The sequence below is a fragment of the Chenopodium album genome, chromosome 5, assembly GCF_948465745.1.
Source record: "Chenopodium album chromosome 5, dcCheAlbu1.1, whole genome shotgun sequence".
NCBI lineage: Eukaryota > Viridiplantae > Streptophyta > Magnoliopsida > Caryophyllales > Amaranthaceae > Chenopodium > Chenopodium album.
The window spans coordinates 13,926,419-13,998,507 of record NC_137838.1 but is presented as its reverse complement, the minus strand read 5'-3'; the positions used below and the strand labels follow the sequence as shown (position 1 = coordinate 13,998,507).

Below are 72,089 nucleotides of genomic sequence, written 5' to 3'. Positions count from 1 at the left end.
GATGCCATTTGGACTTTGTAATGCACCTTCCACATTTCAAAGGTGTATGCTGTCTATTTTTTCCGACATGCTTAAATCATCAATTGAAGTATTTATGGATGACTTTACTATTTTTGGTTCATCTTTTGACATATGCCTTTCGAATTTGATTAAAGTGTTGAAAAGATGTCAAGAGGTGAACTTAATTTTGAATTGGGAGAAATGTCATTTCATGGTAGAGGAGGGCATTGTTCTTGGTCATGTGATTTCTAGTAGGGGCATTGAAATTGATCGTGCCAAAATTGAGGTCATTGAGCGCCTCTCAACCCCTACAAATGTGAAGGGGATAAGGAGCTTCCTTGGACACGCGGGTTTTTACCGCCGGTTCATAAAGGATTTTCAAAAATCGCAAAGCCGCTCACTCAATTGTTGGTAAAGGATGCCCTTTTTGTGTTTACTAATGATTGTTTGCTAGCATTTGATAGGTTGAAGGAGGCATTGATTTTGGCTCCTATCATTCAACCCCCTAATTGGGAGCTTCCTTTTGAGCTCATGTGTGACGCTTCGGATTTTGCCATTGGGTCCGTTCTTGGACAAAGGAAGCATAAGAAGCTCCATGCTATCTACTACACTAGCAAAACATTGGATGATGCACAAAGGAATTACACGACCACGGAAAGGAGTTTCTAGCCATTGTTCATGCAATTAAGAAGTTTAGGTCCTACTTGTTGGGGTCTAAAGTCATAGTCTTCACCGACCATTCGGCCTTGAAGTACCTCTTGCCAAAGAAAGAACCAAAGCCAAGGTTGATACGGTGGGTCTTGCTCTTACAAGACTATGATATTGAGATTAGAGACAAGAAGGGTGCCGAAAATGTTGTGGCTGATCATCTTTCACGGTTGCCTATCTTTGTAGGTGATCTTGATAACTTGCCAATCGACGATTCATTCCCGGATGATCAACTATTTGCTATTCTCCAAGCACCGGCACCATGGTTTGCAGACATTGCAAACTACTTGTCTTGCTCTATTCTTCCTCCCGACCTCTCCTATCAACAAAAAAGGAAGTTTCTTCATGATGTTCGCCAATACTTTTGGGACGACCCCTTGCTTTTCAAACAAGGCGTTGATGGCCTTTTTAGAAGGTGTGTCCCGAATAATGAAATTGAAGATGTTATCACAATATGTCACTCCTCACCTTGTGGAGGACATATGAGTGCAAACAAGACCTTGGCGAAAATATTGCAATGCGGTTTCTTTTGGCCAACAATGTTCAAAGATGTGTGGGGTGTGGTGAAAGCTTGTGACCGGTGTCAAAGAACCGGTAATATTTCAAAAAGAAATGAAATGCCTTTGAACAACATCCTTGAACTTGAAATTTTTAATGTATGGGGCATCGATTTCATGGGGCCTTTCCCGAGCTCTTTTGGGATCAAGTTCATTCTAGTGGCCGTCGATTACGTGTCAAGGTGGGTGGAAGCGGTTGCATCTCCTACTAATTATGCTAAGGTTGTGGTCAAGCTCTTCAAAAGAGTAATTTTCCCAAGGTTTGGAGTGCCCCGGGCTGTGATTAGTGATGGAAGTTCACACTTTGCAAAGCGATCCTTTCAAGCTCTCCTTGAGAAATATGGTGTGAGGCACAAGGTGTCATTAGCTTACCACCCACAAACAAGTGATCAAGCTAAAATTTCAAACCGGGAGGTAAAAATGATTCTTGAGAAAACGGTGGATAGGTCTAGAAAAGATTGGTCTACAAATCTTGATGATGCTTTATGGGCCTATCGCACCACGTTCAAAACTCCTATTGGCACTACACCATACAAGCTTGTTTATGGGAAATCACGTCATTTGCCGGTAGAACTTGAGCATCGTGCTCATTGGGCCATCAAAACATTGAATTTCGACCTTCAAAGTGCCGGTGAAAAGAGGTTGCTTGACCTCCATGCCTTGGAAGAATTAAGGTTGGATGCATATGAGAGTGCACGGATTTACAAGGAAAAGACCAAGGTTTGGCATGACAAGCATAAGCAAAAGGGAGTTCAAAGAAGGTGACAAGGTCCTACTATTTAATTCCCGGTTGAAGTTGTTTCCGGGTAAGCTCAAGTGAAGATGGAGTGGAACTTTTACCGTTAAGAAGGTGTTTTCATATGGTGCTATTGAAATCTCAAAAGACAATGGTGAACCGTTCAAAGTGAATGGCCAAAGGCTTAAGGCATACTTTTACGGTTTTGTGCATGAGGAAGCCAAGGTTGTTCACCTTGATGAGTTTGATGTTCCTTACTCTCATTGATCCCGCAATGTCGTCAAGCTAGTGACGTTAAAAGAGCGCTTCCAGGAGGCAACCCGAGTTTCTCAACTCTCTCTCTCTCTCTCTTAAAACACTATTATTGTATTTCCATCACTCTTACTATTACTAACTTTTCTCTTGATATATTTTGTAGGTATTAATGAAAAGAGTAGTAAGAAAAAAAATATTCATGCATGTGAAGTAGTAGGCTTAGTAATAATCATAATAATAATGGTGATAATAATAATAATTTTATTATTATTACTATGCCTTATTATTATTTTTTTCTCTAAAAAAAAAAGAGGGGGACGTGCAGCAACAGGTCTGCACGGACGTGAAGAGCATCGCACGTCCGTGCAGAGGCAGTCAGAAGCAATCAGGAAGTTTGAAGTAAATTTCTCCAGATTGGCACGGACGTGCCAAATTAAGCACATCCGTGCAAAGTGGCTCAGCACGTCCGTGCCAAATAAGTCAGTAAGCTATCTAAGTTTCTGTCTGAGGCTACACGTCCGTGCCACCCCAATTTCAGCAGTCAGCAGCACGGTTTTAACAAAAAAAAAAATCCTCACATTCACTCATTCCCCTCTCACGAAATTCCCTCTTTCTCTCTCTAAAACTTCTTTCCTCCTCCTCCATACCCATTCAAATCCCCTCAAACACCCAAATCCTTACCAAAATTCAAAAAACTTCTCTAAAGTCTTCACTCCTTTTCAACAAATTCACAAACTACTACTCCTTTTCTCACATTCAAACCCAAAAATCACCCAAAATACTCAAACCCTAACCTTGAAAAATCAATTTGGGGGTTTTCTTTGGGATTGAAATTTGAAGCAATTGGTTGAAGGATCAAGTTCAAGCAAGCAAAAGGAGGGTTAGAAAGGTTAATTTGCGGGTTTTACACCCACGATAAGGTCGGTATAATCGTTCCTCCCTTTCACTAATTTCATGCTTAAATCCTTGAATTTTTGCATGAAATTGCTTGAGAAAGTTTGTTTGAATTGGTTGTGAGTGATTGATAGTTGATAATTGTCAAGCATTATTGAGTTTGAATGGATTTTGGTGTGTTTTGATAATTGAAATTTTTGTAAGTATGGAATTAAGGAGTTGATTTTGGTAAAGGAAGAACATGCTTGTTTAGGTGAATTGTTGTGTTGGTTTGTTTGATAATAAGTGCATGAAATTGATGTAGAATTGTTGTGGATGCATTATTGAAGTGGCCTTTGTTGTTTAGTGATTTTCTTGTCTTGTTTTAGGTGGGAGACTTAGAACTTGACTTGATTGTGTTGTGTTTGTTGGCCTTGTTTGAGCTTTGGTTGGTCGACTTGTGGACTTAGTCTCTTTGTGTGTTTGCGAGGTGATTATTTTACCTTGGTTTGGTTGATTGCATTGCATTAAGACCGACCATGTCTAGAAGAAACCGACCTAGAAACACGGATGCTAGGTACCGGAACCCCTCTCCTTCTCCTCCTGTTGATCCACCACAAGTGGACACTATGGGAATCGTGTTCAATGACCCAACCTTTTTGAACAACTATATTAGAATAAGTAGGAGGAGAGTTCGATCTACCAAGTTCTATGACGAGAGTGTTGCCGAGGATTTAGGGGTAGGGGATAATGTTAGGATGCTTTTCGAGGGATGTGGCCTAGGAAATTGGCTAGACTTAAGCGTCCCGACCTACAAAAGGTTGACACTTGAATTCCTCTCCACCCTTCAAGTGCAACGAGACAGCAATAGATTCCCCCGCCGCCTTACCTTCCAACTCATGAACACCCAACACAACTTGAACATAAGGAAGGTGAATCAAGCTTTTGGGTGGCCAATTAACGGCACCATAGGACCAAAGGATAGGCCCCCCCGTAACTATTGTGCGGGTGAGTTTTGGAGGAAGATCACCGGCCTTTTCGCCTACAACCCTAGGACCGATAAAGCTACAGCCATAATCCTTCCCGCCTTTAGGATGTCACAGCGCACCATAGCAAACAAGACGTTCGCTAGAGGTGATAGTTCGGGTGTAGTGTCCACTAGGGAGCTTCACTTCCTATGGCACTTGAGCGAGGGTAGTACGGCCCTAAATGTAGGGGCCAGGTTAGTCGACCACCTAGAGGATGTTGCCACTGGGTCCGGTAACATCACCATAGGTGGCATGATCACTATTATTGCTTCTGCTCTTAACCTTGATTTTGCAGATGAGCAGGTTTACCTATGGCCGACGCAGCTAGACATGCAATCGCTTAGGACCATGAGTTGGGTTGCGGACGCGGAAGGGCCGCATCCTTACTTGTGGCACGTGAGTGGCCGCCCCTATGCCTACCTCCCTGATCCGGAGCGGACCTTCATCTACGACGAGAGCAACTGGGTCTTCGAGAGGGCCACCCTTGGATTCCCGGTGATGATGAAGAAGAGCATGAGCAAGAGCAAGAACAACCACAACAACAACAACCGCAACAACAACAATTCCAACAACAACAACAATATGAGCACCAACAAGGGTACCAAGAAGGGTACCAAGGTCAAGGCATGGATGAGGGCAACCCACTCCTTTCCTTCGAGCAACAAATGCAATTGATAAATGCCGGGTTCAACCGCATGTCCACCGAGTTTGAGACTATGAAAAAGTCTCACGAAGACATGAGATCCTCCTACGACAACATGAGGACAAGCTTCGAAGGTCTTCGGTCGGAATTGGGTGAATTTTGGAATGTCTACCGGCATTGGTACCCCTGGGGCTCAAGCTCCCAAGGAGGCCCGAGCCAATGAGTTAGTTCTTTTCCTCCACTTTCATGTGCTTTAATTGTTTTAACGTTGAGGACAATGTTTATGATATCTTGGGGGGAATCTTTCTCTTTGGTTCTTATGTTGGTTCTTGTATGTTCTTGTTTTGGTATCAACCTTGCATGTTGTTTGTTCCCTTCCCCTAACATCCAAACCCCTAAACATCCAAATTTGCTCCCTTTGAAATCCAACACTCTAAATCCAAATCTCTTAATTTGTGAATACTTCTCTTCTCTCTCTTTATTTGGATGTCTAGTCATGCTTAGCTTAGTCTAACTCAACTTTGTAATTATTCATTTTCTATTGCTTGTAAAAAAAAAAAAAAATAGCCCTTGGATGAGACTCAAATGACAATGCTTATATGATTTTCTTGCTCGACTCTTGAGTGATGAGTAAAAGTTCTTTTAGAAGGGTGTGTGCAAGAGTTGGGGTCATTTAGAGGCTTATTAATCTTGATTGCATTAGAGCATATGAAATGAAAACTGATGAATGCTCAATTGCACGTCTAGCATAGGATATTGTCAAATTTGCCCAAAGTAGGATATGTTTGAATCAAATTGCGGTCCCTTGTGCCCTTGATGTGTCTCCCCTCCTCCCCAAAATGAGACTCTACTAGGGAATTGGTTCTATGTGTATCTTGTGTAATAAGTGGCATAATAAGCCACATGTTTCGAATAAAAGAAAGAGTCGCTCACAGTTAAAAGAGGTGAGGGTAATGAATGTTAAAAAAAATAGAAAAGAAAAGAAAAAAAAATAGAAAGAGAAAAGGAGATCAAAAACTCCTCCAAATTTCTCAAAGTTCTCACTTTTTCTTTTCTAGAGGTCAATTTGTGGATGCCTCCCACGCACTATCTATTTTTATGTTTCTTGTGTAAATTCCCGAATTAGAGCATAGTTGAAAGGGCTTGGGAGTGCATTTTGGGAGTTGGACTTGCATTTTGAGATTTTATAACCGAAAGAGGGCTTTTTGCAACTTTGGAATATCTAGACGTGTTCTAATGAACTAGTAAAAGGTATAAGGAAGTATCCTAGTGCAACCATGCTTAATTTTCCTCTCTACCCCCAACTCATGTGCACATTTGTATGATCGGTAATTCTTGAAAGTTACTCACTTGTCTTGCTTGTGATTTATATCCCGATGAATTGACTTGGGCAATAAAAACATTTTTTTTGGTGTGTATTGATCACCATGATGATGATGATGTGTTATGACAATTTTGGCATGGTTTGTGTGAGTTGTGGGTTAAGCTCAAGGGAAAACCTCACGAGATAAAAACTCGTCCTCTTAGGCGACTTAGGGGTTTAAATTGCTTTTCACTTGTGCTAAAAGTGTTTATGGTTCTTGCCATGCGGATTTGTGTTTGTGTTTTCTCTTTGAGTATCTTTCCTTGGTTTGATCATTAGCTGTAGGCGTCGCTCGAAGTGCGCCTACGTTAAAAGCATGTTGTGAATATGCTTGGCACTCATAGGAAGTGGGAATTGACATATACGATTAGGGACAAGGAAAGTAGGGAGCCGCCAACAAGTTTTTAAGGAACTTGTAAACCGTTCACGGATCATAAAAGGCAACCACGATAAAGGGACAACGATTGACCCGTGAAGGTTACACCCCATTCATAATCCATGAGATTACTAATTCCATATGGTTCGGAACCACGAAAGGAGGATCGGGGATGATGGTACGAAGTGAGTCATGGAGTCACATTCGCCCGTATTGGCCTCTACTCGATTCTTATAGTGAAAAATGATTCCTGTGATCTCAAAGGCATACAAACAAAGATTCAATTTGCTCCAATCTATTAGTATGCTAAATTGGTTGAATATTAATGCAACACATAATTCTAAAATATTGTGATCACTTGAATTAAGCAACAAGATTAAAAGGAACCTAAACCGGTTTGTCCAAATTATCTTATTAGGCGTGATTTTCAATTACATATTCCCTTTAAACATGCAATATGGTGATCATAAAAATAATAGAATAAACATCAATATTGGAAGCAATTTAACCATAATATCGTTAGTCAAATTAAATATAAAATAACCTAATCATGATGCTAGCAATATTAAAATAAAATAAGAGTAATTAAATTAATTAATTACTCACATTCCGCGCGTTCCTTTAAATTGCTACATCATGAATAAAATGTTAGTAACTTCAATAAAAAAATATAAATTAAGTTAAAATTAAATTAATTAAATGTAGATTTAATTTGGTCCAAACCCTCAGTTAATTCTACCTATCACGCCTTGGTTAAATTATAGAACTTCAGGTATTGTATGGACTCCTTGGAGTGCTTAAAGGAAGAAATAGTGAAAGAATGGGGAGGCTAGTATTTAGGCTAAAGAAGGAGAGAATTATTTTATGATCAAGCTTGTTGATGTTTGGAAAAGGGGAGATATGACCTCTATTTATAGAGAAAAAAGAAGGGTCGAAGAAAACAAGATAAGATCCGAATTAAATCGGAATAATACTCGATAGACTGCAGTTTTTGCGGTTTTTGTTTTTATCATATCTTTTGATCCAGAAATCGTAATAAGATGAATAAGATATGGTTAGAAAGCTCTTGAAGTCTACTTTTTAACCCAATTATAATAAGCTTAAAATATTTTATAGAATAAAAGATATGGCCGAAATAGTGAGACGGTGTCAGTTTTAGATAGAGTTTGACATTTTATTCATATCTTTTCCGTTATAGCTCGGAATTGACATTATAATATATCATTGGAAAGATAATTTCAAGGGCTATCCAAAAATATAAAATTTGGATAAAAAATATGATGCACGAAAATAATATCTGTCTATCTTTGAACGTCTTTCAATTCGGATAGGATTTTCAAAAAAAGGAGTTTTATTCAATTTCAAACTATTTAATCTTATCTTTTCAAAAAGGATAATTAAGATCTTTTAGAAACTTATAGAAGCTTCCAATTAATCCTAATTGTTTTAGGAATGGGATTAAATAATTTGGACCCTCCACATGATCATTGGGTCGTAGGTAAGGTGGACTTAGGTTCGGTTTGGGCTCGGTTTAATATTTTGGCCATAACTTATTCGTTATAACTCGGATTTGGGATTATAATATATCGTTGGAAAGCTCTTTTCAATACCCATCCAACTATTCAATCATTGGACCCAGATTATGGACCAAAATAAATTGGATCAAACATTTTTATAAAAAGGACACGAAATGAATTATTTTGGGTTTAAAGGCACGAAAAGAGGAAAATAAGTTATGGTTTGGGGAAATGGGCTAGGAGTTGGGTTGTTTTATGAAATGGAAATATGGATTTAAGCACTCCAAGATTAAATACTCAACCCGACCAATAATGGCGGTGAAAGGTTGTTCATCATCGGGTTTGGTTTTGGGGAGACATTTTTAGGTGTCTACATTAGCAAGTAATCTTCCTTCTTGATTTGACATGTTTGTTTTGCTCGAGGACTAGCAAAATCTTAGCTTGGAGGGATTTGATAACTTGTTATTTGATACGATTTTAGAGTGATTTCGAACCTTGTTTACTTGGTTGGCATTTTGGTTCACTTTTACTCTATTTTTGTTCAACTTTTGTGTATCCCTTGCTTCACGGGTTGTTAGTGTTTTTGTTGAGCTTTTAGGTTCAAAGACGACCATTTGAGGCATTTGGATTATAAACCAAGGTTAGAAGCCAGCCGAAACAATGGAGCAAAACCGAAGAAAAGTGAAGATAAAGGCCTTAGAGAGTCTGCACGGACGTGCAAAGTATGGCACGTCCGTGCAGAAGTGTCCCAGCACGACCAGAAGCTACTGCCTACTGCTTTCAAGGCCTGCACGTCCGTGCAGAGTTCAACACGTCCGTGCAGGATAATCAGCACATCCGTGCCTGATCCTGCACGTCCGTGCAGTTTGCTCATCCCAAATCAGTTTCAAAACTGATTCTACTGAACAAGGCCTGCACGTCCGTGCCATATTTGACACGTTCGTGCAAGATGCCCTAGCCAAAATAGTACCTTCTGCCTCCCTGCTTTCAAAGGTGCACATCCGTGCCTACCTTGGCACGTCCGTGCAGGTATAGCTACACGTCTGTGCCAACCTCAGCACGTCCGTGCTGACCTGTAGCCGTGCCCGACTCTCGTTTTCTCCGTCCTTTTTATTTGGGGGTCTTTATAAATAACCCTTGAGCTCATTTGTACGGCATCCAAGTTTTTAGTGCTTCCTCTTAGTTTGCAATTGTAGAAACACAAACATTCTCAAATCATTAGTTAGATTATAATTATTAGCTTGGAAATTTCATTCTCAATCATTGTAGAAGACAAGTTCCACCATTGATTTTCAAGTTCAAGCTTCTAGTAATATTTTTTCTCACTCTTCTCTTCTATTTTAATTACTTTGATTGTTAATTTTCTTGCTTAATTCTTGTATGCTTAGATTGTTATTTAGCTTAATCTTTAGTTAATTCTTGTTCATGAGTTACTCGAAAGCCCTAATTGCTTTAATCTCCATGGATTGTGAGTAGTCTAATTTTCTAGGGTTTGGGTAAAACCCTCAATGTAGTCACTAATTACTTGTTGCATGTGTTAACTTGGTAATTGTTGGGTGTTAATTAGTTGAGCTTAAGTGGTTTAATTGCTTAGTTCTTGTATATGGCCATTGCTAGAACTATTATCTAAGCTTTCTCAACGAAGGATCGAGATATGAACTTAAGTTAGCTCCCTTATGCTTAATTGACTTGAAATGCCATGAGAATAGGAATTTCCAGTCAAGGGAATATTTTTGTCATTGTGATTATGCTTTAACACTTGTTTTATGCTTTGTAACCATGAGAGTAGGTTGTATTCATGATTCAAGTAATCCCTCTAGCTTGAGAGAGTAGTTGGGTGCTTTAGATGACTTCCCCTATATTATCCCCTTAATTTATCATTGTTTGCTACATGTCATTTGTGATTTGTGACAAAATTGAGTGGTATATCCCGAGCCCTAGAACTCTCTAATTATTTTTAATCATCCCTTAGTTTTAGTCGTTTTAAATTAGTACATGCTACATAAAACCAAACCAATTTCGACTTCATTTAGCTTGTTTAAACGGCAGTATCTCGGTGGTTTATTCAACGCCTCTCTTGGGTTCGACCCTTTCTTACCCTTGCTATTAGTTAGTGATACCAAGATAGGACTTTATCTTTGGTAGGCTCGACGACGGCCTATCACGTCCCTGGCTCCGGACTCTTGTTCAAGGGCCTGGCCCAGTTTTAACAGATCTTCAGCTTGCCGCGGTGCCTTGTCGGATAGCGCGTTGATCTGGGTCTCAAAGTGCCGACGTTGGACGACCGTTTCCCCAGTAATGGCATCCTAGGCCTTTTGAATCTTATCCCAGGCATGCTTCAGCTTCTCGTTTTCCTTATCTTTCCATTCAAGGAAGGCGGTCAGCCGCAAGAAGAGTTGCGTACAAGAGAAAACGAGTTAGCAAAATGAGAATGAAAAATTAACTAAGTGTGAAAGTTGAAAAAGCTACCTCAGCACTACAGTTAAGCATTGGGCCGAGGAAGCCCTCATGAATTCCCCGCAGCTTGTCTCACTGCTCAGTGGGGACGGCCCTGGCCATGGTTTCCCTCATGGCCTTCCTGTCCGCCCTAGTAAGAGACTGGCCGGGCAGCTTCATATTCAGCTCCTCCGTAATGTCTGCACACAGGCGCAAAGAGTTTAGTTTAAGTATGCACACTTAAAAAGAAAGAGTGCAAAGTTGTTTAAACTGACCGTCTGAGAAGCTCAGAGGAGAAGTAGGGTTGAGTGTGAATGGAGGAGGCGGCGCAGGCTCATCACTTTCCTCACCCGTGCGGCCAGGTTAGTCACCGGCCAACTAAGAGGCCTCAAGCCAATCATATTTTTGGACTCTTTGGATGAACGGAGTAACTTCGAGCCCGGTCGGATTTTCCAGGGTCGACTTACCCCTATCATCCGATTTTTCAGACTTATCATGGACCGGCGTGGCGGCCGGATCCACGGACTTGGAGACCCCGCTATCACCCAGCCGGGGTTGTTCTCCTTTGGACTGCTTAGAAGCAGTCTACGACGTAGTCTTTGCCGCGTTGGTGGAAGTGGTCTTATATGCAACCGTCTTCCTTTGCTTGGACGTCTTCCCGTCCTTGTCAGTTTTTTGCAGCCGAGGACGACTGCTTTTGTTTGGCCCTTAGGGTTGGAGTTGACAGCTGAAAAGAGCATGTAAAAGTTAGCAAAATATAAGTAGAGCAATGCATCAGTGTCCGTGTGGAGTTGGGAAGGAGGTCCCTTCCATCATGCTAACACGGACGCAAAATTACGTCCGTGAGAATTCAGAAAGGAGGGCTTTCTCAACATACCAACACGGACGAAAAGATACGTCCGCGTGATATTAGGAAGTATGTTCCTCCCAATACTCTAACACGGACGAAAAGGAGACATGAAGGAGGAAAGAGATGTTTTTTTACCTCCTTAGTTTGCTCATACAACTTTTGACAAGCTTTGTAGCGAGCCAAGTCGATATCCGACATGTTCACCTCCCCCTTTTGTTCTGGATCCAGCATCCTGAACGCCTCAGCTGTAAAAGAAAAAGAAGAGAAGAAGTGTTAGAAATTTTTCAACTGGAAAAACTATGTACGTACAAAAAATATATGTCCGAGAGTCCACCTTGGGGCAAGTTTTTGTACATACCGTAGGCCGGCATGAACGTAGGGTCCCGAAGCCAACTAGAAAGAGGGACCCAGTAACACGGAAAGCGCTCAGTTTTGCCGTCCTTCTTCACCTTTTTGACTTTAAAATAGTCAAGTTGATGCTCTTGGCTGGGGTGGATGGGTGGTTTATCAAGCTTGTGATCCTCGCGTCCAAGCTGAATCGGCTCGGCGTTAAACCGATTCATCCGCAAATTGAACTCGACGTCCTTACTTTTGATGCAGTAGAATCGGTGCTTCCAATCACGCCAATTGGAGACGCGGTCAACCACTACCATGTAGTCTCTATTGGAGTTCAGAATGAACCAAGCGTCCGTGTCTGCGTCCAGCTTAGTCATTGAGTGCATCTCATAGAAGACCACAAAGTCGGGCTTGAAGCCCTTGCAGATGCACGTCACCAAATACCCAAATACGTTCAACTAGGTGTTCGACATCAGCTGGAAGAGAACGATGTCATACTCATCCAAAATAGTACAGACGAAAGGGTGGAGAGGGAAGCGCAGTCCAACGTCCAAGGCTACCCTATAGACGCTGAAGGCCCTTTGGCGCGGCCTCTTAGCCTCCCAGGCAGCCATAGCCTGTGACTTCCTTGGAGGCTGAATCTTAAATCCCTCCCCAACGTGGAGGAATGCCTTGTATGTTTCAAACTTGTCGTTTAGGTAGCCCAAGGTCGTGCTACCCATCTTACAGGCGTATGGATCTTTGAAGTTATCAATGTTGGTGACGTTCTCCTCAGCCGCCGCCTCACCCTCGGCCACCTTCTCAACTTCTTCCTCTTCCTCTTGGTGAGGAGCGTTCCCAAACTCAGAGGACAGCACTCTATCCAGATTTGCTGCCTCGGCCGAGCTGCGACCCCTGGAGCTATGGACGCCTCTGGTAGAGGGAAAGTCTCCAGTAATTAACAGGCTTTTACCCTTGTCTTTGGCAGTGGCCGCCTGATTTCTTGTAGGAGGGGCACTACGAGGAGGCAGGTTGGACGGTTCATTAATCGAGATCCCCATCCTTGGTCTGTCTGACCTGCTATGTTGGAGATGGGGTTGAGAAAGAGATGGGACGGACGGACCAGCGTCCGCTTGAGAAGAGGTAGGAGGTGCTTCACGAGATAGCAACTCGGCCCCATCCATGACCGAGTTGCCATACTAGAGGAACCTTAGTTCCGGAGTTCGCCCATACGTTCCTTCCACAGAAAAACGCCTTGAGTTCTTTGGCGTTCCTCGAAAGAAGTAACCTCCACGGCCGAATGATGAGTGTCCGTGGAGGTGGTTGTCCGGGTAGTAGACCCGGTCTCAATGTCAGTGATATTTGGGTCATAAGGGACCCTAGGATTCACCAGACTACCGTCTGGATTTCTGGTCGCATGACGATCATGCGTCTGCATTGTTCTTGCCATGTTCGATTGTAGGGACAGGGAAGAATAGGTGGAGGTGAGTTGGTACGCACTAGAAATGGACCCACTCCATGAAGGAGACAACTCGTCTCCATCCACTCTAGACTCCTCAGTCCCAGGCAAACAGCCGGCCTCATGAGGAGAAATGGACGAAGCCGAGTGTAGAGCCAGATTTAAAAAAAAAATAAAAAAAAATAAAAAATACAAGTAAAGGAAAAGAAAGCAGGCAGCCTACCTCTGTATGTGTTGAAAGCTTGACAAGTTCTTGAAGGTCTTGAAGATTGACCGGAAAACCCAAAAAAATGTCCGGAAAACTCAAACTACGCGGCGAATCTCTTGAAGATTCAGGGGAAATCACTTTCTCTCTCTAAAAATGCTCTGACTTCCCTCTAGAATTCTCAAGATTGTAAAGTGCCAAAATGAAGTCAAACCCCTCATATTTATAGGCCAAATTTATGGGGGCTAAATGGTAAAACCATATTTCCCGCCCAAGAGTTTGAACGGATACTTTTTGAAAAAGTTAACCTAGAATTCAAAAAGTCGTTACGAGGGATCGGTCAATTTGGATGAAAAAAGAGACGGACGACTAACAGCGCGTCCAAATAGACGGCTGAGTTAACGGAATTAAAGTTTCTATCTCAAAATACCTAGCTTCAGCACCTTCTTCCAAAAGCCCAGGTGGCAAGATCCGGCCGCCTAACTTCCGGAATTTATCAGTCTGGGAAAAATTCCATGCGAACAAGACCCGACTTTTGGTCTAAAAAGTGTCCGCCCCTTCAATTGGCGGACATGATCTGTCCGCCCCTACATACAAGCTCAAATCTCTGCATACTCGGACGCATTAAGACGAGTAGAGGATCAAAGGAGACGGCTTGTAAGCGTACGAGCCACCCCCTCTGAGGGGAAAATGTTTAGGGTAAAAATAACACCAAAAACGTGGTCCAATCCCGTAGTGACACGTGGCCCAGTCAAAGGGCGACACGTGTCCCTATGGGAAGATGACGCGTGTTAGATGCCCTAAAGAGAACCTGAAATCAGCAAGAGAAAGGGTCTTTATTACATTAGGGCCCAAATCCCGAGTAAAGTCATTGAAAGCCGCAAAGCGGCGCCCCCATGCAACACGTGGCACTGATTACGCAGCCAATCTTGTCACAAAATTTTAGGGTACAAACCCTAAAGGGGCACACACTCCCACCCCTATAAATACCCCAATCATTTATGATGGGAGGGGTGGATAGTGACATAACCTAAAAAAGAGCATTAAGAGCTCCAACTTCTCTCTACTTTCTCTCTCTAAACTTTCCGTTTACCAATCTCTAACTTGATCGTCGGAGGCAAATATTCCGGTAAAGGAATATTCGTTCATTTTGCAGGTGTCCGTGTCTCATTGCCTGAAGAGCGCGACTAGTATCCGAGGAGATCACAAAAAACCCCGAAACATTAATGTTTGTTCAGATAAGGGTTTGTTCAACTCGCCTTATTTTCTCTTATTCGCCTTATTTTCTCTTATTACAAGACTATAAGTTCAGATAATATCATATATAAGTTTAAATAAGTTTTGATAAATTAAGATTAATTCAAATAATTAAATTCGGATTATTTCATATACATACATTCAGATTAATTTAGATATGTTAAAATAAATTCAGATAAGTTAAATTAAGTTGAAATAAATTCTGATAAATTCATATTCATCAAAATCGTGAATATAATACACCTAGTCACATTAATATAACATATATACATATTTAATGTCATAAATTGCAAATTTTATACATTATAGGAAGTATATTTCATGGTATAATGATAATATTGGATGGTTTGACTTTAGAGTACAAAATCATGGACTAATTGTCGTATATATCAATCAATGACCATTGTACCGTCCCTAATCCATGCACTAATATCAATCAATGACCATTGTACATTTGTATCGTCCATAATATGTTGACTCCATTCAACATTGTCATTTCTTTACGGCACCACTCTATATTTCTTTATTATCTATGTATTTCCTATAAATTGAAGTTTTCTTTATACCATTTTATTACCAATTTTCAGTCCCTTCTCTGCCTCCCTTCTTTGTTCATTGTTCTCACTATTAGTCACTATAATTCACAACTTGCAATCTATCGCTTAAGTCGAGTAAAAATGAATCATGAGTAGTTTTGGGTCGGGTAAATAGAGGTCGGGTAATAAATAAATTGGGTAAAAAGAGATATTTTTGGGGTTAAAATGGTTTCGGGTAGATTTTGTTTTGGATTAAATCGAATTCGGATCTTGAATTATCAGGTCTTATTGGTTTTGAATTAACTATGAGTCAATTTCAAGTTGGGCTTGTATCATATATTACCAGCTTACCATGAACTACTAGCAAACACTTAAAATCTAAGGGTCATTCTGTTTTGAATGCTATACAAAAACCAAATCATCACATTGTTATACTACTATTGTTATACCAAATAAGCATTATTACAGGAAAACATTTAAGGTACTCAGCTTGCTCATTAAACTTCTTCAAATCTTCAAAAACTGCGAAAAATTAGAGGTTAAATTCAAACAACTTAATTAAATCAGCGATTATAAAATTAAAATGAAAAAAACAGAGTGTTAGCTTTCCAAATTCATGCAACTAGAATTAAACACGCCAAATGCAAGTAAATTCTATAAAATTTAGAGATAGAATCATACGTTTCTCAATGTCAATGAAAAATTCTGAATCCACTTCAATTGCTTGTCTTTCAAACGGCAACAACTCCAGCTTCTGTTTTTCACTGCGAAATTAAAAAAAAAAAAAATCATCAGCAATTGTCAATTGAAACGTAATCAGATTATCAGCGAATTTTCAGTTGCAGGAGAGCTTACTTGAGCTCATACGCAATTTAAGCTAAGGGAGAAATAAAGAAAGAGAAATTAGGGATTTTAGTGAGAAATTGAGAGATTTTAAAGAGAGAAGTAATTTATAGAATATCACGCATTCAGGCGCGGAATGAAATGTCTCATCAGCATTTTTTTTTTTTTTTTGACAAAGAGTACTACATATGAAAAACATGACAAAGAGTACTAGTAGTTTTTGTAACTTTTTTTCATTTAACTACTAAAATTTTACATCACCACTTATACATATACAGTGGCGGATCCAGGATTTTCAAACTGCTGAGTCACCATCAATAATTGATCACTTGTTTCAATTATATAAAATATATTTCACCAAAATGATTTCAATCCAAAAATAGGACATAAAAATTCATATTACAATAGTACTTAAAAATTCAATCTTACAAGTCGAAAGTACGTACTCCAAATAAATAACATGTTACATACAATGGTACAATAAAATTATTACATTAAATTAACTTTATGATTTTTCACTTAATTGATAAGCTTTGTGAGAAAATATTAAAATTGGTTGCATGAATATAGCATAAATAGAAACAAGAATTATTAAAAAACTATACAAAGTACCAAAAAAAAAAAAATAGTGAATAACTTAAGAGACCTGTTATTTAACAGGTCTCTTTAATAAAAAAAAATAAAAAAAAATTAAAAAAAAAAGGCAACGCAACAAATATTCCAATGTCAGCAGAAAAGAAACCTGTTATTTAAATAACAGATCCTTTGATATTTAAATAAAAAATCTAACAAAGTCCTAACTCAGGTAGGCGGTTAATAGCAGCAGCAAAGAGATCGCCTATCTATAATAGGGGGTCTCTTTGATATTTTTTTTTTAAAAAAAATAGTTTTTTTTTTTTGGTGAGTAACGTGACTCACCATGCACATGAATAGATCCGCCCCTATACACATATCCATAGTTACAAAAACTAGAAGTTATATAACCTAACTACTTATTCTCTAAATGTATGATAACACAGACATATATATGAAGCCGTCATTTTTGTAATGGTTTGGTCGTGAATGAGCTCTTGTCTATTACAATTTATTATTAATATCATGCAATCTTGAGCAATAGTCTTTCAATAATGAATTTAATCCTTTGTGATCATCAAAGAATGCAAGTAGTAAATATTTATACTCATGATTCCATTATCACCATCTCATGCAAAGTCGTTTACCAAGCTTGGCTTTCACAATTTTTTTTTGTTGAGTCCGTAGATTATGGATGGGATTGATTTAGAGGTAATCACACTATGTCCCCATTATTTAGAGCTGCTCTCCTTTCCTCTACTCAAAATAAATCTGCTCTACTCTGCTTTGCTCTATTTTCAAATAATAATTAATAATAATAGTTAATATTCAATTATAATAATTAATATTGTATTGATGATAATAATTTATTATTTTGAATAATTATAATAATTATTGATATTAAAAATAATTATTAATAATTAATTATTATTAATCATAATAATGCTTAATAATAATAATTATCAATAATAATATTTAATAATTCAGACTATTAAGAATTAATATTTAATAATATTATTAATTAATAATTTCTAATAATTATAACAATTCTTTCAAGAAAAAAGTAAATAATAATAATTACAATTATCAACAATTTCTTTTTATAAACATTTGATATTAGAATCACAACTAGTATAGTTCCCGTGCGATACACGGTTTAAAAATCAAAATTTTAATTTCATAAAAACGAAACAAAAATAATTCAATTAGTAAAAATAGACATATTTACATTAACAAATTAATTATTAAAATTCTATTCACCAATCACCACAATAATGGTCAATATATTTTTACGGAATGTGATATGAAAATTATTTTATTGTTGTTATTTTATTACTTTTCATTTTTTATATTGTTATTTTATTGATTAAAAATGAATAAATTATGCACTACACAAGCTAAGGAAAGTCGTTTCCTGTTACCCATAGTCTATAGAGGGATTCAAAGCTAAAATTTTATCGTCATATTAATCGGTTTAATAGTTATGCAATATAATATCTATTTTACCCATTATAATCACCAAATCTATAAACATAATTTTACCATTATGCACTATACAAGCTAAGTACCCTTATATCTTATCTACCTATACATATTTTGTCTAAGCATTGTGCTAAAAAAATCACATAACAGTCGCACAACCAAAAACTGAGTGAATATACAACACAAATATGTATGTATAAATCGATATTGATAAATAATATATGAATTAGCTAGTAATAACACAATTTTTTATATGCGGCCTATAGTACCATGCAGCAAGGGTTACTTAAGTTTCTCGGTCAGGGGTTACTTAAGTTTTTGGGGTTACTTGAGTTTTTTGGTCAGGGTCGGGGTTACTCTAGTTTTTCTGTCAGGGGTTACTCGAGTCACAATTTTTTGAATGCGGCCTGACCGAGAAACTTGAGTAAGCCCTGATTGAGAAACTCGTGTAACCCCTGACTGAGTAACCTTTAACTGAGAAAACCCCTCGAGTAACCCTTGTCCAAACCCCTCAAGTAACCCCTAATCAAGTAACTCAAGTAACCTCTGACCGAGTAACTCGAGTAACCCCTGACTAAAAAAGTTAAGTAAGTCTTGACCGAGTAACTCGAGTAAACCCTGACTGAAAAACTTAAGTAAGTCCTGACCGAGTAACTCAAGTAATCCTTGACTTAAAAACTCGAGTAACCCATGACTGAAAAACTTAAGTAACCCCTAACTGAAAAACTCAGGTAACTCCTAAAAAAAAAAGTAGAGTAACCCTTGCCGCATGGTGTGGCTTGTTGCACCAAAAATTGCTATAGTAATAATGGAGTTATTTACATTAACAAATTAATTATTAAAGTATTCACCGACAATAATGGCTAATACAAATATTAAGGAATGTGATATGAATAGTACTTTGTCTTTGTATTTCTTATATTTTATTTCTTTTTTATTTTTTATATTGTTACTTAATTAATTGAAAAACGAATAACTTGTGAAAAAAAAAAAAAAAAAAACCGAATAAATTATTATGTTCTATTAAAGAAAATTTATTTTCTATCTCTTGTGAAGGGAATTAAAACTAAAATTTTCTTGTCATATTAACCGGTTTAGGGTGTGAGGGTGTATTTTATTCACCTAATTTGAACTTTTCTCTTTTAATTATTAGACCTTAACATCTTATTAAAACTTATTCTAGTTGTAATTTGTACTTGGGTAACCTTTATTAAAACTTATTAAAACTAAATTGAATTTATCTGAACTTAATTGAACTTATTACACTTGAAATAAGTGAAAAAAAAGTGAAAAAATAGACCTGATAGCCGTACAACCTAATCTCTATTTTACCCGTCACATTTACTAAATCTTTTTTTTTTTTTGAAGAATACTAAATCTTTATTGACACAATAAGAACCTTATATCTTACCTACATATATACTTTCCTAAGCATTGTGCCAAAAACTTTTACATAGTAGTCGTACGATAACCAATTGATTGAATATACAACATAAATATATAGATGTAGATCAATATTGAAAACTAACATTTGAATAAAAGATACGGAGTATTTATTACATGTAAGATTTATATGAATGAAAGACATAATTCATCATCAACTAATTAATCATGTTGGTAATGTATTTTTTTATGACCTATATTCTTATAAATATGAATGAATAAAAAAAATTATAGCATATAGGTATGTATAAATTATATAAAATTAAAATATGATGAAAATTCAACAATTATAAAAATGAGAATAATCTTCATGTATTAGATAATATTTAATTATTAATTATAGAATTGTATGGAATATTTAATAGTTATCATGTATGCATAAATATTTGGAATTCATTTTCAATATTTAGAATCAATCACATTCAATCAAATTTATTTTTAAATCTATAAAATTTATATATTAAAAACTAACCAAAAAAATTATGTAATATATTATGAAAATTTTACATATCATATTACAGATATAAGATAAGCGAGACATAAAATGACACTTTTTAGCTCTCATTGATCCACTTGTCATAAATTTTGGCATAAATTTTTTCTTATTTAATAACGCAACTACTTAGTAAAGAATAATCAAGAAGAATATCATACATTAATAATACTCCGAAATATGAATAGATGATCTGCATTAAGTCATATAAAAAATACAAATATATAAATAGAGTAATATTTTTATTTTCAGTAATTGTTTACCATAATTGAATTAAGTTACTTTATCTGTTGTGCTTCATATATATATATATATATATATATATATATATATATATATATATATATATATATATATATATATATATATATATATATATATATATATATATTGTTTTACTATATTAAGAGAAGCGAATCAGAGACAGACATTTGTCAGCTCCACATTGATCCGCTTCTCTTTTAGTATAGTATATAGATGTGTAGATTCCTTCAAAAAAAAAAAAAGAATCACAATGTGTAGAAACATTTTATGTGGGTATTGATTGTTAGTTCATTGAGTTGAATTATTTTTTAAATATTTCCATACAATTTAAGAATTAAAAAAAAAATGGTTGTTTCAAGTAGTACTTTGTATATCGTTATTATTTTGAGGGTTAAAATATATGATTACGACATATTTATAATTACAATTATTATTACTCATTGAATCATTTTATTTTAAAATTTTTGTGAAATAAATATAAGTAAACCGTTGTCTTTTAAATTTCGACTATTTGTTGGGGTTTGGTGAGTCCGACTCACTGCGGAGTCAAACCCAAAAACAAGACCGCACTCGCAATAAATAAAACCATAAACATAATTAAATTAATCACAAGATTAAGATAAAACGATTACCTTTGGAGCGTGCTTTGCCCGACCGGAAGGGGCTCTTACTTCGAAAGCAAGCCTCGAAATTACAACGGCCTCCAACAATAGTCCACCCACAACTCGACCACCGAAAACGGTCCAATGCCTTGGGGTTAGCAAGGCCCGACCAAAACCCGAGTAATTAATGAGTTCAAAGGTTTTCACAATGGTGATGCCTTTTTCAACTCTTACTCAAGTGCTCTTCCCAATGCCCCAAGTTGGGTATTTATAGGAAAGAGCTAGAGAGTGAAAAGCTCTCCCATCAATGTGAGAGTTTTTTATTTTCCCATTTTATTTTAAAGCTAAAACAAAATTAATAATCAAACTAGTAATGAATCAACAAGTGGCAAGCTCATGTGAGAGGTTAGGTGAGGACCATTTGGAGGAGGGGGGACTAAATTTGCTCCCTACTCCCTCTCCAAAAACCGGCCAACACAACACTTCACACACCTCTCACCATGCGTCAATTGGCACCCACCCTTGGGCATCAAGGCACCCAAGGTGGGCTGCCTTGTCCGTGGCTGCCTTGCCCAGTAGGCCCAGCACAAGCGTGCGGGATGCTAGCGCTACCAGCCAGCAAGCCCAACATGCTTGTGCGGGCTGCTAGCGCTCTCAGCCAGCGAGCCATGCACCAAGGATGTAGGTTGTTGCTGGCCTTGCGCCTTGGCCCAGCATTGCTAGGCAGCGCGCATTGGCCCAGCCATGCTGCTGCTAGCTGATGCGGCTGGCGTGCCTAGCCTTGCAATGCTAGCATTGGTGCGCTAGCATGCACCAACCAGCCTAGGCTCGGCTTGGTGCGCATGCTAGCCACCATGCTAGGACATATGCCCCTAGCACTCGGTTTTCTCGGGGCATTCCGATGCTAGGGGTATTTTGGTCTGTGTTGATTTATAATTATTTTCACATCTCGTCTTTTACTATTTTTTGACTCGACTTCCGACGTTCGGTTTCGACGCTCAAGCTCGAATTCCGACGTCTAAATATTAATTACTCGGTCGACTTATTAATTCCTTCCGGATTAATTCGTCGCTTCGGTTCGTTAGTTGCTTGGGTGTGACCCGAAGGGTTCAGTCAAGATTAAGCTGTACTATTAATTATGCATTAATATTACTGATTGAAAGCGGCCTCCACCCAGGAATTCCGATCACTTGACCTTACTTAATATATTATCTTTCTAATAATTCTGAACTCACTAACGGAATAGTACACTTGTTCGAAGGACAACATTCCTTTCAATCTCCCACTTGTCCTTTCGGACAAGTGTGCATTTAGTGTACAACCTTTTTCCTATGTCGCTTAATGTCTCTTCATGAACTATAAGGTAAGATTATTTTGTCATCCTTATTACGTCCAGAAGTGTTTCTCGATTCTGAGTCCGACTGTCAATAAACAGATGATTTCTAAAATCCATCCGAGCACGGCCTTGCATTTTCATAGTCTCGCTCTACGGGAGGCCTTGTATACAACAAAGACATCTTCCCTATTTTAGTAGCGGGACATTCCCAGTCTTGTAATGTAGCTCCTCTTACTGAGAGGACCTAGCCATCCGAGTGTTGCCGTTATAATCCCCTATTACGATAGACGTTTGACAACATCAAAGCGGACTAGTACTCAAACAAGAGAACTCACAATACTCATGGTCGAGGAAATAGGTTCCGATAGACATAATGAGAAGTATACTTATGATGATTTTTAATCTCTTAAAGTATTTTCATAGGTCGATCCAGTATGGTTCTAAACCAATACCTGTGCAAAAGATTTATGACAATCAAGTCCTCGTAGCACAAGAAACGGTGCTATAAATCAAACTACACACTAATCTCAATTGGTCATTAATCGTCCACCGTTTAAATGACCTTGATTATGGATAATTTTCAATTATAATATTCAATGTTCACTTAATAGGTGTTTCCTTACCAAGACTGGTCTTGATACCCTATTTTGAATATTCTCATAATCGAATAGACTCATTATTTAATCCTAAACCACAATTAAATAGCAAATGGAGTGATAAAATATTGCATGAAATTTATATTACTCCAAAACTTGAATGGTTTTTCTTAGTGTCTTACATTAAATGTTCAAAATTAACTAAAACACTAAACAAGGTAATCAAAGCCAGTCTCCTACATGCTTGATTCTCATTGCCTCAACGTGCTTGTTGTGCTTAACTTGAGGCAAAGGTTTAGTAAGTGGATTGGCTACATTGTCATCCGTTCCAACTTTGCAAATTCTGATTTCACCTTCTGATTTCCATTCTCAAATCATGTGAAACCGTTGTTTGACATGTTTGACCTTCTGATGTTCCCTTGGCTTTCTGGCCTGAGCAATAGCTCCATTGTTGTCACAATAGAGGGCTATTGGACCCTTTATGGAGGGTACACCATCAAGTTCACCAATGAAACGCTCCACCATTTAGACAGAACACATATCCAGATTGCGATTTGAAATCGTCTCTGTCTGTCTGGAAGCTTGCGTCGGCATAACCTTCCACAACTAATTCCTCTCAACCACCATACACCAGGAATTTATTCTTGTTCCTTTTCATGTACTTTAGGATATTCTTGGCCGCAGTCCAATGGGCCTCTCCTGGATCTGATTGGTAACGACTCGTAGCACTCAAGGCATACTATACATTTGGCCTAGTACATATCATGGCATACATGATCAATCTAATAAGCGAAGCATATGGGATCTGATTCATTCTTACCCGCTCATCAGGTGTCGTGGACACTGCTTCTTGCTTAGGGTTATGCCATGTGACATTGGCAGGTGACCTCTCTTGGCCTCCTCCATTCCAAATCGAGCTAGTACCTTATCAATATAAGTACTTTGACTCAATCCAATCATCCTTTTTGATCTATCCCTATAGATCTTGATGCCTAGTATGTCCTGAGCTTCTCCTAAGTCTTTCATTGAGAAGCACTTTCCAAGCCAGGCCTTTACAGACTTTAACAACGGAATGTTGTTTCCAATGAGCAATATGTCATTGACATATAAGACTAGGAAGGCGATGTCACTCCCACTGACCTTCTTGTAAACACAAGATTCATCTGGATTCTTGATAAAACCAAACTTGCTGATGGCTTCATCGAATCGTAGATTCCAACTTCTGCTTGCTTGCTTTAGTCCATAAATGGACTTCTTAAGCTTACAAACCTTCCCAACATTGTTTTGGTCGACAAAACCTTCAGGCTGTGTCATATACACAGTTTCTTCCAAAATACCATTAAGAAAGGCGATTTTGATGTCCATCTGCCATATTTCATAATTGTAATATGCAGAAATCGCTAGGAGGATCCGAACGTATTTCAGCATTGCGACTGGTGAAAAGGTTTCATCGTAATCAATACCATGAACTTGTTTGTAACATTTTGCCACCAATCTAGCTTTGTAAATGAATACATTTCCATCTTTGTCGGTTTTCAAATTGAAAATCCACTTACATCCGATAGGTGTATAACCTTCGGGTAAGTCAACCAAGTCCCAGACTTGATTTTCAAACATGGAATCCATTTCAAATATCATGGCCTCATGCCATTTAGCAGAGTCGATGCTTGCCATCGCTTGCTTGTAGGTTTCCGGTTCATCTCCATCCATAATCAAAATGTCCTGATTCTCAGTTAATACTAAACCAAGATATCTATTAGGTTGAGATCTCGGCCTCTAAGACCTACATAGGGTAATGGATTGAGCATTTGCATTGTCGGTTTGACTTTGCACATTTTGATCATTTTGACCTGCATCAACAGATGTTGTTTGAGCACTTTGACTGCCATTCTGATTTTGTTGCTCATCCTCACGAACTTCGTCGAGTTCGATTTTCCTCCCACTTGTCATTTTGGAAAGGTGTTCCTTCTCCAAAAAGACACCATCGCGAGAAACAAACACTTTGTTCTCCGATTTGTTGTAGAAGTAATACCCTTTGGTTTCTTTTGGGTAGCCCACAAAGTAAACCTTGTCAGTTTTAGGATGAAGTTTGTCAGAAATCAATTTCTTGACATATGCTTCGCATCCCCATATCTTTAGAATAGACAACCTAGGAGGTTTCTTCGTCCATAATTCACATGGAGTCTTTTCTACAGCTTTTGATGGTGCACGGTTTAGTGTTAGTGCCGCAGTTAGAAGTGTGTGTCCCAGAAAGAGATAGGAAAATCACTAAGACCCATTGTTAATCGTACCATGTCTAACAAGGTCCGATTTCTCCTTTCGCTACTCCGTTCCATTGTGGAGTTCATGGAGGTGTCAATTCTGAAAGTATACCCTTTTCTTTCAGATGGTCATCGAATGATTGGCTCAAGTATTCACCACCTCGATCCGATTGAAGGGCTTTGATTATCTTGCCAAGCTGATTTTCAACTTCACTCTGAAATTCTTTGAACTTTTCAAATGATTCAGATTTATGCGACATTAGGTAGACATAACCATATCTACTATAGTCATCTGTAAAGGTGATAAAATATCGGTGTCCATTTCTTGTGGTGGAGCTCATTAGTCAACATACATCAGTGTGTATTAGCCCTAATAAGTCTCCTGCCCTTTCTCCCAACTTGGAGAATGGTTGTTTAATCATCTTGCCTAATAAACATCCCTCGCAATTCTCAAACGATTCTAAATCGAAAGAGTCAAGAACACCTTCCTGTAGAAGTTTCTTGATGCGTTTGATGTTAATGTGGCCAAGACGACAATGCCACAAGTAAGTCTGATTTGACTCCATGGTCTTAGCTCTTTTGTTATCATTATAAACAATTTTGTCTAACCACACAACTGTGTCATTCCATAAATATAAACAAGAAAAGTCTTGTGATCAAATTCAAAATGACGTCTAATGCCAAAAGATCAAAATATGGTAGATAAAACTAAACAAGTTTTAAATCTAGACAAAAATATGAGATTACAAGCCTTCTTTGGAAAGATTATCTTCATTTTCCACTTGTGTACTCATATCCACTTGAAAAGCAACGCTCCCTTTGTTCCTGAAATAGGAGCATATAGTGAGCTAATTTTCCGGTATCTAATACCTCACAAATTGCTTATTTTCAAGTGTAAAGATGATACTTGATGTTGAGGTCACTTTTCTTTTCGCCTCATCTTCCAGATACATGCTACATTCTCTTTTGTAGTGTCTAGTTTTACTACAATAGAAGCAGTGCATCTTAGCTTTGTTCTTGAACTCCTTCTTCTTTGGTCTCAGAGCAACCTTAGCCTTCTTGCAAGAATAGGTTTTCTAGAGTTCTTGGACAACTTCCGTCAAGGACAGTTTGTTCCGTTTGGCCGTGAGTCGCATCTTTAATGCAACATACCCTGAGTGGAGTGAGCTTAGTAGCATGTGATCCGCTTGCTCATTGTCCATTGGTTTGCCAATTAGCTCCAAATGGGTGAATAGCCTTGTCATGTTGAGGACATGAGCTTGAAGTGGCATCCCGGGTCTAAGTCTTGCACTATAGACCTTAGCCCATACTTCCTGTCTCTCTTTCGTGATACACCCATCTTGCGATGGCTTGATCCTCATGTTCGAGAGTGACCTAGTCACATCTTCCACAAGTCCATCATAGTTGCCTCTGGTACTCTTAGTGACCCTCAAATTGACTACATCCTCAAGAGCTTTGATCTCATCATGTCCGGAAAATAGTTGGAGAACTTCTCCTTCCATTGTATCGGGATGGAGTTTGCCATGAGTCTGGAAACTCTTTTGCAATCCACACTCCATTCCTCATGTGCCTCATCACTCATAATCCCCTTTGAGTAGAAACTCGGGATTTGAGTGTCCAGAATGTGCTCTAAGTAGCAATTTCTGAGGGTCTTTCAGAGTTCATCTTCCCATTCCTTAAAGTTTACCAAGTTCAGAGAAATTGACAACTTTTCAGGCAATTCTGGGAGCATAAGGTTGTTGTCATTAGTTGAAGACATGATTCTACAGTTGAAAGAAATTTTAATGAAAAACCATTCATAATACTTAAATAAGATTAAATTCATGCATTTTAATCAAACTTATTTAAAACGCCTTATTCACACATTTAAAAGTTGTCCCCATTTTGGGTGAGAATAAGTCGATTCCAAGATCCAAAGAAACAAAGAGTGGTTAAGCATGCTTTGGCTTGTCTTAACACTCAATCTCCTAAGCGAAGCAACGCTTTGCTAATGGCTCCAAGCCACTCTTGGTTGAATAAATCGTCGCATCTAATGCTCTCTCAACCATTCATTCACTTTGCCACGACATGTTAGGACTCCATCACTCATATCGTTGAGTACAACCAAAACCAACTTGCATACCCGGTATGCCTTACGTTCCTTGGAGAAGTAGTGATGCCTCGCTTTGGCGTATCCCACCACTACCCTCGTTCGGTTGGTAAGTGTTGTTTTGGAATGGCAAATTTTACTCAATATTTAGGGACGTAGGGTTTCTATGTTGGTTGATTTAAGTGAACTTAATTAATCATCACAACATTCGAAATCCTAAACATGCATCTAACATATAATTCATATACATAAACATATATATATATCGAAAAACATAAATAGAGATGCATTTGGCAACTAGCATGACCCCTTGAGATCTTCAAATCTTCAAAAGGTCTTCATTTGCAACTTCATGGCTTCATCTTCCAAGACTTGACCAAAATAAATGCAACTACTAGTATCTACGATTAGGACTAATCTAAATATTAAGGTACAAAAATACTCAACGGTTCGCAGACCGTATTTAGATTTACAAAAATACATCACGGATCACAATTCGTATTTTATATCCTAATCGGGCCCCACTAGTTGCCATTTCATAAAACCTGTGAGAGAATATACATTCCATTCATCCATTCACTATCTGTGAATGACCCATGCATTTTACAACGATAAACAAGTAACAATGCATAAACACGCGAGAACTAGTAACTAATCTAGGTGGTTAATCCAATTAACACGCCTAATTAAAACTAGTCAAAGCTGTTTAAACCAGTTATGAAAATAATAAATGAAGCTCCCACTAAATTCCGCATCCAACTTAATTAATCCAATTAATTAAGTCGGCAAACCCAAATATTTGGCAAAATTAAATTTTGCAAATGTCGCTCAAAAAACCGAGGGCTAGCCTCCAAAATTTTAATTAAATAAACAAAATAATTAAAATAATTAAAACGACAATTTAAGCAAAAAATTACGTAGTCCAAAATGTCTAAGTGCCTATCACTAAGACTTGGAGTGCTCACACCCCGCACAACCGTTTGATGCTCAATGAACGTGGGAGTGGCCCGATGTGGCTGAGCGTTACACCGCCCACATCAGCGAACTTTCACGCATCAATAACGTGGCCCTTGATGGCCATGTTGTATGAACTCATTGCATTACATTGCTACGCAAGCATCGTCTACGCATATTACCCATATTATGCAACGCACTAATAAACTCTTAAAAATAGCATTGCCTTAAAACTCGGGGTTAAAGTGCTAATTATGGGATTGTGCGCATCGTGCCACAAGCACGTAGCACATCCAATCGCACTCCCCGCAACACCAAGCATGCACACGGCTGCTTGTGCTCGCACCATCCACGGCCAGCCCAACGTAGCAGCACGCACAGCGCGCACAACACCATGTTGCTGTTGCGCCATGATGCTGCTTGTTACTGGCTGGCGCGCCACGATGCTGGCAACGAGCAGCAGCCTCAACCTTCCCTCGCACAGCACTACGCACACACGCATGAGGCGCCCAGCAGCCTCGACAACCTCATGTGGGCTGCGTGAGCAGCCAGTTGGCCGAGAGCAAGCTCGGGGCTCTTAAGCCTCGACTTGTGTGCCTATGCCTCGAAAAAATTTCCGATTTTGTGTGTGACAATATTAATCAATTCTAAATTAAATTTGAAGGAAAATGCAATTAATAACAAGTCCAACTTAAATAAATTCATCCAAGTGCAATTAACCAAAATTATTTCCAAGAACCATTCTTTAATAAAATTGGTTTAAACTTGGTGTAACAAAATAAATTAGGGCAATTCTCATTATTAATTTAATCAATTTAAATTAATCTTGAGATTTTGACAAAATAAAAGGGAGTTGGAAAAATAAACATACGTTCAATAAAAACTCCAACTTTAGTACTTGTGAATCCTTGAAAAATTACATCTTCCAATATGAAGATAAACAAATTTCTATCACAAGTTTTAAACTTTATGATTCCAATCAACTAAAATGATTAAATCAACAAAGTTTAACCAAAAAACATGAAATTTAGTAACTCAAAATTTCAATCACTTAACATAATTAAAGATTGAATCTTTAGTACTTAGAAGCCTCAAAGAACAACAATTTCACACTTAATGCAATTAATTTGCAATTATGTGAAAAATAAAACCAAGATTTCAAACATAAATTACCACCAAGTAATTATGCCTAAAGAAGTTTAAAATTGTATATAAATTAAGGAAAAAACCAAATACATAACCACCATAAATATGCAATGAATTTTCAAGGTTAGAAAGACTTAAAAAATTTCGTCAAAACGAAAAATCCCTCGAAAAGTGCATTTCTGGTCGTGTCGGGTAAGTTTAAAATTCACTATTATTATTATTATTAAAATTCACTATTATTATTATTAAAATTCACCCATAATAGACAACAGTTCGGTTTTAGGTAAAATTTTCGTGTCGGGTAAGTTTTTTACACCCCTACACATTGTCATGTAATTTGTTAATTTATCATTAATTTTAATATTATTTGGTTCGCACACATTTATTAATTTGAACCCACTTTTAAAAATTACTAAATTTGTTATGACCAATTTAAAATGTCAGTGTGTCGGATAAGTGGTTTACGTTTCTTCAATCGAAATGCATTATTGAGATTTTAAGATACAATATTAAAATTCTGAACAACACTTTACCAAACAATGTCTTATAAATCAAACCTAAGAATTCCAAAAAGTGTGATTAATCTTCACAGTTTACCACGAATTACAAGCAAACACTTAAAACCTAAATGTCATTCTATTTTAAATGCTATACAAAAACCAAATCATCGCACTGTTATACTACTATTGTATACCAAATAAGAATTATTACAGGCAAACATTTAAGGTACTCAGCTTGCTCATTAAACTTCTTCAAATCTTCAAAAATTGCGAAAAATTAGAGGAAAAATTCAAACAATTTAATTAAATCAGCGATTATGAAATTAAAATGAAAAAAAACAGAGGGTTAGCTTTCCAAATTCATGTAACTAGAATTAAACACGCCAAATGCAAGTAAATTCTATAAAATTTAGAGATAGAATCATACATTTCTCAATGTCAGTGAAAAATTCTGAATCCACTTCAATTGCTTGTCCTTCAACCGGCAACAACTTCAGCTTCTGTTGTTCACTGTGAAATTTAAAATAAAAAAAAAAAATAAAAAAAAAAACTTCAGCAATTGTCAATTGAAACGTAATCAGATTATTAGCGAATTTTCAGTTGGAAGAGAGCTTACTTGAGCTCATACGCCATTTAAGCTAAGGGAGAAATGAAGAAAGAGAAATTAGGGATTTTAGAGAGAAATTGAGGGATTTTAAAGAGAGAAGTAATTGTTATTCGCCGGGACGCTTTTATAGAATATCAGGCATTCAGGCGCGGAATGAAATGTCTCAGCATTTTTATTTTTTTTTGACAAAGAGTACTATAAATGAAAAACATGACAAAGAGTACTAGTAGTTTTTGTAACTTTTTTTTTCGTTTAACTACTAAAATTTTACATCACCACTTATACATATACAGTGGTGGATCCAGGATTTTCAAACAGCTGAGTCACCTTCAATAATTGATCACTTGTTTAAATTATATAAAATATATTTCACCAAAATGATTTCAATCAAAAAATAGGAAATAAAAATTCATACTACAATAGTACTTAAAAATTCAATCTTACAAGTCGAAAGTAAGTACTCCAACTAAATAACATGTTACAAACAATGGTACTATAAAATTATTACATTAAATTAACTTTATGATTTTTTACTTAATTGATAAGTTTTGTGAGAAAATATTAAAATTGGTTGCATAAATATAGTATAAATAGAAACAAGAATTATTAAAAAACTATACAAAGTACCAAAAAAAAATATATATATAGTGAATAACTTAAGAGACCTGTTATTTAACATGTCTCTTTAATAAATAAAAAAGCAGCGCAACAAATATTCCAATGTCAGCAGAAAAGAGACATGTTATCTAAATAACAGATCCTTTGATATTTAAATAAAAAATCTGACAAAGTCCTAACTCAGGTAGGCGGTTAATAGCAGTAGCAAAGAGACCGCCTATCCATAATAGGGGGTCTCTTTGATATTTTTTTTTAAAATAAATTTTTTTTTTTTTTTTTTTTTTTTTTGGTGTGACTCACCATGCACATGAATAGATCCGCCCCTATACACATATCCATAGGTACAAAAACTAGAAGTTATATAACCTAACTACTTATTCTCTAAATGTATGATAACAGAGACATATATATGAAGCCATCATTTTTGTAATGGTTTGGTCGTGAATGAGCTCTTGTCTATTACAATTGAATATCAATATCATGCAATCTTGAGCAATTGTCTTTCAATAATTGAATTTAATCCTTTGCGATCATCAAAGAATGCAAGTAGTAAATATTTATACTCATGATTCCATTATTACCATCTCATGCAAAGTCAATTACCAAGCTAGGCTTTCACAATTTATTTTTGTTGAGTCTGTAGATTATGGATGGGATTGATTTAGAGGTAATCACACTATGTCCCCATTCTTTAGAGCTGCTCTGCTCTGCTCAAAATAATTCTGCTCTGCTCTGTTTTGCTCTATTTTCAAATAATAATTAATAATAATATTTAATATTCAATTATAATAATTAATATTGTATTGATGATAATAATTTATTATTTTGAATAATTATAATCATTAATAATATTAAAAATAATTTTAATAATTATTAATAATTAAAAATTATTAATCATAATAATGCTTAATAATAATTATTATTATCAATGATAATATTTCATAATTCAAACTATTAAGAATTAATATTTAATAATATTATTAATTAATAATTTCTAATAATTATAACAATTCTTTCAAAAACAAAGTAAATAATAATAATAATAATAATAATTTATAACAATTTCTTTCTATAAAAATTTGATATTAGAATCACAATGTATAGATTCCTTTAAAAAAAAAAAAGGAATCACAATGTGTAGAAACATTTTATGTGGGTATTGATTGTTAGTTCATTGAGTTGAATTATTTTTTAAATCTTTCCATACAATTTAAGAATTAAAAAAAAAGGTTGTTTCAAGTAGTACTTTGTATATCATTATTATTTTGAGGGTTAAAAATATATGATTACGACATATTTATAATTACAATTATTATTACTCATTGAATCGTTTTATTTTATAATTTTTGTGAAATAAATATAAGTAAACCGTTGTCTTTTATCTTTCGACTATTAACATAAGTTAAATATGGTACACATTTATTTATGTTTTCACTCACCTAAATCAATGGTATATGCACTTAACAACAACAACAACGACAAACATAATAATAATAATAATAATAATAATAATAATAATAATAATAATAAAATTAATAATAATAATAATAATAATAATAATAATAATAATAATTACTCCCTCCGTTTCTTTTTACTCGCAAAAAACTAGTAGTTTGCGGACTCCTAGGCAAAATATGGTAAGTGTAATTAACAAAAAATAAGGGCATGTGTTTAGTATTAAAAAAAAAAAACAAAAAAACAAAAACAAAAACAAAAACAAAACAAAATCAAATACAGCCACCTATCACCCGCAGCACCACCACCACCTAGCAGCAACACCACCACCTAACACCATACCACCACCACCACCTAGCAGCACCGCCCTCAATTTCGACCCAGCACCACCCCCGATTTTGCCCACAACCACGCCATCGACCTAGACCCAACACCACCCCCGAGTTCGCCCAAAACCACGCCTTCGACCTAGACCCAGCACCACCCCCGAGTTCGCCCAGAACTATGCCTTCAACCCAGACCCAGCACCACCCCCGATTTCGCCCAGAACCACGCCTTCGACCCAAACCAGCACCACCCCCAAGTTCGCCCAGATCCACGCCTTCGACCCAGACCTAGCACCACCCCCAAGTTCGCCCAGATCCACGCCTTCGACCCAGACTCAGCACCACCCCCGATTTCTCCTACAACCCCGATTTCTCCTACAACCCCGATTTCGACCCACCACCTATTTCTTCCACAACCCACCACCGATTTCGACAAACAAAACCCACCACCTATTTCGACCCACCACCGATTTCGACCCACAAAACCCTCAAAGCCCACAACGAGGAAGGCAGCGACAAGGAAGAAAAGAAAAGAAAATGGAAGAAAAGAAAGGAAGGCGGTGACAACGAAGGGAGATCGGTGAAGAAAGAGAGAGAGAATCTGGGTATGGTGGTGGTGGAGGTGGTGGTGATGGTAGTGGTGGTGGTTGGCAATTGAAAGTAAGGATGAATTTAATTGGGAGGGAAATGATTTTGGTGGAAAGGGTTAAGTTAATTAATGTAGAGTTTAAGTTAATGTAATAAAATCAGTAGTTTAATTAGGGTGTTTAAAAACAAAAGTAAGGGTAGTTTTGTAAAATCATACAAAAAAACATACTATAGAAGGAAAGAAAATAGTTTGTTGCAAGTAATGTGTAACGGCTATTTATAGTATTTGTTGCGAGTAAAAAGAAACGGAGGGAGTATTATTATAATAGTATCAATAATAATAATAATAATAATGATGATGATGATGATGATGATGATGATGAAATCTGCTCTGCTCTGCTCTGCTCGACTCAGCTCGGCTCTACTCGGCTCTGCTATCCTTAAATCTGCTCTGCTCTGCTGAAATTTAATCTGTTCTGCTCTGCTCTGCTCTGCCCAGAAGCTCAAAAGAACAGGGCCTATAAATATTTTGGTTTCATATATTTATATATTTTATTTTGTCTTGTAATCACACTATCTATTAATTTATTGGAGTTGTTTAATCATAATTTTTTTTGTATTTGTTGTACTACGTATTATTATGTTTAGAATTTGTGGTTTTTTTATTCACATGATCAAGTTTTGTATATATATGGTTAATATGTGGTATTATATGATTTTAATTGTCAAATTATTTTTGTTGTATTGATAGATTGTATTATTATTTTAGGGTTTTAAAATATTATTGCTCTAGGCAGTATTATTTGAGATTTTTTTTAGAGTTAATTAAATTTAGGTTATTAGATTTAGTCATGAAAATGATAAATTAAATTATATTTAGATTAAGTAACATATAAAATAAAATAAAATAAATAACATTCAACGCATTTTCAGTAACTGACACACAGTAAAACACTTACTGAATAACCCTTGACCGACCAAGTAACCCTGACTGGTCGAGTAACCCCCCTGACCGACCGAGTAACCCTTGACCAAATAACCCGGCCTAATCGATGAGTAATCCTTGACTGACCAAGTAACCCATGAACAAGTAAACCCTGATCAAGTCGCTGGCTACACGGTGCGGTTAGACCACATATGAAACTTTGTAATTTGCTAATGGAAGGGGATAAAAACACATGTTTTCACAATAAAACTAGTGTGTATCCCGGGCGATGCTTCGGATTGCTAGTTTGTAATTCTTTAATTTGATAATTATATTCTACTGTTGTATAGCTAGTGTGTGATTTGGGTGTTGTCTCGGATGTTACGATTTTTTTTTTACTTCATATGTATTTATTTCTAATCTTGTAAAAAAATAAATAAATTAAATAACCTCTAATTTAAAAGAAATATATAATGTTAGATATGTGAAATTTAAAACACTAATAAAAGTTGGTTGAGATTGTAAGTGTGTAGCATTTTTTTTTTGAGGTTGAGGGTTCGAATCTAGATAAAACCATATTTTATTAATTTTGTTAAATGAAGTCGGAAGCTTACGTGTCGCTGACGTGGCATTATCATATGTTGTCATATATGTTGAAGAGTGCCACGTGACACCGTTTCTTTAAAAGGACGCCTTTTAATATATAGTATAGATATAGATGAGAAAAATGATCACAAAACACAATGTATATGCTAAAAAATTATTTTAATACTTGTATGTTGTATTGGTTTTTTTTATCAAAGGTCACGGGTTCAATTCTCTTGCCTAACATTTATATTTTGTTTTGGATTTGCATGAGAATGAGACATTGGATTGTAAGGGACGAAGGAGAAGGATCTTTGTCGATGATTACACAGAATAATAAAATTTGTTCATGTAACCAACCCCACTTATGGGATTAAAGCTTTAATTGATTGATTGATTGCTTAAAGCAATGGCTTGAACCATTTAGAGGCTTGGGACAAGATGATTCACTTATGTCTTATACTTTGTATATCTTATGTACGGAAATCTTCAATTAGTTTTATTCCTTGTAATAACTCTACTTTATTTTCCATTGTTTCCATGCATTAGGTGTTTCCCTCATGAATAGAGTCTTCTAAATTCATTTTCCATTGTTTCCATGCATTAGGTGTTTCCCTCATGAATAGAGTCTTCTAAATTCATTTTCCATTACCTTATTGTAACAACTTATGATAATTTCACAAACGTAATAATGTAATATGACAATAAAAAAAATCGCTGATGAATGTCAACTACCTTAATTGGTTACAATCGCCGCCATCCGTGGCTAGCCGAAACCCACATTTCAAAATTAACCAATGTCTACCATAACAAATAACGACCACAAAACACCACAATAACCAACTCCACACACATTATCACTCTCACTCAATCACCCGCCCAAAATCATCTCCCTTTCTCTCTCTTCATCCTTCAATGGAGCTCCGATCTCACGACTTCATCCTCCACTCAAAAATCCCCAATCTCAAAACCCTAATCCCAATTTTCCGCGCTTCAACCACCCTTCTCCGGCGCCGGAAAACCGTCGCCTGCGTCCGAGCATCGGCGGCGAAGGAAACTCCGGCGACGGCGCTGGAGCAACCCGGTGGAAAAATGGTGGCGGAGCTCGTTGGAGCTTTCAATCAGCTGACTGAAAGAATGAACTATAATGTGTTATCTACTAGCTCTTCTCGGATTCTTTTTAAGGCTTTGAAGATTTCAATTCCAATTTTGCAGACTCTTCCTTTGTCTCCTGATGGTAGGTCACCTCTTTCTAAGGCGTTGACGGTTGCGGTTCTCCTCGCCGATCTTCAGGTTCAGCTCATATATTCTCCGTGGTCTCGGTTTTTATTATATACTCGGGTGTACCTCGGTTATGTTTTTTTTATTGGTCATTTAATGCTTGTGAGTGGAATGTGAGAGTTTCAAATGAGTAAAAAAATAGTCTTTGAGTTTTTTTGGGATTACTATTTTCAGCGTATTTATTAGGATTATCTGTGAGTTTGTGAATTGTGACACTTTAATTTTGCGCTATTATTCAATAGCTGATTGTTGAGATTTCCTGCATTTAGAGAAGATTAGAGGGTAATTAGTTGATTGTTAATTATTATAGGAAAGTATGTTGATTAACATTGTTGTTGTGAATACTTGTGAAATTATGATGATACTACTACCTATGTCTATTAATAAATTTCGCATTTGACTGTTTAAGGTTGGAGTTTTATATCTCTAATCATTAATATATTTGAAATTATGATATTGGCCATTATTCAATTTTTTATCATTAGAAATTGTGAAAAGTTAAATGGGATGTTTATAACTGGTAAGAGCAATTGAGGATGAGAAAATGTGTTGGAAAATAATACTAGGATGAAAGTGGAAATAATTAATAAAATCTAGAAATTTAGTTGTTGAATGAGCCATGGATGATCTTTAATTCTCTTCAAAGAATACAAATATCAAGGAGTTAATGGCATGTCATAAATAATATATGCTTAAGGGAGAAAATGTTTGCAAAACACAATGAGTTTAAGAAAAGGAATGGGAAGAAACAAGTATATATATAAAGTCAATTTATGTCATTGTATAGATTTCTCTCCTGCCACTCCACCCTTTCCAATTGCATGTTTTCTTTAATCTACAATAGACTCATACCGCTCTCAACCACCCCAAATTTTCTTTAATCCCCAATAGACTCATACCGCTCTCATATCCCTCACGATGCTATTACTTTGCCACTCTTAAAGCCTCCTAATGGGTGCATCACTCAATCTTTGTCTTATATAGCCAAACCACCTTAGGCTACTTTCCTCCTTTTATGCTCAATAGGGGTAACCCCTACTTTCTTCCTTATTAATTTATTCCTCAACCACTTCTTTTTTTGCATGGCCACACACATAATATACCATAGGCACCTCCGCCACATTCAAGTTATGAACGAAACTAGGAAATTAAGTTGACCAGCCTGACCAGACCCAATCGGCCCATTTGACTGGTCGTAAATGATAATAAGAGATCAATTTATCATTAGCATAACAAACTTGATTAAGCTTATAGTTTGTAAGCGGACTATTGTCATTTGTTGTGTTTGGCTATTGTGATCTATGATGCATCATGAGATTGTTCTGAGTCCTGGAAAAATTGAAAGTGCAGCAACTGAAGTCTTTTTTCAACTGATGGCTGCAGATGGATGCAGAGGTAATTGCAGCCGGCATACTTAGAGAAGTTTGGGAGGCTGGTGCAATCTCTTTACATGAAGTGAGAGATAGGATAGGTACTGGTACTGCTCATTTACTGCATGAAAGCCTGCGTGTGAAAAAGGCTCCATTTGGAGCTGAGCTTCTGGATGATGATAATGCAGCTGCAATAAGGAGGTTTTGTCTGACATATTATGACATCAGGGCTGTAGTTATAGATCTTGTCTTGAGGCTAGATATGATGAGACATCTAGATTACCTTCCTAGATATCAGCAGCAGATTATTTGTCTTGAGGTCATGAAAATACACGCACCTTTAGCTCATGCTGTGGGAACATACTTCTTATCACTGGAGTTAGAGGATTTATCATTCAGATACTTGTTTCCTTCTTCTTACCTCTATGTTGATACATGGTTGAAGAGGTATGAGAAGGGTAGCAAGGATTTAATAGATCTTTGTAGAGATCGCTTACTTGAATCTTTGACTATGGATCCATTGTTGCAGACTATTGTTGATAATATTTCTGTCAAAGGTCGATATAAAAGTCGTTATAGCACCATGAAGAAGCTTCTAAAAGATGGCCGTAAGCCTGAGGAGGTAAATGATGTCATGGGCCTGAGAGTAGTGTTGAAGCCAAAGCCTGGTGTTGATATGACAGAAGTGGGAGACAAGGCATGCTACAGGGCTCGAGAACTTGTCCTTTCTTTATGGAAAGAAATGCCTAATAGAACAAAAGACTATATAGCTAAACCAAAAGCTAATGGATACAGGAGCTTGCACATGGCTGTTGATGTGAGTGATGATGGTCATGCAGTTCCGCTGATGGAAGTACAGATACGGACTACAGAGATGGATATGTTAGCTTCTGGTGGAACAGCATCCCATTCCTTGTACAAAAGTGGGCTTACAGGTCCAGAAGAGGTAAGCTGTCTTAGAATTAATTGGCAGTCTTTTGTACTCTAAAAATGACATAGTAATGATTAATTAACCAACCTAGATAGTCCAAGCCCACACACACACCACTACACCAGTGACATTTCATTATACATGACAATCTAACAATGGCATTTAGTTTTGAAAACTCATTATCCCTTCTTCCTGGTCGCGTGTTGATTATTCTTCCAAGCTCTTTGCAATGGGATTGCGTCATAAATTATTTTCCTTCTGGATTGATTAGCAACTATTGCAGTTCTATACGGTATGACATTGCTGATGCAGGAAATTAAAGCCTCTTTGGTTGACAGGGGTATTATGGTTATGACTTGTGACATTGAGTTACCTTACTCCGAGTCTCTACACTCTCCTTCCTATGATGGGATGTGTGCTGGTGGTTGTTCTTGCTGTTATTATATACATTAATACAACTTTCAATATCACTACATAACTTCTTTACAGAAATCATGTTGGAACTTTTGGTTGTAGAGGTTTCTGCTTTGCCATCTCCTTCTGGAGCTGGTGTATTTTTTTTCAAGAAAAGATCTAATATGCTGATGTCATTAATTGTCTAGGGGACATAATAAATACTTCATAGTAACTAAAACATCATGAGCAGGGGCCTAGGTTTGTCAGTTGACTACATTTTGGGCTTTATCCAAAAAATTAAACAAAGGGGGAGGAGAGGAAGAATACCAAGACTGTCAACTTGTGTTCATTGATATGCAGGGAAAAATAAATGAAGAAATAAATCATTTTTAGGAAAACCAACAGTTGATTTTTTATTGATAATGATTAAGGGTAACAGTGTGTATGTAAAATCATCCCTTGTCCTACGATGGAGGGAGCTTATTGTAGATTTTAAATGATTACTGTTTTGCTTCCTCAAAAAAAAAAAAAAAAAAAAAAAAATATATATATATATATATATATATATATATATATACATACATACATACATAACAGTTTCTCAATATTTTTAGCTGTAGAAGATCATCTGGTCTCTTATTTGTTTGCACTTTTTTGCTGCTCCATAACTCTATAAAGCTCATAGGTTAAGCAGAGAATTCCTGAAGCTATAAACTTAAATATCTTACAGATTTTTTAAATTCAATTTTAACTTCCTCAGGCAAAACGGCTTAAAGCCATTATGGTGGCTGCAGCAGAACTGGCTGCTTTGCGTCTTAAGGATCTTCCATCTGTGTACCATAACTCTGAGATTCATCAGAAAGATAGAGTGTTTTTCTTATTGGACAAAAATGGTGATGGTAGGATTAGCATTGAGGAACTAATGGAAGTGATGGAAGAGCTTGGTGCCCAAAGGGAGGATGCACAAGAGATGATGCAGCTTCTTGATTCAAACAGTGATGGTTCCCTGAGCTCTGATGAATTCGAGTCATTCCAGAAGCAGGTATATGCTGATTCCCATTTTCTCCACAGTTGGAATTTTAAAACTGTCTCAGTTCTAGTTTCTAGTTTCAACTTATCATCCATAGTGCTCTTGGTTTGGAATCAAATTAAACTCTATACTTGTGCTCTTTACTCTAGCCTACTTTCTTATCATATTATGAACATAAACTCCCAAGTTTTTTTAAAGTCTTGTTCTTCGGTAAGATTCTTATCTTTGTTAATTGGCATCAGATACTGTTTACTGCATATAATTTTATATAGAAATGTAAAAAGATAAGTGATGCTACAACTCTTCTACACGCATGCACAGTATGTACACCATAATGGATCTCGTGATTAAAAAGTCTAATGTGCAGCCAAGTAAGGGCCTATAACATATACTTGTATGTTTAAGTACTTTTGTTGTGTCTACTTTATCTAATGATTTCCTATCACAAAGACAACTATATGAAGTAACATAGCCTTTTTTTACAGTGACTGAATTCGGTATTTATTTTTTCTCTTCCTTCCAAACTGCAGGTCGACTTGATGCGCAACATTGATGATAGAGATGAACAATATAAAATTATGCTCGAGGAGAAGCTTCCCATAGCTGATGAAAGTGGCTTAATTCAGATTTACCGGAAAGAGCTTAGCAATGGAGTTGCTATAAGTTAGCCTAGGTTATACTTCATATTGTCCACGAAAATTATTTTGTACAGATGGACAAATAACATTGTACATAGGTAAGTAATACGGATCATTGCTTAACATATGAAAATGCATGTAAATATTGCAAGTTTTTTTCATGTAAATATGATTCCAAGGTTAATGAAGATTATTTTTTCAAGGGGTTACATGCATGATTGCATGAATAAAACGTTTTATTATTTTAAATTATGAAGATACCTCCAAACCTTTTTAGGGCATAATTGGTTGCTATGGCCACACTTCTTGCGGCAATTGGTAGCATGAGGTGAGAGTCGAGCATAACACTTGCAACATACCTTCTTATTAAGCTTGCAGTGGTAGGCTAAGGCCGCTAAGTGTGATGGTACTAGTAATGATTTAGCATATAAGCCACCACCACAAAGCCTTGAGGTAAGGCAAATGGTCGAGCCACTCTTTATACACAGAACCTGCTCCGCATTCATCTTAGGTGAGGGCTAAACAACTGCTCTTGCATGTTATATTCTTACATTTTCTGCCAAGTTAGGAAACCTGCATCGTTAATTGTTTAACAAATACCTGCTTATCATTATGTCATACTTCTTTACATGATTTACTCCACTAGTATAGTAGTATGTAGTAACAATTATGAATCTTATGATATCAGGCGCCTTTTAATAGTCTATGCACCTTCATGTATAAGGTAAGTTCAGAGACAAACTTAGATAAATAAAGTAAGCACATGACCTGTATTGCATCATAATCTTAGGAATATATACTTCATATGGCTTAACATCCAAAGAAACAACCTTTGGTGAATTATACGAGTATAGCTCTCTATGTATGCCAATGAAAGTAGCATATGCTGATATGTAATTATACATGCTACTTTGAGGGTTTTTTTTTTTTTTTTTTTTTGACATGAGCTTAAATACATAAACTAAATCGCATTATTAAAAGATGATAACCTATAATTAACTGCGGTTGCAAGGTAAAATGAAGAGTCACGAGTTTTTAGCTGGATTAAACCTTTTGTTTGACTCCTCTATATTATACTACGTAGATGGAATTTTGAAGGGTGAAAATTGACAAAGGACTAGAAAGTGACAGATTGAGTAAAAAACACTATTGTTCACAATCAGAGAATTACAAATTCAATATGCCTTGGAATAACCATAGCTAGTTTCTTTGCACGTTGTCTACCACCTTCTACAATTTCAGCTATATTTTTAAGGCTATGAAACTCAGATGCTAGATTTCGTGGATCACAAATAAATTTCTCTAGGTTGATGGCGATCTTAACACAGTGCAACGCCAACGGATATTCTAAATCATCATGAACACTAAATGCTCCAGACCATTCGAATTTGCGTAAGCTAGGAAGGGTCGTAGAAGTACCCTCTTGTATCTCCAACCAATGCTCCTCTTGTTTAGGTTTCATTTTTGGACAGCAACAATCAGGCCATATTAACTGCAAAACCCAACCAAAATAATATGCTTAGTTTAATTATAACAGCAACATTTCATTATTAGGCATGTTCTCAACTTACAGAAAAAGAGCACAAGTTAAAAAGGCATCACAGTACACAGGACTCCCATTGTAGCACAATATATAGAAGGTCCAAATTTAGTAAAAAAAAATAGAATAAGAGAAGTAGAAAACATGAGTTGGGAACAATCAAATTAAGAATAGCTCATTCACCTGCAACTTAAAATCATACATTAAAGGACAACCCTTTGCAAAGCACATCAACGGATGAAGGTTTGTATGTTGATCGACCAAGACTCGCAACTCCAGATATTTGACATTAGGAAAGGAAGGGATGGGAAAATCTCCACCCTTTATCTGTCAATAATAATATAAGTAGATAAATAATTTAAAAACAAACAAAATGATGATCGATGTATGTTTAAGTTGTTAGTTACAAACCAGTTTCATATCAAGGGAAAGCTTAGACAGTGTGCAGGGAAGCAATAGGTCCGCAAGAAATTTGGAAGCAAGCCAGAGTAACCGAGACCATAATGCTGCCAACAGAATCGTGCTTCAACAAGTGATGGAACACTAGCACACACCACATTTGTCCTTCCATTCCTGTCTATGAATTCAAAAGATTCAAGACTCACAGCATGTATCTCAACTTCCCTCAAAGAAAAGCATTCGTGTATTGCCAAGTATTTCAACTTTCTTCCCAAGTTTATGATCCTCATATTTGACAGTGTGTTTGATCTTTCAATGTGTAGGCGTTCTAAACTATGACATCGAGACAAAAGCAGTTCTAGTACCTCTTCTCTGAGGTCAACAAACTTGAAACATATGGATGTTAGGTGTCTACATGAAGAACGTGTGAAGACATTAGATGGTAACAAGTAATGAGAATAAGATTGATCGGAGTAACCACCAAGGTGATCTCTACAAGTTGTCCCGTATTCAAAATCCAACTCCAAGTTCACGACTCTTTTTGCCATAGCAAATTTGATCCAAGTATTGATACGCTTTGAATAAGTCGCATTTAATGGAAGGGATATTCTGAAATCATTAATGAATGGAGCACGATGCACGTGGAACAACAAACTCCATACTTGTGAAATACGTCGACATAGATCTCCATCTTTTCGCAAGGATGCAAGTTCTTGTTGCTTCTTTTCTGTCAACAAGGCACAGAATGGAGACAAGAATATCATCTGGTAATTCGCTCAGCCTGTCCTCATTTTCATTTTGTTTCTTCATTGATCACAAAAATTAGAGGTTATTAGAGTCTTAGGGGTGACAAGAAAACAACAATGGGGAATTCAATTACCCAAAAAGGGTAAATAATTATCCATAATAAATACTTATCCCATTCACTAAATAATTATTACGATCTATACTTATTTCGTATTCTATATTTCCAGCCATATATAATTTCAAACAACAAAATCTATTGGCAATCAAACGCTCACTATAAAAAAAAGATTTATAACATTGCAGTTTATGTCAAACAATTTAGAATCTTACAAAGCCTTATAATTAGATTATTTATAATCAAACCTCGAATAGATGATGATTCAAGAAATAATTAATATGCAAAACAGAACCAAAAGGGATAATGAAGGACAGAATTTAATTTGCTGTGTTACCTTCTCTTCAAGTGAATAATTTGACATTGCAAGCGACAACGTTCAGCTACTGCAAGTTAGATTACATCTTCCCATCAATCAAATGAGCATAAGTCACAAAACATAATACAAGTAGAAAATTAATTTTTGACTTTTTTTTTTATTATTATTCCTTAATTCATGCACCTTTTTTTTTTTTAATCATCTTTAATTTATGCGCTCTTTTATGATCCTTTTTATTCATAGAATTAACAACCCTGATTTTTGTTTTTTTTTTAAAAAAAAAATTAACAATTACTAATAAGTCTATTTGTAAAAATTAAAACTTATTTTTTTTTAGCTCTTTTTCTCACTATAATTGTCGTTTGATTGGAATTTTAGATATTTTTCCCACTATAATCGTCTTTAATTTAAGTAGAAGTACAAACTATTACTACTAAGTAATGTAATTCAATAATTAACAATTAATCCATTTTATTTATAAATTTTTTTTTTTTTTGAGCAATTTTTATAAATTTATCAAGCTGCAAATTGTGTTATCGAATTAACAACCCTCAAATATTTATTTAGCATCAACAATTCCTAGTAATTCTATTTATTAGTGTTTAGATTGGCCTTTGTAGTTATTTATTGTCATTATAATCGTATTCAGAAACCATTACAACAAAAAAAGTTAGAATTTTTGTTTAATTCAATGACTTCATGAAAACACAAACAAATTTTTTTTAAAAAAAACCATACAAAATCTGAATTAAAATGTTTATGAGATTAGGGATGCTCTTCAATTTACTTTGACGTTATAACAAATTAGAACTCAAAAGAGGTTTGATTTCATATTGAATTATCTCGAAAAATACATAATCAAATTACGCTCATAATTTTGTTTTCTTTTGGATATGATGTTTCATAATCTAAGAATTTACGAACTCTAAACTTAAAGCACTGATAATTAAATTAGATTAGATCAAATATAAACTCTTGATTGTGAAATTGATATGATGACGACAACAACAAACAACTATATATAATTCAACGGAGAACGCTTCAATGGAGAACGTTGAGTGCGCTGCAACGAAATAACTGAGAGTTTGAGAGAGAGGTAGGAAATAGGAGTGGAGGCTTTTTTTTTCTTATTCAGTAATTTTTCTGTGAAGTATATAAAGATTATATTCTTTTTTTTTTTTTTTTTTTTGAAAAAATAAAGATTATATTCTTTAAAAAAAATAAATTCCGTTTTTTTTATTTTTTTAAGTAACTATATGTTGCCAAAACACATTCCACCATGACAATTATTAATTTATTTTGTATATAATATAATAATTCCCTAAAGATTCTCAAAAAAAAAAAAATAATAATAATTTCCTAAAATATAAAAGTTTTATTGTTTCAAAAAAATTGCATGTGTTTTTTTACGGAGTAGTATATTGTTATTGATTATTGATGGATGATTACTTCCATTAACCTTATACGAATCACATAAGGAAATTAAATAATATGATATATTTAGTTTCCTAATTCTATCTTCTTTTTTCCCCTAATTCTATCTTAACAATCCCACTTGTAAATTGTAATATGATTCTTGGAATGAAGAACAGTTGAACCGCTTTTTTTTTTTTTTTTTTTTTTGGGTAGTCTTATGAACTAGGTTGATTAAGGAGTTTTGGGCTGCATACGGCCTATCCGAAGCCTAAACCAATTCATCCAAATCTGACTAGATCAATACATGATCTAAACCCAATTGGTATTACATACATCTTGGTGCACCTACAAATAGGTGCACCAAGCCCAAATAATAGCCCAGTAGCTATATCCACCCAAAAAACATGCCCGATACTATTCAGATTTTTATTAAGAAAAAATTATTTCCTCCTCTCTCAACCGCCATATCAATTTTTTAATTTGTTTGAAAAATTATGTTTCATCTCATAATTTCAAAATCTTTTCTCATTTATTTATTTTAATTTTCTCTCTCCTCTCTCCATTTTTCTCTCTCTAAAAAACTGTTTTACTGCCATGGATAAAAACAAATAACAGTTCTAAAAGGTGAACATTACTTAAATTTCTGTAAATTTGCTAATATAATTCAACAAATTTCTAAATTCATGAACATAATTGTCGTTTTAATTTTTTTTTCTTTCAATTTATTTTTTGTAGAAAATCAAAACTATGTTCTCCTACTAATGAAGATGAAGAAGTGTAATTAATTTATTACTCAAAATTTCAATTTTTTCTGAAATTTTCATTTTTGGAATAGTCCAATTAGCCAAATGTTCAACTCAGAACACCAAAAAAGAAGAAGTTAGATGATATACCTAAAGGAAGGCCAATTGTTTGTCAAAAAATATTGGAAGAATTAGACAAAGAAATATCAGAAAGTCCAATTAACAGGTATATTTATGTTCATATAGTTTCTGTTTGATGTTCATATACGTTGTGCTTTATGTCCATATATTATGTGCTTTATGAAGTAATAATTTGTTTAGAAATTCAATTAATTACGTTCGTATAATGTAATAATTTATTTAGATATTATTTATTTGCTCACTTTGTTGTTTGATTTTTAATTATTAGATCGACCAAGTACTGAACAACCACCAGAAACTTATGAACAACACACAATAACCACTGAACAACCCCCACAAACCACTTATTTGCCCTCACAAACCACTAATCAGCTCCCAGAAATATCTGATCTACCCCCATAAAATACTAATCAGCCCCAAAAAACACTAATCAGCCCCACAAAACATTGAATAGACCCTACAAACATTTGAACTACCCCCAACAAAACATTGATTAGCCCCCAAAGACATCAGAACTACACCCACAAAATATTAAACAACCTTAATTAACTTCTAAAAAGCCCCTAGAAACCAATGAAAAGCCCTCTGAAACCATTGAAAAGCCACCAGAATACATAGATAACCCACCAAAATCCGCTAAAAAGCCCCAAGAAACAAGTGAAAAGCACCTAGAAACCTTTGAATCCTCCACTAAAAACCTCCGAACCCCCCTTTAAAGACCACCTCTGAATGACCTTTTAAAAAACCTAAAGGAAAAAATTCCTACAACAAGTAGAGTAATAAGAAGTAAAAGCTCCCAAGAAGCAGGTTAGATTGAAGAAGCACCAAAAGTTCAGGAATCAACAAAGGTTCAGGAATGAACCCCTTACAAAAATTTCTGAACCCCCCTATAAAAACTTTTGAACCCCAACCACAAACCATTGAATACCCTATAAAAACTTCTAAACCCCAACCACAAACCATTAAACACCCTACAAAAACCTTTGAACCCCCTACAAAAACTTCTTAACCCCAACCACGAACCATTAAACACCCTACAAAAACCTCTGAACCACCTACAAAAACTTCTGAACCTCAATCACAAACCACTGAACACCCTACAAAAACATTTGAACCCCCTACAAAAACTTTTGAACCCCAACCACAAACCACTGAACACCTTACAAAAACTTCTAAACCCCCCCTACAAAAACTTTTGAACCCCAACCATAAACCACTAAACACCCTACAAAAACTTCTGAACCCGCACAAACCAATGAACACCCTACAAAAAATTCTAAACCTCTTACAAAAACTTCTTAACCCTAACCACAAACCACTAAACACCCTACAAAACTTCCGAACCCCAATGACAAACCACTTAACACCCTAAAAAATCTCTGAAATCCCTACCAAATTATTTGAACCCCAACCACAAACGCTGAACACCCTACATAAACTTCTGAACCCCAACCACAAACCACTAAAACACCCTTCAAAAAATTCTTGACCTAAAGACACTGCTTAGATGTTGCTCAACCTTCATACTTTCCTTATAAACAACTTCATATGTTTCAATTGTAATAAACAAACATAGTTCATAATAATCATTACTGGAGTTAAAAAATAAAACAACAAAGTTCAAATATTGGAAAAAAATGTTCATAATTACGTTTACAATTATTTTCTAAAAAGCATATATACATACTCAGAAAATTATGTAAAATGGAAGATTCATTAAAGTAACCTAAATGTTCAAAAATAGAAACAATGTTCATAATATGATACTGCTAATAACAATTTTGATAATAAATACAATGGAAAGTGCGTTACTCAAATTATATGAAAAAAATATTCAAAAACATGGTATAAACAAATTATATTCATCAAATACAAATTAAAGTATCAATTCAACAATTAAATTATAAATGATACTGAAAATCATAAAAAAAAATAGCAATTAAAATCAAAAATCAAATTCAACACACTTTCAACAGCTTACATAACATTAAATATATGAATATCTTTCAAATAATCAATCAAAATCAGTTGTTCATAAAAAAAAACATACACATGTTCAAATATCTAACATAATAGGTTTATAATTACAAAACATAAAAAAGTTTTAAAAATTCATAAATCGAAAACATAATAAATTTTCATATGCAAAGAATCAAATGTTCAGATATATAGATTATAAAGTATAGAACACCAATTTTTTTTAAAATGATTACAAAATACACATATCTAAAAAAAGTTCATAAGAAATGTATCACATGTTCAAAATTATAATTAAGATGTTCATAAATCCAAAAATATATGTCAGTAAAAATATATCTTTATAGAAAACGTATCCTACGTTCAAATTTTTAACTTAAAATGTTCAAAAGACCAAAATGTAACAAAAAATAGATCTATTAATAATAGAATACACAAATATCACTAACAAAAAAAATTAAAATAATATGAAATCTACATATATCGAAATTCAAACCTAGCCGTAGTGATTTAGACAATGGAATTTCATTGGAAAATAATCAACTCCGTCGTCTTAAACACCTTCTCCTCGTCAAATCCTCCATTTTAAACTTCACTTCTTTGCAAAAACTCCATTAACAAAGCTTCAAATTGAAGGTTGAAGAAAACGAATTTTGAAATTAATATATGGTGATCAACAATGGTGATGAAGGAATTAAATCAACAACAATAATGAATGAATTTAAGAAAAAGAAAAATAGAGGTGAGAGAAATTAGTTAGAAATTATGAATTGTCAGAGGAAAAGATGAAGAATCTCGATTTATGGTGATGAATGAATGAATTTAAGAGAGAGAAAAATAGAGGAGAGAGAAGATAGAGGAGAGAGAAATCAGAAATTAAAAAAGTGTGAGGGAGGAGAAGAGAGGAGAGAGAAAATACCGATATATAATAATGTTGGCAGTGATGATAAATTGTAAAAAACGTGGCATCTTATTACTAGTGGTGCACACAGTTTAACATGCACCATGGTGCATGTTATAATTTGCCAACTAAGGCCCCATTCTTTAGAGCTGCTCTGCTCTGCTCAAATCAAATCCGCTCTGCTCTGCTCTGCTCAAAAGAATTTTGCTCTGCTCTGCTCAACTCTACTATGCTCTATTTTCAAATAATAATAATTAATAATAACAACATAATAATTAATATTCAATAATAATAATTAATATTGTACTAATGATAATAATTTATTATTTTGAATAATTGTTATAATTATTAATATTAAAAATAATTTTAATAATAATTATTATTAATAATAACTAATACTTCCTCCGTTTTCTTTTACTTGCAACACTTCCCTAAAAAGGAAATGTCACAATACTTGCAACATACCATAAAAGGAAAGTATCTTTTTTGTTTTTTACAATTATACCCCTAATTTACTTCCCTCATTAATTGCTAAACACCCACCCACTACCTAATACGAAGTATCATTTATTACTATTACTAATCTTTCCCTCCCTTTTATTAACAGACATACTTTATTTTCTAGGATTCTTTTTATTTTCTGGATTGTTCTCATATTTTCTTTGAGTTTCACATGAACATTGAAGAACCCTAGTTTCATTATCCCACTTTCTCTCTCATCCAAAATTTCAGATCTTGCCCGATTTTCCCTCAATTTCGTCAATTCTTCATAAATTCTGGACATTTGGCCCATTGGCTTCATCCTGAACCAAGGGAAGATGTACTATCGTGCATTCGTGCGTAGGAAACCGACTGCAAGGCTCGAAATGTTGTCGTGCCGGGCTGCAAGGTCTTCCTAATTTAAAGTACTGGGTATGTTCTAGCTCGAATTAGGATGCAACCAGTTGATTTTTGATTTTTTTTTCTTTATATTTCGATTTGCATGCATTAGAATTGGAATTGGAAATTATATTATACACTAATTTGGGGGTAATATTTTCATGCGATTGATTTTGATCTACCATCTGAAAGAATCAAGTTCATTTTAATAAGCTTATTAGACATGCATTTTGTTCAATTTGGATGTCATTTGATGTTTTGACTATGGAAAAATCAGTAGTACTCTGAACAAATATTGTTAGGTAGTATGCTTATGATATTATAAGCATTGTAATAGTATTGCTTCTTCCAAGGTACTAATTTGGGATATAAATAATTGATGTATGCCTTTTTTTAATGGATAATGGGGAAAATAAATTGAAGTTCTATGATTACTCTGACTAGTGTGAATGTGTGATTAAATAAATACTTAGTGGATAGTGAGGAGGAATCTGGAATCCTAATGATAAAAGATTAGTTGTATCTTTTTAGATACTACCATTAATTTATTCTTGGTATCATGATATTAGACATGATTAAATAACCCCTTGTTCATTTCGATCTGATCAAGTGTGGAGTCATAGGCTATATTGGATTTTAGCAATTACAACTTTATTAAAATATTATAGGTTTATGACTTTCCTTTTTAATTGTTTAGCTGTATGTTCTCTCTTGGTTTATTAATCAGTGATTGTTATTGTTATGAGTTGAATACTTTGTTTTATTTAAATTTACTAGGTGGTGTTTAAAAGTGGTTTTTGTCTCTTGTTTAATAGTGTAGATTCAGGACTTCTCCGTGAAGCAGTGCTAAAAATGAGTAGGAAACGCAACGTCACAGGTAATTTGTGTCTTAATCATCATCATGAGGAGGAAGACGACTACAAAGCAACGGGTCACAAAAAAAGTTGTGGTCTTGTTAAGGAAAATCCCATTCCTAATTAAAAGCCACTCATCCTTCCTCCATATGCCCCTTCATGGGAAAGACGAGCAATTAGGATTACCAATGACACTGACAATTTCAAAGACATTCATGGCACTATTTACTATGAGTATGAAGATATCCCTCCATATGATCCTTCTGCGTGGGAAAGACAAGCCACGAGAAAATGCAATGTCACAAGTATTTTCAAAGATATTCATGGTAATATATACCGCGAGTATGAAGATCTACATCACCCTGATGTGGAATGGGAACAGAATCAACAAAGGCTTAAACGGGAAACATGTTGGTCTCAGGCATATGATAGCGAGGAAGACTACAAAACACTAGGTGACAAAGAAATGTGTAGTCCAAAAAAAGAAAATTCTTGGTCAAATGATGACTCCGAGTTCATCCCTAACTCAATGCCACAAGACCTTCCTCCATATGATCCTCTTTCATGGGAAAGGCAAGAACCATGTTTCCACTCCCCTAAGATTGAAAACACATGGCACAATGTGAGTGAAGCTCTGGATACCCCAGAGGAAATCTGGAGAACTAATGTTCTCACTCCATGTAAACTTCGTATCGGGAATTTAGTATCTCTTGATGTAAGATTACAGCAAAGGGATTCACCAGGTAAATTATTAACATCTGCAGCATATAAATTTGTGTACATATGTTCCTTTATTAGATTTCAAGCTGCTAATTTATGTTTTCAAATGTTGTTCTTTGTTGCAAGCAAAGTAGGGTCTGCTGCATATACTGAAAAGGGTGAAATCCTTCCATTGAAGAACGATTTCATGCATAAGATGGATTATGACTCCGACGAGACTCAACCTTGAAGAACATGGGTTGGTATGTCCTATCTCTTTGGTTAGATTTGCATGAAAAAATAAAGTATAAAGGCTATAGTAGGATATGCTTGTAATAAATATGTAAACTATAGTCATGCATGCAATTACAATTTTCTTACACAAAATATTGTGTCCCCATAGGGCCATAGATTTCAAGTGCATGTTTACAAAAACTTCTACTTTTCACCATTACAATTCACAACTACGTTCTTAATTAACTGAGTTTTTCCAAAAAATCTACTTTTGCCCTCTACTTCACATCTCATAAGTTGGACCTTTACATCGATACAAAAAGTTATTTTCTTATGAAATTTTCAAAAGGGACTTCCTTGTTTGCATTAATGATCTTTCACAACATGTTGGCATTTGATGATTCACACCTTTCTATGATTCCTTCGTTCAAAAAATTGATCGAATCTAGGACCAACTCATTTGACACTTCAACATAGGATGGTAATAGACCCAACCTTTGAAGTCTTTTCTTGCCCTTATGAGGATTTTTGAAATTGTTGCCTCCCTTGACTTTCATAATTTCCTCCATTACATACATTGAGTGAAGCCAAGTCATGTTAATGATCCTTGGATCATAACTAGCATATGAGGTCAGAACACTTTCAACCAACTCTTCAACTGATTCAGGAAACTCTTGGTGTTGAATTGCTTGAATTGCCCTAAAAAACCCCAAGTCCAATACATTGAGGTCCGGAGATTGAGCAGGCTGGCAGATTAGGTGCATGTCAAAACCATCCTTATTTGCTTCTTCCAAAAATTCTGGATCATCAATGTTTATGTGAGGCCTTGGATTATCTTGCTGGATCCATATAGTCTTGCATGAGTTTTCTGGCCATGTAGCTCTAATTGCAGGCATCACTTCTTCTAAAATCATTTTCTTGATGATATCCCTTGTGATGGTTTGTTTTGCTTTCGTTTCTATAGTGCCCTTTTCTCTGTTTTTGCTACTTCTTTGTGCTGGCACTTGTTCAGTGAATGGAAACATCCCTGTTTTCCCATCCCAATTTATGTATCCATTTGAAGCAATGTGTGGTCTGGCCGATGTGCCCATGAACATGACTTTTTGCACGTGAGTCCTACTTTGAACAGCTCTGTATGGATCTTGTTCTTCTGATAGCAGGTAAAATCTTTGTGTTATCCTACTCATGAAAACCATTTTTCGTCGATGTGGACCATGTTGTACATCATCTTAAACCTTGGTAATGTGTGAATAGTTCCTGGTATAACTCTAGATAAAACAAACTCTAATCTTGCTGTTCTATGTTTGTCTGTTAACTTTGGTTTGATTGAGTTTGTGTGTGATCTTAGAATCCCCCTCTTAAGTAGCCTATAAACTGTATATGGGCTAACACCAAGTGCAGCTGCAAAAGATCTTAGTGTTGTTCTCTGTTTAAGTGGAATAGAGCATAGAATTTCCTCATCGGTAAGCAAAGGCTTCCTGCCACAATTTTTCTTTGCATGATTAACACAAATGTCTTGGCCTTCTGTTTTTTGTTTTTTAGCTTTCGACCAAATCCTATGGATTGTTGTCCTATTAACACCATATTTAATACCTAAGTGCTTAATTAATCCCCTTGGTACATTCAAGTTTGTTGTTTCTGCAAACAGTTCCATAACTAATTGTTGCCTCAATTCATTGTTCATCATTGGTCTTTTATTCCCTAAATCGTGTCCAGAATTTGGGTATGGGATCTGGTTGTCAATGTTTACAAAAGATGGAACATTTAACTCAATGCATGCATCATTATAAGCTTCAAACTCATCATGCTCATCATCAGAATCAGACAAATACCATACCTCATCATCTGGCACATCTTCATCATCATCATCATCAATTTCAGCATTTATGGCATCTTCCATTTGAAGCATTTCTTCGACAGTGACGATGTTAATGTTATTGTTGTTCTCAGGGGTGTTGGAATCATTGCCAAAGTGATTGTTGACTACACCTTCAAGATCAAGAAGCTCTTCCATCGTAATATCCGGAAAATCGTCAAAGCCTTCACAAACCAAGTAGCTTCCAAATGAATTAGCCATAGAATAAACATGCAGTGGAGAAAAAATTAACAGAAAGTGTTTTGTGTTCAAGTGTGATTTAAGAGAAATTAGAAAGCTTCTTTTATCTGAGAGAAAGTAAATTCAAAAGTGGAAAAAAAAAATGGAACATTGGAATTGTGTTTAAGTTTTTTAAATATGCTGTAACTTTGATAAAGTTTGTCAACTTTTTAAAATTTGGTGGGGTTGGCGGGATATTTAAATTTTTAGAGCTTCCACCAAAATTTTGGGCTTTTTAATCAATTGTAAAAGCCTTACGTGGGAAGCACTCAGATTTAATTATACTTTGATTAAAGTCATTAACATTACTTGGGGACCATGTGCACATGCTGTTGGCTTGTTTTCTTAATAACCGTGCTCAATGGTGTGTTGCAAGTAAAAGAAAACGGAGGAAGTATATATTAATCATAATAATTATTAATAATAATTATCAATAATAATATTTAATAATTCAAACTATTAAGAATTAATATTTAATAATATTATTAATTAATAATTTCTAATAATTATAACAATTCTTTCAAAAAAAAATAATAATAATAATTAATAACAATTTCTTTTATAAACATTTGATATTAGAATCACAATGTGTAGAAACATTTTATGTGGTATTAATTGTTAGTTCATAGAGTTGAATTATTTTTCATATCTTTCCATACAATTTAAGAATTTAAAAAAAAAAAAAAAAAAAGGGTTGTTTTCAAGTAATACTTTGTATATTATTTTTTTTTTAGGGTTGAAAATATATGATTAAGACAAATTTATAAGTAAAATCATTATTACTCATTATTAAATCATTTTATTTTAAAATTTTTGTGAAATAAATATAAGTAAACCGTTGTCTTTTATCTTTTTACTATTAACATATGTTAAATATGATACACATATATACGTGTTTTCACTCATTTAAATCGTATATGCACTTATTAACAATAATAACAACAACAACAACAACATTAATAAAAATAACATTAATAATAGTATTAATAATAATGTTGAAATCTGCTCTGCTCGGCTCGACTTTGCTCGGCTTTGCTATCTTGAAATCTGCTCTGCTGAAATTTAATCTGCTCTGCTCTGCTGACCCCTACTCTGCTCTGCCCAGAAGCTCAAAAGAATAGGGCCTAATTGTAACCTTTAATCTGAATATTGGTTTTTCCAAAGTGTTCTCATGGACACATGTTAAGGGATTATAATGATTTGATGACGACTTAAAAAATAGTTATGTTTAAAAAATGAAAAGTAGTAAAATTAATCTTCATTATTTTTCAATAAAAAAATTTACCATATTTTTTCCAATTTTCTTATTCAATACCGTATATTTAATTTGATGTGTCACCTTCTCTTCAAGTGAATAATTTGACATTGCAAGCGACAAGCGTTTCAATCAATTGAGCATAAGTCACAAAACAGAATACGAGTAGAAAAATTTATTTTCAACTTTTTTTTTTCCTTAATTCATGAACTTTTTTTAATCATCATTAGTTGATGCACTCTTTTTTTTTTTTTTTAATCATTTTGAATTCATGCATAAGTACCCATAAACTATCACAAATTCTTATATGTGTTTGTTAGTGATATAAGGGTTACGTCAGGGTTACTTTGTCATTGTTATAGGCTTAGCTCATTAATATTATAGGGGTTACTCAATCAGTGTTACAAAGTAATTTAAATAAACAAATGATCCTTTTTATTTATATAATTAACAACCCTGAATTTTTTTTTAAAAAAATTAACAATTACTAATAATTCTTTTTGTAAAAATCAAAACATTTTTTTTAGCTCTTTTTCTCACTATATTGGAGGAGGGCCTTCCACCGGGGCCATTAGGGGCCTGCGCCACGTAAATTATTTTTCTTAAGGGGCATATTGATTAGTTTTGAGTGAGGTAAAATATTCAAATCTCGACCCCTCTAATATTTTCGGCCAAGATCTGCCACTAACTATAATCTATCTATCTATCTATATATTATACTAAAAGACAAGCGCCTCAATGTAAGGATGACAAATGTCACTCTCTCATTGGCTTATCTTAAGTATAAAATATATCTTTATAATTACTGTTTAAATGTTCAAGCATAATTATTTTTTGTTAAACTTCAAACAATAAAAGCAAGTTTCTATACATGTATAAGATTTTCATGATTTCCTAACATAAATATTGATTTAATTTTTTTATAATAAATATATACTTTCCAATACTACAAATAATCCATAAAGTCTTTCCAATCTTTATTTATAGCCAAATTAAAGAATAATAACTAATTTGAAACAATATGATTAAAGTGGCTTAATTAAGGAAACAAATATTTCGTATTTTGAAAGGCTAATATTGTTTTTTTTTTATGAAAATTAAATAAAATCAATATAATTTAGTTTGACATCTATTATCAAATCTATCTATATATTATACTAAAAGACAAGCGCCTCAATGTAAGGATGACAAATGTCACTCTCTCATTGGCTTATCTTAAGTATAAAATATATCTATATAATTACTGTTTAAATGTTCAAGCATAATTATTTTTTGTTAAACTTCAAACAATAAAAGCAAGTTTCTATACATGTATAAGATTTTCATGATTTCCTAACATAAATATATATTTAATTTTTTTTATAATAAATATATACTTTTCAATACTACAAATAATCCATAAAGTCTTTCCAATCTTTATTTATAGCCAAATTAAAGAATAATAACTAATTTGAAACTATATGATTAAAGTGGCTTAATTAAGGAAACAAATATTTCGTATTTTGAAAGGCTAATATTGTTTTTTTTTATGAAAATTAAATAAAATCGATATAATTTAGTTTGACATCTATTATGAAATCAATACAAACATTTAAAAAAAATCAGATGTACAATAAAATATTGTGCACCTATTATGAAAGCAACCTTGTAATGAATGAAAGCTATTTATGCTTTATTGATAAAAGTTACCCAAAATAGTCTACAAGTTATCCTAAATTCAATTCAAGTAATCGGTTGAATACAATCCATCTATTCTATATATATTATACTAAAAGACAAGCGCCTCAATGTGAGGATGACAAATGTCACTCTCTCATTGGCTTATCTTAAGTATAAAATATATCTATATAATTACTGTTTACATGTTCAAGCATAATTATTTTTGTTAAACTTCAAACAATAAAAGCAAGTTTCTATACATATATAAGATTTTCATGATTTTCTAACATAAATATTGATTTAATTTTTTTTATAATAAATATATACTTTCCAATACTACAAATAATCCATAAATTCTTTCCAATCTTTATTTATAGTCAAGTTAAAGAATAATAACTAATTTGAAGCAATATGATTAAAGTGGCATAATTAAGGAAACAAATATTTCGTATTTTGAAAGGCTAATATTATTTTTTTTTTTTATGAAAATTAAATAAAAAGATATAATTTAGTTTGACGTCAATTTGAAATCAATACAAACATTAAAAAAAAAAAAAAAAAAATCAGATGTACAATAAAATATTGTGCACCTATTATAAAAGCTACCCTGTAATGAATGAAAGTTATGTATGCTTTATTGATAAAAGTTACCCAAAATAGTCTACAAGTTATCCTAAATTCAATTCAAGTAATCGGTTGAATAAAAAAGTTTTTGATAAAGATACAAAATAGTGTAAAAATTACTTTTATCGTTTGTTGTACTCCTTGACAATACTGAATGCTGAGCCGAAATGTTGTCTTGGAAAAAAATACATAATCTTGAACAAAAATTTAATTTTAATCGGCCTTTCATTTTCTATACAATGTCTTTTACAATGACCTTTTGTTTTTCTTACATTAATTTAAAAAAAAAAAAAAACTGAACCAATAACCAATCTAAACAAGAAGAATAAAGTTAAATTGAATTAGATATTTGACGGAAAAATTATAGATATAAAATGTATTATAACTATTACTCGTGTTTTAAATTGTAACTATTACTTATGAATTTTTTTTTAGAAAAACTAACATTTTGATTTAAAAATCGTGCATTGCTCATGTACTATACTAGATATACAACAATCATGTGCAATAATTTATGTTGTTTTATACATAATAATACTTTTAACTATAATAGTATGTGTATATAATATAATATTTTTTATAATATAAAAAAGTATATGTGTATAATATAATATTTTATAACACATGTCCTCCATACCAAGTGTTTGATTGTTGGCGTAGTGGTGATTGAGACTACACTTGGTAGGGAGGAACTGTGTTCGCTCCCCTGCAACAATAATCGGAAGGGGAGTGGAACCTAATAGCCTATAACAGATCCTCAGATCTGGATTAGCCCAAAGGGTGAACCGGATAGATTTTCCAAAACTCAATGCATATTTGACGGGAATTAACTTATCCTTCATCTATCTTATACAAAACTCCAAAGTCTAATTTTTTTTTTCAAAATATAATAATAACATTTGTAAATTTTTGTTAATATGAAAGATATAAACCTATCAAAATGTATATATAGTTAAATTGTTTAATAACTTATATCGAATGCGTAGTTTTATTAAAATTATTTGCATGTAATCATTAAATGTGTTGGATGTTGTGTAGCTATGCAATGTCCAAAACTTTAGTTCAGCGACTTTGATTTAGTGATTGTACGGTAAAAAGATATTGACTTCGATCTTGAAACCTAATAGTCTAATAAATTCTAAATAGAAAAATTAAAACAAAAGGAAATGAAAATAGTAAATGGCTTTAAATATTGAAATAAACATAACCTTTTAAATCAATTTAGCGAATTCAAGAGACAATTTTAAGGCTTTTAAAATTAAATGGGGGAAAATATATGTAAAAAGAACATTTTTAGATATATAAATGTCCATGCACTATTATAAGAGTTTTGTTAACCATTTTATAATTAAGGTAGGGATAAATCTTAGTAATATATACTCCGTATATTTTATTTATATAAAATTATCAGTATCCATACCTATATATGAAGTATTTGTGTTGTATACTATATTTAATCAGCTGTTGGTTATATATATGACTATTATATAATTCCTCTGTTCTTTTTTACTTGACCTGTTTCTTTTATCAAGTTTGCCAATGCAAAACTTTAACGATCAATAACTTCAATTCTCCATAAGTAAAAGTTATAAAAGTAAAGTATTATGATAGTACTTATTGAGACGAATCCAAAAAGATCATACGTGAATATATTTTTCCTTACATATTATTCACAAAAGACGGTCAAAGGAGGGGTGGTGAATAGTGTAAAAGTCAAAGCGGATCAAGTAATAAAGAACGGAGGAAGTAATATATAGTTTTTGGCACAATGCTTAACTTAGGAAAATATATGTTCTGGTAGGTCAAATATAAGGTTATTATTGTGTCTATAGATTTAATGAGTGCGGCGGGTAAATAAAACATGTATATATTAGATTGATTGTAGCTACTGGTGCGGATGGTATGATAAGAAAATTTTAGTTTTTTCTCAACGGGAGATATAAATAAATTAGTCCACTTCTTATATAGCTATGTGGAGTATTATTCAATTATTTTTCAATTAATAAAATAACATTATAAAAAATTAAAAGAAATTCAAATAACATAAAATACTATTCAAATAACGTTCCTTTAATTTTTTATTTTTTTTATTGACCATTAGTAGCCAAGTCCTTTAATAGTAAATGAATTACCTTTTTTTTTTTTTTTTTTTTCCTACGGGTTTAATAATTTGATTTATAAACCGTGCATTGCACGGGCACTATGCTAGTTGTCTTAATAAAACAATAACTTAACACTAAAACAGACACCGGGAATGACACGTGTCACATCCTAGTGCTGTTTTTTACCTCCAAAACTCCCCTTCTAATTCCCTTTTTTAACTTTTTTTTTTTGAATATTTGATACAACTTTTTTTTTTTTGAAGGGAAACCATAGAAATAGCATAAATTAAACAAGTCAAATGACACTTACATAAATCAAGTAAAGACTACAAAGAATAGATCTAACATCAGAAACATATTTTTTCTCCTAATCTACTAACTTCTCTACTGAAGAACAGACTGTAAACCATTGATGATGTCCTTGCGTCTTCCCAAAATACAGCAATCTCACAAATTCGTGTAGCATCAAAGGAGAAAGATCAGTTTCGTCGCAGAAGATTTGCTATCTTCGTCCCTCTTGACCCATAAACCCTAAAATAGAAAAAGAAAACAGAAAAACCCCATAGAAGGGGAGAAACAACTCTCATAAAGAAAGACTCACAAACTCTCATGAAGAGAGACTCACAACCTATTATAAATAGAGACTCAATTATTGACCAATAAACTATGCAAAAACTACATAAAATATATACTAAAGAGGAGATTGGGGGCTTACCATGAATTTTTTCCATCCATGGCAGCCCCTAATAGATCTAATTTTGGGGTTTTTTTTGGATTCTTGTGGGGTTGCCGCTAGAGAGAGAATAGCAGTTATCAAGATTTTTTTTTTTTTTTGGTGTTGCAGCTGAGACAACTATAACAATATAATTCAAATTCTTTTATATTATCATTATGACAAAAATATATTTTTTTTTATTTGGTATTCATAATTCTTCCATATATATATTTCCTAAAATATTATTCCAACTCCTTTCCATATATACGCTGTAATAAATAAAAAGTAATACTGTAGACACCCATTTGTGTCTCCCCAAAACCAAACCCAGTGATGAGTACCTTTCACGTCGAATCATAATCGAATTGAGTGAAAGTGTGGAAAGTCTAGTGTTGCGGATAGTTTTAATTTCTTTTCTCTTCTCTCTGTTTTTGAAAACTTATTTTAAGAAAATAGCCAATCCGGTTTGTTTGGTCCATGATATGGGTCCAATAGTAGTGTAGTTGGATGGGGCTTGACAAGAGCTTTCCAACGATATATTATAAGCCCAATTCCGATGAATATTGAGGAAGTTATGGCCAATTTACTAAACTGGGCCCGGTTTGAGCCTTATATACGGCCCAATGATCTAGGGGAGGGCCTAATATGATTTATCATTCCTAATGCAATTAGGAATGATTATAGTCTTCTAGATTCTTCTAGAAGGTTCTTTTCATTCCTAATTTAATTAGCTTTGATAAATCGACTTTTGTTGACTTTTCAGAGTTTTAATTAAAATCAAAAAACATTTTCGAGGAAAAGATACGATTTTATCCTCCAGTACGACAAACTTATCTGATTTTCGAAAACGCGTCAAAAACAGGCCTGACGCCTGACTTCAGGCATTGGCGCTTGGAACCAGGCCAGGCGCCTGGTGCCAGCCATTGGCGCCTGGCGCCAATTAGCTGGTGCTGGCGCCAGCTCTGTTTTGCGTGCGCCAACCTCTTTTTGCGTGCGCCAAGTGCTCTGTTTTGATATTTTATCTTTTTGGCTGATTTCTCTATAAATAACGTATTAAAAAAACGCCGTTTTCATTCATCAACAATCAGTTTTAATTAATATACACCTACAATCAGTTTTCATTCGCAATCATTAATTCTCTAATCATTCACCAATTCTCATCATTCACGAGTTCTCATCTACAATCAGTTTTAATTAGCATTCGCCTACAATCATTCATTAATTCTCTCATTCATCTCTTTCTTTCTGTTCTTTTTCTAAACTTTGTTTTTACATACAAATTCCGCATTCGCAAGATCTAGAAACACCTAGTCATATTCGAAGTTTCCTTCGCCCTAGACGTGAAAGGTTTAATTTCTGAGGGTTTGGTCTCAAATCTCTATTTCAATTACTTGATTTAATTGTTTTGTTTATTATTTTCCTTGAAGTTACTAACGTGTGTATTTTGTTATTAGAAAGAGGTACGAGGCATCAAAGTAAGTGCTTTAATGATTTTTATTGATATTATGATGTAGAAATCATGTTTATATTGTTATTATGATATTCCTAGTATCATGTCTAGGGTAATTTTAATATTAAATATGATTGTTGTGATGCTTCCTATGTTCTTCCTAATGCTTATGATTGCTAGTATCATGTTAGGGTTAAAGATTTGATCTTGATTGTTAGTGACATGCTAGGGTTTGTTATTAATCTTGTTAGTATCATGCCTAGGATCTTGCTATTATTATGCTTTAATATTAACATGAACATGATTATGATTGTGATTGTTATGATTTATGATGATTATAAATATTATTATTATTATTATTATTATTATTATTATTATTATTATTATTATTATTATTATTATTATTATTATTATTACTTTGATGATGATTGTTATTCATGTTTATTCTAATGATTTATTATTTATCATGTTGCTTGATATTTATTTTTATTGCTTGATCACGCCTTTTATGCATGTGTAGGGAATAAATTTCAAGCGTTAACCCCTAGCTTGAACCCCACTTTGGTCATACACTAAAGTACGGTGGCGTCCAAAAGGGAAGATAGAGCAAAAGAGTCGCCAACAAGTTTTAGGAACTTGTAAACTGTTCATAGGAGGAAGGTTACCCCCCTTAACGATCCAAGAGATCGTCAACTCCATAAGGTCTAGAACCAAATAAGGGTTCGGAGATGAAGGTACAAATCCAACCTAAAAGAGATTGAACCTGCCCTAATAATCGGCCTCTACTTTATTCTGATCGTATTCATGTGCACTTTTTAATTAACATGCAATCAATAGGTTTAGCCCTAAACCTGTTTATCTATGTTGGTTGAATATTAATGCACGAATAAACTATTATTGGCGATCACTTGAATTTATAATCACATTAACCCTAAATAAGATTATTAATTATCTTATTAAGTGTAATTACAAGTACCAATTCCCTTTAAACATGCATAAAAGATGTGATCAAGCATTAACAATAAATATCAAGCAACATAATCATAATCAATCATTACAATAAACATGAATAATAATAATCATCATAATAATAATAATCATAATAATAATAATTAAAACAATCGTAATAATCATAAATAAAATAATCATCATCAAAATAATAATAATAATAATATTCATAATCATCATAAATTATCACAATTATAATCATAATCATGTTCATGTTAATATTAAAGCATAATAACAATAGCAAGATCCTAGGCATGATACTAACAAGATTAATAACAAACCCTAGCATGTCACTAAGCATTAAAAATCAAATCTTTAACCCTAACATGATACTAACAATCATAAATATTAGGAAGAGAATAAAAGGCATCGCAGGAATCATAATAAACATATTTGATATTATAACCTTTTCCCTAAACATGATACTAGGAATATCATAATAACAATTTAAATATGATTTCTACATCATAATATCAATTAAAACCATTAAAGCACTTACTTTGATGCCTCGTACCTCTTTCTAATAACAAAATACACACGTTAGTAACTTCAAGGAAAATAATAATCAAAACAATCAAACTAAATAATTGAAAGAGAGATTTGGGACCAAACCATCAGAAATTTATAAACCTTTGATGTCTAGGGCGAAGGTAACTTCGAATATGGCTAGGTGTATCTAAGTCTTGCGAATGCGGAATTTTGTATTTCAGAAAAGGCTAGTTTAGAAAAGAGAGAGAGATAATAATAAAGAAAATCTTGATGAGAGTTTGTGAATGAAAACAGAGTTTTTACGACGTTATTTATAGAGAAAATCAGCCAAAAAAGATAAAATATCAAAACAGAGCACTTGGCGCACGCAAAACGATATTGGCGCACGCAAAACAGAGCTGGCGCCAGCACCAGCTTATTGGCGCCAGACACCAATGGCTAGCACCAGGCGCCAGGCCTGGTTCCAGGCGCCAATGCCTGAAGTCAGGCGCCAGGCCTGTTTTTGACACATTTTCGAAAATCAGATAAGTTTTCCATACTGGAGGATAAAATCGTATCTTTTCCTCAAAAATGCTCTTTGATTTTAATTAAAACTCTGAAAAGTCAACAAAAGTCAATTTATCAATGCTAATTAAATTAGGAATGAAAAGAACCTTCTAGAAGAATCTAGAAGACTAAAATCATTCCTAATTGCATTAGGAATGATAAATCATATTAGGCCCTCCCCTAGATCATTGGGCCGCACATAAGGCTCAAAAGGGGCCCAGTTTAGTAAATTGACCATAACTTCCTCAATATTCATCGGAATTGGGCTTAAATATATCGTTGGAAAGCTCTTGTCAAGCCCCATCCAACTACACTACTATTGGACCCATATCATGGACCAACCAAACTGGATTGGCTGTTTTCTTAAAATAAGTTTTCAAAAACAGAGAGAAGAGAAAATAAATTAAAACTATCCGCAACACTAGACTTTCCACACTTTCGCTTCATTCGATTATGATTCGACGTGAAAGGTACTCATCACCGGGTTTGGTTTTGGGGAGACACAAATGGGTGTCTACAGAAGCCCCCACTTTGACTGAGTTTGGAGAAACGTAAGTTTCGAAAACAAAAGTCAAAGTATCGATAGGGACGGAGAATGATTCAGAACGTTGTGCGATCCTAAACCACTCTTGTAATGCCAATACCTGCAAACTAGCGTTAGTTTAAACAGATAAAAGAGTTAAGAAACGTGTATCTGGCACCGTCGAGCACACGTCTCTGAAAGTAACCGATTTGCTGCCGCTTTACTGTTGTTTTGATGACCTCCTGCAAGCTAGAGAATGCCATCCTGCTTGAAAACTGCTATGCCCGTAACTGCTTCCAATATAGAAGACTACTTCGCTTGAAACAATCCTCTTCCGTTTTGATAATATTCTACATCCAAGGGAATACTATCGAAGATTGCTTCTCTTGAAACAATCCTCAGTTGTTTGTGACAACTCTCCACAATCTAGGGATGCCACCTTACTGTTTCGATGTTCACTCGTCTCTGAACAAAGAGCTTCTTTTGGATATGTTCACGCGTCTCTGAACAAAGAGCTTCTTTTTGATATGACTCCAATTTCCGCTGTGATAGTATTCGAAAAGATCACTGCTTTTATCCTTAATGCTGCTATGCCAGTACGTCGGCGCTTTGCTGCTTGTGAACCAGTATGTCGGTAATCCTCTTTTATTTGGGAATAGTTGCCAACACAACCCTTGTATGATGTATGACAATCCGATTTAGGGAAAGTTGTCAATGCTTCGTAACAATCTTTCATAAGAACTTTGCTACGATCGACAATCCACATCTTGGAATATAACTCTTGAAAGCAATCCACCTTGAAAATTTGCCAACGCTATGCGACAATCCTTTTGGGAAAATATTGCCACGATTGACAATCCGCGTCTTGGAACATTTGCAAGAAAGAGTCGACCGACAATCCACTTCGGGAAAATTTGCCACTTGCTGAAGACAATCCACGTTGAGGAACTTTTGCTGAAATTTATGATGAGTAGAGACCTACGACAATCCTTTGGGAAATTTTGCCATAGGGAACTGGGTGTATGACAATCCAATCTCGGAAAACTTTCCAATGAGTCGATGAATGTATGACAATCCGAACTTGGAAAAACTTGCCAAACAAAGAAGGAGCACGACAATCCATTCTTAGAAACTTTGCCAGAGATGACAATCCAATCTTGGAAAAATTGTCGTTGAAGAAGATGCACGACAATCCATATTTAGAAATATTGTCAGTTGGGGATGACAATCCAATTTTTGGAAAAATTGTTGTTTAAGAAGAATGCACGACAATCCATATTTGGAAATATTGTCGTTTAAGTGCTTGCTTTTGAAGCGATTTGTAATGAGCCAGTGTTTTAGGCGCTTAAGCTAAGTGAGACATCTTTCGTTAGGTCGATCACTTAGAATGTAATCAAACCGACTACTTAATCATGTCAAATTTCTTATAGGGGCTAACTGGCGTACCAAGGAACCCGAAATTGCTGCATGAGGTCGAAATCACCTTTCTGAGAGGCTTCGAGCTCTGTCGTTGCTGAGATAATTCTGGTGCCAGGAATTGGAGTAGGGTCCTCCCTATTCTGCTGCACCTGTATTTATTTTGATTATAGAACTTTGCCAATCTTTTTAACCATCTTAGGGTTGACCTAAGGTTTAATGTTGCTTGACTCATCGACTTGACACGACTCAAGGTATAAACTTGACTCGATATGATTGACTGACTCGAGGTTGACTCGACTTGAAATGAAATGACACATGTGTTAGACTCAAATCAAAGTGATATGACATGACTCAATGTGTACATGACTTGTGTGTGCATCGTAATGTGATCGTGCGACTTGAAAATGCAAAAAAGCAAAAATGCAAAAAATGCAAAAAAATTTCCGTCATTTCTGTGGAGGGTACCGACTTTCTCCCGAAAAAGAAAGACACGAAAAAAGGATCGAAGTTTGAAGATGCATGTTGAATGAGCTTAGTCAAATGTTATTTGATACTATCTCTCAAGGTGCAAGGATTAACCCATCCTAGGCTATCTCAACTGTTGACTCCATGATGAAAGTATTTGGGTAACTTAGGCACGGAGGCTAAGTATTTCATACTTCGTGATGCAATGACAATTATGATTGATGAGTGATGTTGATATGACAAGGCATGCTTCAATAGTGTGTTAAGATTCCATGACAAAGGGTTCCTAAGGGAAGTATATTTGGTCATGTATCTGTGCGGTGTGTGAAAGTGACACTAAAGTTAGGCTGCAAAGGCTAAGTGTGTGGAGAAAATATTATTTAAAAGAAGAGTCGAATGATGGTGACTCTTAGGCTAGGTAAGCTAATAATGTAGGGATCAAGCCCCCAAGTCTAGGTCTAAGTGAATAGGGATGAGCATTGGAGATCCCTTGATATGATCATGGTGTGTGAATGTGAATGTGAATGCATTTTTATTACGGCCGCACCTCGATGTGAGGTTGCCTACGTATCCGTTAGGAATCAGGCCGAACGTAGCTCTAGCCGAACCTCGCACAAGTGTGTGTATACCTAAAAAAGGTCTTTTAAGGGTTGTAACTTGGTTAGGCTAAAGGTTATAGAAAAAAGGGATAAAGGCTCAAGACCCTAGATAAGCCCCCAAGGTGTGCAACCTTGCTTTTGAATATTTGTATTTTCATGCTTGAGGTTTTCTACTCTTTTTTAGCTCTTTCTTTTGCTTTAGCATTTATTTCATTTTTATAAGTGTGAGAATCTCGATCATGCGGTCTATCACTCACTTGGCATTCATATTTCTCAGGCACGGTACCGAGCACTCGATAAGAGACGCAATCTGAGACGTGTTCTTATCGAAGATATTTTCATATCAAAGACATTGGAACACTTGCCCTTTTGTACACTTTTATTTATTTTTTTGCTTTTGCTTATTTTTGCTATTTTAATTTTTTGAATCACTCAAGCTTTCTTTAGAATTGCAAAAGTTGCACACCATCCCATCCCAAGGTTAGATAGATGTAGGTTGAAAAAAGAAAGGTCTATTGTTAGACGAGGCTCAAAGTGGTTTATGAAGAAAGGATTGCATATTTGAAAGGTGAAAGGATATATGATGTGGCTACAAGGGTTGCCTTAAATCATTGGTATACCTTGTGTTTAATTCGACATTTTTTTTAATGCAATATAATGATATGATCATATGTAAGAAAATAAATGCTCGTTTTTATTAAAAGAAAATATATAATGATCCTACAAAATAAATCTAAAGAGAATAAAAAAGGTGTCTATGCTAGACTTATTGGGGAAGGGGTAAATAAAAAAAGAAATAGAAAAAAGAGGTCACGAAATCTTGTCGTTGAAGCTCGCCTCTTGTCTTGTGTTGTTTCCTTTATCATCCCTCGCTCTTCTTGTAAACTGGAGGTATGGGAAGCTTGTTATTATCAATCAAATGTTGGATATCCTCCTTTAGCTTCCAACAGCTCTCAGTAGCATGACCCCTACCTTGGTGGTACTTGCAGTGTTCGTTTGGATTCCAACTAGGAAATCTTTTCTTAAGTGGGGGATCTTGAATAGGTCCAATGGGAGTAATGATTCCCTTGTCATGGAGCCGATCGAAAGCATCATCGTAGATAATTTCAATAGGGGTAAATTCCCTTTTCGGTTTCTTTCGATTACCCATGGCTAGGATCTCACTAAGGTCGAAAGTACCAACACTATTACTAGAGTAGGTGTTTTCGGAAGAAGAAGGATAGTCATTCTTCTTCCCTTTACAGCCACTGTTACCATTGTTACTAATCTTGGCCTTCTTCTCGCGCGGAGGAACATGAAGGAGATTTGAATCAATGAATTCTTGAACACAATCCTTGAGGACGAGACACTTTTCAGTAGTGTGACCGCGACCTTTATGGTATCGACAATAGGAATTTGGATCCCAATTGGGAAAACGTTTTTCAGATGGAGGGTCTTGACTGGGACCAATGGAGTGAATATGACCTTGATCATGTAGACAGTCAAAAGCTTCATTGTAAGTTGTTCTTATTGCTGTGTCTTCTTCAATGGTCCGTTTTGCCTGTGGCTTAGGAGCATTGAGTTCTTCATTAAACCCTTGGCGAGAATTTTGTTTAATGGCCATCACCCGATTTGCTAATCCTTCTACCACATTCAAGAGCATGGCAATGACATCTTGCAGTTTTGGAATGTCCTCTTTTAGACTTGACGAGTCTTCCTTGGTATTATCTAAGAAAAGACTTTCATCCTCCTCAATTATGGCCACTTCATCGAGAGAGGTCATATAAGCTGTCTCGATCATGGGCTCTCCTACAGGTGTGATAAGAAGTGATGGATCAAAGGATGCTTGGTCATCTTCGATGGCTAGAATCTCGGAAGTTTCATTATTATCGATCAGATCTTGAATAGCTTCTTTGAGTTTCCAACACTCTTCAGTGTCGTGACCCTTTCCTTGATGATATTTGCAGTGCTTATTAGGGTCCCACTTAGGTGGCCTGGCTTCTGGAACTGGATCGTTGATGGGTCGTATGGGCATGACTAGTCCTTTGTGATGTAGCTTCTCAAAAGCTGTTTCATAACTCATGCCAAGTGGAGTGAACACTCTTTTTGATCTTTGGATTTGTGGTTTAGAGGCGTTCGTGGCATGTACTTCATTAATGGGAGAGGAAGAAGAAGGATGGTCGTTCTTCTTTCCTCTCGCACCATTATCTTTCAGAAGGTCATCTTCAATGTCAATGCCTATATTATAGACAGCTTTGAAAGTATCTAAATTGTGTTAGTACTTTAAGTGCTTTGAATACTTCCCTTGGAGATTCTTCATAAACATCCTCACAGATTCTTTTTCGGTAGGAGCCTTAACCATATTAGCGGAAGTTTCCCTCCATTTATTGAAGAAAGAAGTGAACCCTTTGTTTTCCTTTTGTTTTAACATCTCAAGTTGTCTGTGGTCTGTTTCGTCTTGGATGTTGCAGTTATATCTATCTATAAAAGTGTTTGTTATTGACTCCCAAGAAGAGGTTTTTTCTTTCTTGTGAGAAAAGAACCATTGTTGATAAACGGTTTCGAGAGATAGTGGGAACAAAGAGGGGAAAACCTTCTTATCGATACCCTTAGTGTTCATTATAGTTTCGAAAGCTCTTAGATGGAAGTAAGGGTTATCTGTTGCCTTGAATTTAGGGATGTCAGTGGCGTTGAACTTATGGGGAAGAAGTTCCTTGTCCAGCGAGACCCCTTGTGAACTCATGCCCTGAAACTTATAGTCGCTAGATAGCTTGCTTAGACTCTCTTGCATGAGGTCCATCTGTTGTTGCTTCACAGGATCATCGATCTTGAGTGTGAGTAGCCTCAGTGTCTCAGTCACGGTAACCAATTGGTTCCTAAGCTCATTGAATTCTTCTTGACTTGCCATTATCTTTTTAGCCTTCCTCTTTTGACGAATCGGTTTATCAAAAAGTGAGACCTGAATAAAGAGGTTGTCCTTGATTAATCGCCCTTCTCTCCTCGACCAAATACTGTGGAAAAGGAATTTGGGGATACTTATTGTTAATTATTTGACTCAAACTTTATTCACAATGCAATGGAGGAGGAAGTGAAGAAAGATTGAAATAGAAAGTGAAAAAAGAAAAAGATGTAGATGGAGGAATATGAAGAATTAGGAATAGAATGTACCCCCAACTCAAATGACGGAAAAAGACCAACTCATGCATGAACCTAAGACATGGTCATGGTGACATATACTCAAAGTGTGTGCTAAGACTAGTGAGTGTAGATGGTATGTTAAGACTCGTGTCATGACCATGTGGCTAGACTATGTAACTAGACTCAAGCAAAGACTAAGTTAAGACTTCACGTATATGCATTAAACTGGATAGACTGTGGTATTTTAGTCATAACTTTTTATCTATGACTCTGATTTGGATGACACCAACGCCAAATTAAATATAAAACTCGGGGCTACAGATCCATAGGTTGTACGACTCTTAGTTCTTCCTAGAACTCCGGATATGACCAAAATAAGTTGACGTTTGTGCAGTATACGGGAATAAAAAATCCGGGTTTACTTAAAGGAACTATGACTCGATTTTATATTTATTTATTAGCTCAAATTAATTAATTAATTAATTAAACAAAGTCCTTTAGTCATTAATCAGTTTATTTATTCTTAACACAAGTCAAACAAACGGTTAGGAAAAATCACATAGAGTATGCACAACAAATAATGCACAATTAGTCAAGTAGGCACAATATGATGCAATGCGTTTGCAACCTAACCATGGCTCTAGTTCTCTAAAGTTCGGGATATGGTTTAGTCAATAGAGGGTTTATGGTTAATAGTCCGGATGCACCGCGCGGAAGCCTAACCGTGAAGGGTTGGCGCGGGTGGATGGGACACCGCGAGTTTTAGAAAAAACTCGCTTTCATGGTTTGGTGAATTCAACATCTTGGATGTACCCTTTGTTGCACGGAGCGTTCAATCGGGTAGATGGAGCATGAATTCCCAAAGGGTTATGTCCATATGTAGAACACATATGGGTTTCAGAAAAGTGAGAAAAAATTCAATCAGGAAGTAGGATCGAGCAAACAATACGAAAAACCGGTCGAAATTAGAACGCATATTTCTGGCTCGTTATTGGGGGAAATTGGCGCCAGCAATCATAGACTGGCGCCAGCTTTTAACTGTAGCGCCTGGCGCCAATGCTAGCGTCTGGCGCTACGACTTAAATGCTGGCGCCAAGCTCTGGCCCCTGACGCTACTTCCCACATGCCTCAGCAGCTTTCTGTGCTCGATAAAATTTTCCAGTTTTGCGCGGTGTTATTTCAGTCCTAGTTGTGAAAGATATTCCTCAAATTTCCAACGTGTAAAATCCTATGTTTTTAACTCATTACGGATGGTCTTTCCAATGAGATCTTTTTTATGCATATGACAATAATGTTAATCAAAATTACGCACATGAAATACTTAGAACGTTTCGAGTCTCATCCACTCATTCTAAATCATTGCCGAAACAAATCAGGAATTAAAATAAAAATCCTCCCCAGTGGAGTGGCCAAAAACTGTAGGGAATAAATTTCAAGCGTTAACCCCTAGCTTGAACCCCACTGTGGTCATACACTAAAGTACGGTGACGTCCAAAAGGGAAGATAGAGCAAAAGGGTCTCCAACAAGTTTTAGGAACTTGTAAACCGTTCATAGGATGAAGGTTACACCCCTTAACGATCCAAGAGATCGTCAACTCCATAAAACCAAATAAGGGTTCGGGGATGAAGGTACAAATCCATCCTAAAAGAGATTGAACCTGCCCTAATAATAGGCCTCTACTTTATTCTGATCGTATTCATGTGCGCTTTTTAATTAACATGCAATCAATAGGTTTAGCCCTAAACCTGTTTATCTATGCTGGTTGAATATTAATGCACGAATAAACTATTATTGGCGATCACTTGAATTTATAATCACATTAACCCTAAATAAGATTATTAATTATCTTATTAAGCGTGAATACAAGTACCAATTCCCTTTAAACATGCATATATAAAAGATGTGATCAAGCAATAACAATAAATATCAAGCAACATAATCATAATCAATCATTACAATAAACATGAATAATATAATCATAATAATAATAATCATCATAATAATAATAATCATAATAATAATAATTAAAACAATCGTAATAATCATAAATAAAATAATCATCATCAAAATAATAATAATAATAATATTCATAATCATCATAAATTATAACAATTATAATCATAATCATGTTCATGTTAATATTAAAGCATAATAACAATAGCAAGATCCTAGGCATGATACTAACAAGATTAATAACAAACCCTAGCATGTCACTAAGCATTAAAAATCAAATCTTTAACCCTAACATGATACTAACAATCATAAATATTATGAAGAGAATAAAAGGCATCGCAGGAATCATAATAAGCATATTTGATATTATAACATTTTCCCTAAACATGATACTAGGAATATCATAATAACAATTTCAATATGATTTCTACATCATAATATCAATTAAAACCATTAAAGCACTTACTTTGATGCCTCGTACTTCTTTCTAATAACAAAATACACACGTTAGTAACTTCAAGGAAAATAATAATCAAAACAATCAAACTAAATAATTGAAAGAGAGATTTGGGACCAAACCCTCAGAAATTAAACCTTTCACGTCTAGGGCGAAGGTAACTTCGAATATGGCTAGGTGTATCTAAGTCTTGCGAATGCGG

The 72,089-nt window shown here is 34.9% G+C and overlaps 3 protein-coding genes and 1 pseudogene across 3 annotated transcripts; 2 read left to right on the top strand and 2 right to left on the bottom strand.

The window, feature by feature from the left end:
• Positions 1 to 35,635: 35,635 nt before the first annotated feature.
• LOC145631945 (putative GTP diphosphokinase CRSH, chloroplastic) lies at positions 35,636 to 40,678 on the top strand. The gene is made up of 4 exons (XM_081684179.1): positions 35,636 to 36,093; positions 37,465 to 38,397; positions 39,539 to 39,820; positions 40,339 to 40,678. The coding sequence occupies exons 1-4, from the start codon at positions 35,716 to 35,718 to the stop codon at positions 40,474 to 40,476; spliced, it is 1,731 nt and encodes a 576-aa protein (XP_081540305.1). The 5' UTR covers positions 35,636 to 35,715; the 3' UTR covers positions 40,477 to 40,678.
• A 927-nt stretch (positions 40,679 to 41,605) lies between these two features.
• On the bottom strand, positions 41,606 to 43,195 carry LOC145632635 (F-box/LRR-repeat protein At3g26922-like; annotated as a pseudogene).
• A 53-nt stretch (positions 43,196 to 43,248) lies between these two features.
• LOC145632634 (uncharacterized) lies at positions 43,249 to 53,795 on the top strand. Its single transcript, XM_081684985.1, has 5 exons — positions 43,249 to 43,274; positions 50,439 to 50,493; positions 50,608 to 51,220; positions 51,329 to 51,439; positions 53,361 to 53,795. The coding sequence occupies exons 1-4, from the start codon at positions 43,249 to 43,251 to the stop codon at positions 51,424 to 51,426; spliced, it is 792 nt and encodes a 263-aa protein (XP_081541111.1). The 3' UTR covers positions 51,427 to 51,439; positions 53,361 to 53,795.
• Positions 51,788 to 52,597, bottom strand: LOC145632633 (uncharacterized). Its single transcript, XM_081684984.1, has one exon. The coding sequence runs from the start codon at positions 52,595 to 52,597 to the stop codon at positions 51,788 to 51,790; it is 810 nt and encodes a 269-aa protein (XP_081541110.1).
• Positions 53,796 to 72,089: the final 18,294 nt, after the last annotated feature.

Bases quoted from the DNA above. Each gene is read 5' to 3' on its own strand.
- LOC145631945 (XM_081684179.1), top strand. From the start codon at position 35,716: ATGGAGCTCCGATCTCACGACTTCATCCTCCACTCAAAAATCCCCAAT. The intron at 36,094-37,464 runs GTTCAGCTCATA...TGATGGCTGCAG, and splicing joins TTCTCCTCGCCGATCTTCAG to ATGGATGCAGAGGTAATTGC. The intron at 38,398-39,538 runs GTAAGCTGTCTT...TAACTTCCTCAG, and splicing joins GGCTTACAGGTCCAGAAGAG to GCAAAACGGCTTAAAGCCAT.
- LOC145632634 (XM_081684985.1), top strand. From the start codon at position 43,249: ATGGGGAATTCAATTACCCAAAAAGG. The intron at 50,494-50,607 runs GTCACAGGTAAT...CCTAATTAAAAG, and splicing joins AAATGAGTAGGAAACGCAAC to CCACTCATCCTTCCTCCATA. The intron at 51,221-51,328 runs GTAAATTATTAA...TTGCAAGCAAAG, and splicing joins ACAGCAAAGGGATTCACCAG to TAGGGTCTGCTGCATATACT.
- LOC145632633 (XM_081684984.1), bottom strand. From the start codon at position 52,597: ATGAGTAGGATAACACAAAGATTTTACCTGCTATCAGAAGAACAAGAT.